The sequence below is a fragment of the Amblyomma americanum genome, chromosome 4 (assembly GCF_052857255.1).
Source record: "Amblyomma americanum isolate KBUSLIRL-KWMA chromosome 4, ASM5285725v1, whole genome shotgun sequence".
Taxonomy (NCBI): Eukaryota; Metazoa; Arthropoda; class Arachnida; order Ixodida; family Ixodidae; genus Amblyomma; species Amblyomma americanum.
This window is the reverse complement of record NC_135500.1, coordinates 219381637-219442584: the sequence shown is the minus strand read 5'-3', so window position 1 is coordinate 219442584 and position 60948 is coordinate 219381637. Positions and strand designations below refer to the sequence as shown.

General features: G+C 45.5%; 2 protein-coding genes across 2 annotated transcripts in view; both read right to left on the bottom strand.

Annotated features, from left to right (window-relative positions):
- Window positions 1-993: 993 nt before the first annotated feature.
- Mtmr6 (Myotubularin related protein 6) lies at window positions 994-49972 on the bottom strand. Its single transcript, XM_077663506.1, has 14 exons — window positions 49766-49972; window positions 49277-49393; window positions 49022-49184; window positions 48754-48911; window positions 46754-46879; window positions 45976-46110; window positions 44666-44798; window positions 37624-37856; window positions 30682-30932; window positions 30119-30250; window positions 29189-29315; window positions 14671-14875; window positions 6284-6420; window positions 994-4079 (listed from the first exon to the last, which is right to left on the bottom strand). The coding sequence occupies exons 1-14, from the start codon at window positions 49787-49789 to the stop codon at window positions 3933-3935; spliced, it is 2088 nt and encodes a 695-aa protein (XP_077519632.1). The 5' UTR covers window positions 49790-49972; the 3' UTR covers window positions 994-3932.
- Window positions 49973-53957: 3985 nt separating this feature from the next.
- LOC144129387 (proton channel OtopLc-like) overlaps window positions 53958-60948 on the bottom strand; it is an 11966-nt gene continuing 4975 nt past the window's right edge. Inside the window, exons 3-7 of the mRNA XM_077663504.1 lie at window positions 60906-60948; window positions 60256-60505; window positions 58152-58318; window positions 57913-58051; window positions 53958-55798 (exon numbers count right to left, since the gene is read on the bottom strand). The exon at window positions 60906-60948 is cut by the window's right edge and continues 66 nt beyond it. Of these exons, the coding sequence (XP_077519630.1) occupies window positions 54870-55798; window positions 57913-58051; window positions 58152-58318; window positions 60256-60505; window positions 60906-60948 (1528 nt within the window). The 3' untranslated portion in view covers window positions 53958-54869. The remainder of the gene's footprint in view (window positions 55799-57912; window positions 58052-58151; window positions 58319-60255; window positions 60506-60905) is intronic.

Below are 60948 nucleotides of genomic sequence, written 5' to 3'. Positions count from 1 at the left end.
ACCCACAAAAGCAGTCCATGATGAAAAAAATAGTGCAAAAGGAAAACGAGGAATGGAAAGGAAACGATGCAGGCAAGCGCTTGTCTGCATCGCTACCTTTCCGTCCCAAGTGTTCCTTTTGCGCTTTTTTCATCACGAACGTTACCCAACTCGCCCAACTTTTGGCTTTGCCACAAAAGCAGCCCTGGGTTCTGCGGAACCCAGTCTGAGAACCCCTGTTCTAGTTTATTGCACAGCGAGTAGGTAGACCTGCATAAAATACAAAGCACTATGGTGTGCATTAGTTTGTTTGCGAGTTATCGCTGTTGGCGTGAGAGGCAAATTTAGCACTTTTCAAAGGATAAAGTTACGATTAAAAAATTAAAAATAATGTATCGAATTTTTGTGCCCTCTGATGATATTAACATGGCATGCCTAACAGTTCAAAACAGTAAAAGAAATATTCCATCAAATAACCATTCTTCTTTCAAGAGTGGTGACATACCTTAAAACGTGTCGTCTGAAATGTACAGTGATTCGAGAAGTGCGCGTGGAGATAGGTACTTCTCCATCGCAATGACTGAGGCATTGTCCCAATTGATGCCATGTTCGACAGAGTGACAGTGTTCAAGGGCATTATCTTTCGTGTGGCTCTTGGTAACGCTAATGTATGCAGCTTCGCAATCATTGCACGAAATTTTGTTGAAAACTCTGGGATGTCTGCTGCATTCTGCCGGGTTTTTCACTCTAACAAATTTTTGCTTTAGTTTGCCTGACGGCACGTAGGCGATATGGCCATTGTAGTCCTTGAAAACCCCGGCTACGGCCTTGCTGGCTCCTGGAGGATGCTTGCCTGCTTTCTTCTAATGGCAACTGTTTCTTCGGAATTATGCCGTGAGTAGCGGCGTTCTGTGGTTTCTAGCATCTGTTGCAGGTGCCTGTTTTTGGAAAGATCCTCACAATCCTCTGTTCGGCACAGAGTTTCTTGACCTTGAGCACAGGTATAATGCACGGTTGAAAAGTATGGATTTTATTTTCAACAGGGTGCACTGAAGAAAACTCAAGCACCGACTAGTGTGAGTTGGCTTGTGGGGCACCGATGTTGCAATCCTGTAGCTTGTTCTTTGAACAAGAACGTCCAGGAAGGGAATGGCACCATTTTGTTCTTGCATGGTCGGCTGGAGACAGTTTAGGTGGTCAAGGAATCGGTTTGCATTCTGGTGGTGACTAACGCAAAAACAGTTTAGGGGTGAATCAAATGAGCCTGGTGTTTCTGCTTCAATGGATTCTAAACTAATGTTTGCACACACGACCGAGATGGATTTACGCATGGTTGTATCAGAGAGTTGCTTCTAAAGACGAAATAGTACTATGTTGTGCTAGCAGAATGGCAGCAGACGATAAAGGTCATCAACCTTGGAAGGCATATGCTAAGGAAGTGAGGCGTTTTCCATATCTTTGCAGGACGAACTTGTGAAGTGCATCTGGACTTATGTAAACAGACTTTCCATCAAAAGAGACTAGGACATCCTTTTCATCTACAGCGACGTCCTTCAGCTTCTGAAGGAAGTGCAAGAAGTCCTTTATGTACGTGCTTGTTCTTCCAGCCAGAGGGCAGAGCACTTGACGCAGACAGCTGGACAGCGCGTGCAGTGGAGAGCGTCAATGTTTACATCAGTCCTGGCAGACTTCACAGTTTCGTCCTGCAAAGATCTCCTGGGAAACAATGCCTCGCTCCTTTCTTGTACGTACGTCTTTTGAGGTTTGTTATCTGCTGGCATTCTGCTTGTGCAACACATATTTCACCTTCACAAAGCAACACTATAAGCAACTACTGGGTACAGCCTTGGTTGTGTGTGCAAATATTGCTTAGGAACCCATCAAAGCAGAAGCACTAGGCTCATTTTACCCTCCCCAATAAAGCTGACTTTATGCAATCCCTACTGCATGCGCTGTCCGGCTATTTGAATTAAGTACTTTATGCTCTGGCTGGAAGAACGATCAAGTATGTGAAGGACCCCTTGCATTTCATTCAGATGCTAAAGAATGTCACTGTAGGTGACTACGATGTCCTAGCCTCTTTTGACGTTAACTCAATGTTTACCTAAGTGCTGGCAGACTTTTCTTTTGGTAGTTCTTTCGCACCATCAGCAGCATGCTTTTATGATAGAAGCAACAGTGATGCAGTGTAGAGTATACTTTATATTCCCTTTTTTTTTTAAATACAACCAAGCATGTACAGAACAATTCACGTGCCATTCCGCTTAACACCTCTAGATTACAGCATTACAACAAAAGCCATCACAAAATATAGCAGTATTTTGATAAAGTGGTGTTCAGAAGTGTTCAGAACAACAAACACCAATGAATCATTGAACAGTGAAGTTCTAGCAACAATTTCTAAAGGAAGAAAAAGAAAAGAATAAAACGGGTCAAGAATGTTTGTACAGCTAAACAAAGCAATATGTACACATATACTACTTCATGGGCCCTGGTTGTGTCATCTATAAGAGACAGAACTATAAACAGATCCAAAGGGGAAGGAACATGATGAAAACAGTTTCATGCTCAGGAATATGAACAAAATAAAAACACCTCCACATTCATATTGAAAGGAAACGTTGTGTGCAAAAAGCGCTGACAGGGAAACACAACTTTCACAATGCCCCATGATTGTGTTGGTGCAAAGAGGCACAGAAAGACAGGTTCACTGTGAAATGTAACATGTAGTAGAAGACACACAACATTCGTAGTTAGAGTATATAACAGTTAATTCGTGCACAACCATTCACTGCACAAAATTTGATGTATAGTGTGCAAAAAACAGCTCTCACAGGAAACGTGAGGGGTTATAAAAGGACTATACGATAGTAAAGGACCATTATTTTTTACCTTTTTTTTTTCCCGGTGAAGCAAAGCACAAGACATCTCTACTCTCTGCAAAGAGCCAACTGGAATGTTGGGCTGTGTTGACACTGACAGGAATAAGGGGAGGAGGAAGTCATGCTTGGAATCAGTAAACTAACATTGTAGCAAAGAAATTACAAATAAACACTAGCAAATAAACTCAACAGACAAAAGTATTCCATAACAGCCTTGTGCCAAACAAACTTGATGAGCCCATGCAATGTCTGACACATGACTTAAATAAAAGGTTAGTTGCAAAAAGCAGTAATCGCCACAAATACCGTTTCCTGACCATGACTAGGCAAAAAAAAAATGGCGCACACTTGCATTGTACAGGTACAAAACTAAGCCAGAGGCTCCTTGAAATCTAAAGGGCATTTACGCCAGTAAAATTATCCCAGCACAGTTTTATATATTGGCGTCACCTTTTGTTCCTCTCTGTAGATAATCTATTCTATATAGTATGATACAGAATGCTGCCCAAATGCAATAGCTTTTCCAGATAAGAACAGTGCAAAAGCAACCAAATCTAGCAAAGGCTGATACCACTGCCATCATTAACAGGTGTTAGTAAAACAAGAACTGTGTATCTTGTGAGGTCTCTTAAACACCAAACCGGCACATATCTGCTAGCAGCCAGTCGAAGGCAGGGGAACTAGGGGGGCCCTCTCTTCTCTCACTTTCTTTTTTTTTTCTTGCATAGCTATCTATGGCCTAAAATCCAATGGTAGTAGTCGTGAGATAGTAAAATGTATTTCATTCTTGCTCATCAACTCCACCCTACATAAATTCCTACTCTAAGCTGATAATATGAGCAGGTGGCTGCTACGAGCTGCACTCAATTTGAGGCGGCCATACCTATGACCACAGGCTGCACTATTTCTGTGGCTCAAGTACAGCATGGCCTGCTTTTCAGACCCCACATCCCCAGAGTACAAAAAGAATGTAGAGTGGCAAACGTCTTCGCGAGCCCGCGACACGTTCAGTCAGTGCTACGACTTGGTGGGAGAAAGAGGATGCATGCCTGTTTCTTGCTGCTCAAGGTCTTAGGAATCTATTGAATTGGTGTGGGTCAGTTCTTTGTAGCAGTGCCGACAGACTGGCACTGGCCGCTTGGTCATGTGCCCGGGTAGACACAACCTCTTGTCTATGCAACGAATGCAGAACACGTCTCCACAGCTCCAGCAGTGAAACTGTGAGGACACAAAACAGTGCGGGATTATTTGGCCAGGCTCATTCAAAAGAGTGCCACATAAACTTGCATGCCACTTCCCTTTCAAACTTGAAACGTGAAATACGGTACGCAAACAAAAACAAATACAGCACCGATTCCTGCAGTTGTTTCCAGTTGCCCAGCAGTTTTCTTGTCCTTGATTAATGTGAATGGCTACAACTGTCCATCCTGGTAGCCTTTTCTATTATATGCATTAGAATCTCTAATCATTGATACGAATTTGTGAAATGCCTTGGGCAGAGTGCATTGTGTGTGATAAAAATTCGGCTGCTACGAACAGCACCCCACCCCACTGCAGATAATACGCACGTGCGAGCCGTGACAGCATTCTCGAACACCAATTACTTGCTGCCCGTACATTGCCGAAGTTTGTGCTTGTACGTGCATGTGCTTTCCTGCTGTCCTCATTACTTGATGCTGCGCCATTCTTCCTTTCAGCATGTGTGACCAACTTGCCCAATCCTATATGTTGCGATCATCTGTTGTGCGGTATGCTCTGCGAGGAGTGAGCGGTGGCGTGCGACCAGCACAGTGCTGACGTTGCGAGCAGCCCGCACATCGCCGCGATTGCCAGTTGCGTGGTATGCTCCGCGAGCACTGAGCAGTAGCGCACGACCAGCACAGCGCCAACATTGCGAGCAGTGAGCAGCCCACACATCGCCGCAATCGCCAGTTGCGTGGTACACTCCACGAGCAGTGAACAGTGACGTGCGACCAGCACAGCGTCGACGTGAGCAGCCTGCACATCGCCACGATCGCCAGTTGCATAGTATGCTCTGCAAGCAGTGAGTGGTGGCGTGCGACCGGCACAGTGCCGATGTTGTGAGCAGTGAGCGGCCCGCACATCGCCGCGACCGCCAGTTGCGTGGTACGCTCCGCGAGGAGTGAGCGGAGGTGCGCAGCCAGCACAGCGCCGACGTTGCAAGTGGTGAGCAGACCGCACATCGCCGACACCACGGTTGCCAGTTGCGCGGTGCGCTCCATGAGCAGTTAGCGGTGGCCATTGACAAACCCCGACAACCAAAACAGATTTGTGTAAATTCTGCATTCTAATTTTGTTCGCTTTGAATGATATTAAAATTTTTCATGACGTTGTTAGATTCGCATTACTGGAAATGTGTACTCATGCGTGGATGCAGCTGTGAGTACTGTTGAGCACAAAAGCCTTCAGGATGTGTGAGGCACCAAAGCACAGAACTGTGTTATAAGTGGAAGTGCTCTCAATGTGTAGCAGTAAAATCAGGTTATCCTTGACGCAGATTGCACCTAGATTACCTTTCGCATGTCCCGGAGACTTTTTCCCCAACATTAAATTTGCTTTCTAAAGCCCTGTGCCTACTGCAGTGACAGAGGGCAGTCAGTGAAATCACATAAATGCAGTGTCACGGGCCCTTAATGGAACCTACGTACATACATGAAGACCAAATGCACCCTGCTTTTGTGCTAAGAGTCCTGGTTTGCCCTGCAGTCTTTTCTGTTTTCCCTTTTTGCTGTGAATAAATTTCCTTGCAAAACTGCACACACTTTGCCATATAGTCCATAAGGACACTCCTGGGCAACCTATCTCGACACATTTATCTTGGCCTTGAAAGAGGGGTATGTTCAGAAAAAGCAAGTCTGCCTTTCAATGCAAGTCATTCTGACGAAAATTTTTGCAGAAAACTGGCTGCCAGGGCAAGCAGCAGCCACAGCATAAAAACCATTAACTGATTTAAACTGTGCTATAGAAAGCCTTGCAGACGCTACGTTTCATGCCCCACGGTTTGCTCCTATCAAGGTTTGGAACCACTGTGAGCAGCTAGTGCCTCCCACAGTTCAGGTTAAACATGTCTCTCTCTGTTGAAAATAAGTGAGGAAATAAAGAAATAAGCAAGACATACTATGATATAACAAATTCCAGTTTTGTTTTCCCGCACACCACCTTCATTGGGCAACACTGGACTCCTCCTCCTCACACGCTTTCCCTCTGAAATCTCCCTCGCATGGTTTCATCTCACGCAGATACTTTCGTTTTCCTATCCGTACTGCATGACTGTGGCACCACCACGTTTTTACAGTCGCAGAATGCATCTCAAGTTTTCATTTGCTTGTGTTTTGCAATCTGTTATATGTCTGAAGAGCGGCTGCTGCCCAAACAACATGCCACGGACTCTGCACACATACCTTTCTCCTGAAGTGATCAAATGGTGTGGAGCAGGGGCATTCCTTTATATTCCTGAAGGACTTCCAATCCACGGCCACTGAATCAAACTCTTCCATTAACCTTTGTACCACGGTGGAACCAAAGCTGTCTCCAATTTCTGCAACAAGAAATTGACAAACGATTACGATAGTCGGTAATGCGAAATTTGAGCAGCGCTCTTCACACACCACCTGCCATTGCTGGCAGGTGGCTGCTGGCCACCCTCCGGGATCTTCCTGTGGCAGCCACCTTACACGGTTGTCCATTGCTCTGCTTTCACCGTGGCAGGTGGCGTTTTGCTAGGACATGCCACAGTTATCAGGTGGCATGTTACGCCGACTACGCTTACAACGCCGACGCGGAACCCACGAATGGGTGCCTAAGAGCTGCACTCTAAAACATTAGCAGAACATTGCCGAACCGTGTTAACAGAAGCAGAGGCAGTTGCTGATCTATCTTGTTACAAGTGTTGTACCAAAGTAACGCAAAAGCTAACATAACTTCTTTATTGCCTGCATACATCGTTCAAATTCTAAGCGTTTGTGGAGTAACTCTTCTAATAACTAATCGACCGCAGCGGTAGCCTAGTCGTTTGGCGTCCGCCTCGCATGCGGAAAGTGAGAGGTTCGATCCCGTGTCGCCGGGTACCCACCGGTGATACAATGGGTACAAGCTTTCCCCTGCCTGGTGCTCGGTTTCTTTAGAGTGAAATGCTTGGGAAATGGGTCCTTGACCCCACCTTGAGTAAAAACAAAAATCTTGTGCCATGGTGCTCTTTGGCCACAGATGCCCTTGTGCCATAAAAATTCATCATCTAATAACCAATCATTTTTTACAGGTAACTAATGAAATTTTTACATTAGTTAATGAATGTATCTTTTTCACTGCACGTAGCTAATCTGTTCAAAGAGCTAATCTGAATGCTTGCTAACATGACACCATTGACAGCAGCAATGTGGTTAGATGGATTAAGAAGTTCCAGCAAGTATCCTGCATTGAAGGCAAACAATGCAGTAGGAAAACTGCGACCACTGACATGAATCATATGCGAGTAGATGAACTGGTACTGGCCCAGAGATGTCGGCTGAGATGGAGATGACATTGAGTAGTAGCCCTCGACCTAATGTCAGCGTGTTAGGCAGCAGAGCATAAACACTCGGCAGTTTTTGAGCACCCTAACTGAAAATTATTGTCCTGATTCATCAACTAGAGGCGGTGCAGGCGTTCTGCACAAAGTGATTAGCATCGAGAAACAGTTGCTCTACAAGCATGTAGAATTTTAATGATGTATGTCAGTTAACAAGGCTAGCCTCGGTTAATTTTGATTGCAAGTCCAGGTTAGTCTGGTTGTCTGGCTAGTTGTCACGTGGTTCGTCACACAGTTGGTCACGTGACCATTCACGTGGTCGGTCACTTGGTGCGACCACGGTGGGAATGCGAGCACGGCGAAACTGCGAGTTCGTGGCCAATGTAGCTTTCGCTACAAAAAGTTAAACCAATTCTTGCATTCCTTTCGGTACAACCCTCATATTAGCATCAGGCATAAGTAGATGTGGCACAAACGGCAGCCACCACTGCCACTGTGCTATCACCATGACTGTGTGCTCTTCTTCGCTGACAATGTTTCTTGTGCTGCCATGCCACTACAGAGGACTCCATTTTTGCAAATAAATGCTTGGTTTGCATTGTGCAGTTAGCACTGCAAAATAAAGCTAGACTGCCAGTTTCAAATTTTGCAATGCATGACCAGACCAGTAGCCTGAAAATTTTGGTAGTTTGCAACTTCACATTTCAAACATATTTTGTCAGTTAGGGCATATCTAGCACCACTGCTTTGCCTCCATTACAGCTCTTGCAGCTGCACTGCTTTATTTATGGCTCAGGCCATGAATTAAATGCCACTAGACAGACCCTTTCTTAGCACTACAGATTGTTAAAGAGGCAAATACATTTTGAGTGGCATCCCACTGCATTAACTTCACAGTGTCAGATGCTGCTAATCAATCCGTGCAAAACACTTGCACCGCCTCTAGTTGATGAATCAGGGCAACAATTTTCAGTTAGGGTCCTCAAAAACTGCCGAGTGATTATGCTCTGCTGCCTAACAAGCTGACATTAGGTCGAGGGCTTTCTTCCCAAGCAATTCACCCCAGAGAAGCCGAGCATCAGGCCGGAGGAATGCTTGCTCCATTAAAAAACCGGTGGGTAGGTACCCGGCGGCACTAGCGATTGAACCTGGCACCTCCGATATGCGAGGCGGATGTTCTAGCCACAAGGTCATAGCTACACTCATCTGTACCTATGCTGCCATCAAGTGCCACCTGTAACGCTAAACATGAAAATTTCAATTTTCAGAAGACAAAAAACGTCTGTAGAGAAAGGACCATAGGTCATTTAGGGACAAAGCTGTGGAATGACCTTCGAGACACTATAAACCAGAGTGATGTGAGTACCTTTTCTTTTCTAGGTTGAGACTGTTGTATTCTGAATGATTTCTTTTTGTTGTTGTTCTAGTTTGTTGTTTTTAACTGCACATGTTTCCTGTCTACATAGAAGTGTCAGTGAAAAAAGATATTTGAATTTTCTATTGCAGTGCATAAGCCTTTTGCATCGATATGTATGTAAATGATTTTTGTTATGCCTGCAATTTACTACTGAAAAAAATTATTTGCATGGATTCCAAATAGCTTTTAGTTATGGATCCAGATGTTAGAGAAATCATGCCTTTGTAGTGACTGTGAAAATAAAAACCAATTAAAAAAAAAAGAAAAAACCCTGGCGAAAGCACAGCTATGCAGGAGGCCCGTTGTTGTTGACCATCTGAGCTCCACCAAAGCCTCCAAAGAAACCTTGCAATGTTCAGGCGGTGTTTGGTCTAAGTCCAACATATTCGGCAATGCATATGGTGGGTCCTTTCCTGCGCCCCCTCTCGATCTTCCCTCTCCCACTCGAGTACAGCATGTGACTGAGAGGCGCTACTTCCGCCTGGCCCCCCTGCTGCTGTTTCTCGTGCTGCAGTGTGTCAGCCACTGCATCCCATATACGGCACACTAACAAGGGGCTTTAAGCCACATAAAGGCCCTTTGAACCTGAAAGTAGCGACAATCACCTCTATACCCCTGCTTTCTTCTTCAATTTTTCTCACCTGCTGAGTGCTTTGAATGCCAGGAGCTCTCTGGTTTGAGCTCAGTTATCAATTCTATATAGAAAACAGCTGCATGCTATCGATTTGATGCCTCTGGAAATACAATGAGTCATCTTTGTAGCTTTTTGGTGAACGAGAACGCTGGCAATGTGCACAAGTAATGTAGCTACCGCTGATCGTGTATGTCATAGTAGGCGTTGGCTTTCATGTTTAAAAAAATTGGCAGTGGCTTAACTTGGCTAACCCTGGAATTCAGCGAAAAGCAAGCACGCTTGCTAAGCATCTGAGGCTCGTCCACAGCAGCTCCGCTACACGCTTGCTAAAGCCGTTATATCGGGTGTTTCAGCGAACACTTTCAAAAACTTTTGACAATAGGCTTTTTGGGGTAAAAACATGGCTTTTGCAGAAAAGTACTACCAGTGTTGGCGGACACCAGAAAACCAGTGAATCGTCTTCAGTAGTACGCTGGTTTACTAATTTTTAATAAATAAATTTTTAACTAATACATTTAGGTGCCTAGTTGCAATTAAGAGATTTATAGCCAGTCATTAGTAATAGCCATATCAGTTTTTAGAATTTTGAAAATGCGATTACCCGCGCCGCTGTGGCTTAACAAAATTTGGCTACATTGTGCAAAAATAAGTGCGCTTTCGAAAGCTTGCAGGCAAAGCAACCACTCCAGTGCATGTAAGTAGTCGAAAAAGCCAAATTTTGTCGAGCTACAGCACCAAGGGTAATCACAGTTTCGAAATTCTGAAATCTGATATGACTATTACTAACAATGGCTACAAATCTCTAATTACAACTAGGCGCCTAACTCTACTAGTTAAAAAGTTAATTATTAAAAATTAGTTGACCATCTTACTACTTAAGACGATTCAACGGTTTTCTGATGTCCGCCAACACTGGTAATACTATTTTGCAAAAGTCATGTTTTTCCCCAAAAAGCCTATTGTCGAATATTTTTGAACGTGTTCGCTGAAATACTCGGTATGTATACCCACACGACCACGTGGTTATGACGTGATATCGCATGGTCTTATGATGCCCCCATCGGATGTCATCACATGGCTTCACATCACCCCATCAGATGTTCTTAAGGTCAAAGGTCAACCCAAAGGTCACACAATGTCAGAGGTCAACTAAACGTCAAGGGTTCGACACCATAATTGTACAACATACGGTCATACACAGCTAACCTTGGTCGGGCTGAAGGTCGCTCAAGGTTGTTGTGCTGCCTACCCGAAGAATGCTTTACCTAGCGTAGTGAAGCTTTTCGCTTCAAAATAATCCCCCTCGAGGGACACAGAGTTAAATGACATAATATCAATTCATGTCCAATTTCTATGTTGCTAAATTATTCCTGCACTGAACTCAGTACTATTCGTTTGGCCTGTAGTTATCAGCGATAACTTAACTTCCATGGAAACGGTTTCTAATGGTACTTTTCAGAAATATAGGCAACCATTGCAATAATATGGTTCAAGATTTAAGTTTACGAATCAAGTTACTGTGATTCATTAATGGCAAGGGACAGGTACAATAGATGGATGGTGCATTTGCTTGAAAGCATATTTTGCAATTTTTTATGGGCTGCAGTTCAAAAAGGTCAATAATTTACCATAAAATGCATTGTGGTGCTAGTTGGTTCATTCTCAGAAATCTTTTTTGCGCACACGAAAGACGACATAATAAGGATGAGGAAGACAGGACGGCACACAACTTGTAGCTATTTTATTCAGGAAGGCACATCAAAATGTGCTACTGCTTTGATGTGCCTTGAGTCAGCCCTAAGAAAGTCCTGTTGTTACCTGGCGCAAGAAAGCTTTCACGATCGGATCACGAAGCTAAAACAGGCAGGCTTTCCCTTGATATTGGTGAGTTCGGTTTCCGAAGCTTCGCTGAAGAAAATTAAACGAGAAAAGAAAAGGAACGATTCAGTAGTCGTGGTTCCTCAAAAGAAAGTGAAACGTGTAGTCATCTACTACAGCATAAAGTGGCACATAACCTCAAGCATGTGGCAAACAAGTTCAAGGTACCCGTGTTTTTTTTTTGGCCCCAAGGAAACTCTCCTCACCGTGTCGTCTGGTTTTACATGATAGTAGCAACAACTCAGACTGCAAAATTAAATATGTGAACCAATTTGTGAAGTGCGAAAAAGGGGTAGTGTAAAAAATTATGTTGAACTGCGGGAAGGTGTACATTGGGCTATCGGGCCGATTTGTCAATGAGCACCTAAGGGAACACAATTTGTCCCTGCGGAATGGTACCGGTTCACTCCTGCCAGTTTGCAATAATGAATGTGAAAAAGAAAATGACGTTGAACAGAAAGCAAAAAAGCAAATGTGCGATTTTAGGCTCCAAGGCACTAGCATCTTGTGCAAAAGCACTGACATGCTTTTGCGGGTACTGGTTAAAGCCTACCATATTACGAAGTGTGGTAGTTCATGTGTTAGTACGCCGTCTGCAACAATGTACAACAAAGATTTTGCCTTTCTAGATATGTTACATAAGAGATGAGTCACTTGCACCCTTCCTTTGCGCCTTTTCTGTTTTTTTTTTGTCCTGCACATGCCAATCTATCTGATTATCCTTTCCCTTTTCTGGGTATAAAAGTCACCTGCCTTTTCTGAATAAAACAGTTGCAAGTTGAGCCCTATGCTGTTTTGTGTCATTTTTGTGTGGGCAAAAAAGAAAGGGGGGTCAATAATTCAAAAAGGTACATATTTAATGGTTTGTTTTTCTCTTATCCTAATATTTAAGGAAATTCACTGCTGCTTCTATGACATTAGCGCTTTAATGCTTTTGACACGACTCAAGAAACGGGAGAGAAATTTTGTTGAGCACAGGAATGGTTTAGTCCTGTTAAGGGCTTGCTGTGCTGTTCCTGGCTGAATGGTGATAATGTGAACGGACGATTAAATGATGGGAAGATGTTTAGGTGTTTACAAAAAGCTGTCCCAGCTGGTCTGTTGAAGACATTTAAGGAAGTCAGTTGCACATGTTGCTTGAGTGATTCACACCTTAAAGCATGGTTAGAAATACATTCCTTTCTGGGACACACTGCAGACAGTACTTGCTTAAAAGTCAAATTGTGTGCTGAACGGACTATAACTACAGGTGGGGACTGCACAGTACTTTTGCTTATAAGATTGCCCATTACACCTCACGTCACTTATTAATAACAGTGTTACGATGCATTTAATGTCATACTCCCTCTGTGCTTTCGTTGACATCGTGCAACCCACTTATTTTCCGAACATTTACTGGCACTTAGTGACACCTTGGTACCGAATAATATCGTTTGTGCAACTTTTCCCTTAAAAAATTAGGCACATGTCTGATCACATGCATGTAAAACGTACACTTGGTGCGGTCTTTAGTCCGGAAATAATGGTATTTCAAAAGAACAATTTTCTGGCTCAGTTAAGCACACGGAAACACTTTGCACTATTTGCTAAACTACTGAGTTCATGAATGTGCCATATATATACCAGACACATTTCAAGCTAATTACTTATTACACCTCTGGTGAACCAAAGCTCGCCTGAAAAAACTAACAATATGACGATGACTTGCTCCGCACGCATCAATTTGGTGCTGTTCCAACCCTCCCCCGCATTGGACAACAGAACTGTAAAGATCTGCTGTCTTTATGCAGAGCGTACAAGCTTAAGAATTTCCTCGCATAAGTATCAAACAACCAATAATTATTAAGTAATGCGCCAGAAGAGTTTGACTACTGCTGGCAGTATTCTGTCAGCCATTATACACGCATGGCTAGGTACAGTTTGTTAAACCACAGCCTGGTGGCAGAGCAGGTTCAGTTCACTTAAGCGCTGTATATGTACAAGCAGTGGAAGTAATAAATCAAAGTTTGTTAATTTGACCCTCGTTAATTCAGAAATCTGGATAATTCAAACTGCCGGCTCGGTTCTGGTCAACGGCCATGTAAATCTATGGCGTCAGAAGCTAGCCTATTCAAATGCTACAGGTCTTGCACCTGTTAATTCAAACGAGCTCCCGAAAGGACGCTGCGTCTAGGCAAGACTGGCGTACCAAGAGATCAGAATAGCCCTACTCGAAACCAGAGTTCCACGCTGCATAGTCACTCGTGCATGTCTGACGTGCACGTGACAGCAGGCGTGATGACAAATGGTCAAGTCTCCAAGAACAAGCCTCCGGCAACTTAGTTTCGGTTCCGGTTTTCTGAGCTTCACCCGCAGCGAAGGCGGCTCAAGTAGCCTGCATCAGCCAGCCAATGTTACCCAGCTGAGTGCCGTTTCGAAAGCTGACTGGTGTGTCACATTACCCTTTTTTTTTTCTTACTGCCTCAGCGCTGCTGAGCTGTTTTTTTCACTTTCATCCCCATGGTTCTGCTTTTCCAGAGTGCCAAAACTGCGCACTTGTTATGTATCGTTCGCCATTTGCGCGTGCAATGGAGCCTCCTCTCATGCAACGGTGCCACTTGTGATTGGTTGTGACGCGGTAGCGGTGGAGCTCCACTGCGTCACACCTTGAAGGATGCAGGTGGCCCTTACAATTTTTCAGCAGTTCAGCTTCGATGCTCCCGACATTATGCAAGCAATAAAGCATTAATTAAAACGTGAAAAATAGTCTCTCTCGTGCTGTTCTCATCTCAAAATCAGGCAACCATTGCCTGACAGTTATTTCGAGATCGTTCAATAATTTGAACATTTTTTCCGGTCCCTTGAAGTTTGAATTAATGATCTTTTACGGTATTCTGTGCCGACAGCACCTGCTGCAATCAGGTAAGAGATGTGGCATTTCATGAAAAAGATTGATCCACGCAGGGCAAGTGACAAACCGAAGTGCGGAGAAGCAGCTCTGTCCACAGAAGCGGCAGATGGCCTTCAAATGACACCAGGCGAAGAGAAAAACGAGAAATGTGGGTGCCTTAAGCCTGTTTCCAGGGCAGCAGACAATCATCACTCCGAAAAGTGCCTGCTGATTAGAGAGGAGGGCGATAAGGAAGTGCAAGGGTCGGAGTTGTGGTAGCAGAGTTGAAAATGGCGGTACTTTAAACCCGCATGCCCAGCAGTGCTATCCCATGTGCAGCGTGCAAGTCAGCCGCCTATGTTGCCAGCTGTTCCTCACACTGCACACGGGATGGCACTGCCATTCGAAGTGGTATGGGTGACGTGAGGCATCTTCCGGGTTGGGCCCTGTATAACAGCTGACAAAAAGTGACAAGCCACCCACTGTGTTGGTGCAGCCTCTGCTGAAGTTCCTTGCACTCGTTGTAGTCGGCATCCCCGAAGCCCGAGTCGCGCACGCTGACGGCTCCCTCGGAGGAGGCCGGCTGGGAGTCCAGCTCGTCCCCGGTCAGCGACTCCCCCAACACAGAATCCAGGTCCTTGCTCGGTGTGTCCGCGTGATGCAGAAGCTCTCGCAGCTGCGCTATTCGCTGTGCACACAAATGCACATGCTTAAACCATGCACCTAACACCAACAACACACGTCCCTCACCCACATCAACAATACATATGGAGCATGAATGTATATGAACGAGAATCTGCATCACATAAGAAAAAGATGCTAACAGAAGCATTTAACTCACACCACCTGGTGGCAGATCTACACAAGTGTGTGGGCAGTGGTAGTACTTGCAGGCTGCAGCTAACAGATCTTCGTTAAAACATTAAGCTGGGCTAGTTGGTATTTGCTTGCAGGAATCATTTTTTTAAAACACCAGCACACAGACACTTCATTTACGACAAACACACAAGGGACACTCCAGCGGGTCTCTCTTGTGTGTTTTTCGTATAGGTAGTGTCTGTGTTTTTAAACTGCTAAGAAAAGATTCCAGCAAGCTAACAGATAAATACTGAACCACAGTTGAGAACCACAGAGAATGGTTAATCATGACGATAATAGTACACACTGTACATGCTCCCAGTGATGGACACTTTTCCATAGTAGTAGCTAGTTTTCAGCTGGCACCACATGTTTATCTGAGAATGGGTGCAAAAATATGGTGCTAAAAGTATGCCAAACTTAAGAAGACACTGGCTCTTACCGTCATGTCCTTAATAAGGCATTCTGAATACTTAGCACTTACACGACCTCTACAAGGTGCACCTATTTCACAGTTGCTGCACCTTGTCACTGATCATACACTATGCAGGACAGTGTACGCTGAAGATACCAAAAAAAAAGCAGTGACAACAGCATCACTAAAAATCCTGCCACATTCTTGCTAGGGGCTCGTTTCTCATTCTCGAAGCTCAATGTACTCTGCTCTGGATGTGCTTCACTGGTTGGTTGGTATATGGGGTTTTACATCCCAACCTGATTCCGGCTAAGAGGGACACCGTAGTGGAGGGCTCCGGATAATTTCGACCACCTGGGGTTCTTTAACATGCACTGACATCACACAGTACATGGGACTCTAGCTTTCCGCTTGTACTGAAATGTGACCATTGTGGCTAGGATTGAACTCACGTCTTTCAGGTCAACTGCCGACCACCATAACCATTCAGCCACCGTGGCGGCTGTGCTTTTGCATGATCTAACATAGGAGTATCTCTGCAATATCCCTGTGCCTGATTTTATGTCTTTCTACCAATCGCTACAGCCATGGCCACTGTTGAAAGCGTGGAGCAAACAAGAATTCTTGAAAAATTTTGAAGCTGCACTGAAATTAGTATTCATCAGCAAGACATGAAACTCAGCAAAGCTGTTGAAGAGTTGTCATAGTGGCAAATGTAGTATAGTGCTTGTTTTAAATATATGTGCATTAGAAAATGAGCTATAGCTTGCTTTCCGGGTGAATTCTGATCCTATAAAAGCCCATGTGTTCTAAAACCAACCTGTGCTGGTGTTTTAAAGTTATAGTAGTGCAAAGAGTTTGCTGGGTAGTGCCATGCTAGTTCTGCCTATGCTGTGGCACATATCCCACCAGATTTCTGCATCGGCTTGCACTTTGTTCTGTCCCTTCTGAAAGACTCAACATGAATCACGGACCTTGCAGTGAGCCAGCTGTAGCCCAAATTTTAGAAAAAAATAATGCGCTCTGCATGCCTTCCGAACAAGATATTAAAAGCATGCGATGGTCAATCATGCCGTGTAGCCTTCTGTCTTGAAACATTGCTAGGCTGTAATGAACAAGATAACGATCCCAATGCTCGGCTGTACAGCTTTTCTTCAAAGAAGCATGAAGTGAGGCTATGATGAGAAGGATAAGGACAATCTGGTGTGCTGGTTGAAAGGAACACATATTGCACCATGCTGGCTCCTCCGCCACCCCTAAGCTTAATTACATGGTGTACAACCAGCTCCCTATGCAAAGCCATGAGAGAAACTAAGCATTAAGCTACTCTATTCAGCAGTCTTACAAATACTTAATATGTCTGGTAGTATCCATTCGCAGGCAACAATTCACCGTCAAGCTGAAACAGGAACAGATAGAATTTGGAGCCTATTCATGATTTTTAACCAACCACGATGTGAGCATTTCAACCAGTATGAAATGAAGAAGTAGCTAGCTGCGTGCTTGAGCTGTCAGTGCACACTTTGTATGCTGAATGCTGAAATAATGCTGAATGGGCGAATTTGATGCGAAGTCCCCACTACTTTAAGGTGCGGGCTCAATAGTTACACGTACACAATTAAGTTAATCGCGAGACAATAGAGAATCAGACCGCGGTTCACGTGTTTTTGCTGAAATCTACATTATAGCAACGAACGCCAGCAATCCTGTAGCAGCGCAATTGAAATGTTGCTACTGACTCCGATACACCTTTGTGCACTATTTTTCAGTTTCCAAATGGACTTTATATTTTCCAAAGTTACAAACATGACTAATCAGTTCAGCGGCATGCAAAAAGCAAAAACCAGTGCAGGACTGACGAAAAAATTTTGGGTATGCAGTCAACAAAGCCCAAACATGGCTGGTGGAAATTGTCGAGCGGAAGAACACAACTGTTTGCGTCTGAAACTGGTTATTTTTGCTACATTTCAGTTTTCCGATTTCATGTGTTCATGCGCCTGAACTAAGTCCCATGTAAAGCTTTTCTAGAGCTCAACTTTGTATGACATTTGCCTGAGACTTGGCCTCCGATTTCTGGATATTGTGCAACTTTATCTATTTATTTTTTTAAGCATGTTGTAAGCTAATTAGGCACTTAAAGGAGTGCGCCAACTATACAAAGAATAGTACATCTGGTATGACATGATAGGCAAGTACAATATTCTATTAATGGTACTGTCTTGTCGGTTGTAAACTCCTATAAGTATCAAGGCCTATATATTACTAGCAATCTTTCCTGGAACATGCATGTTGAATATGTCACTAACAATGCTAACTGAACTTTTTGCTGTCTAAGACGCAACTTTACATCAGCACCCACCTAACTAAAACTTACTCTGTACAAAACACTCGTCCATCCAAAATTAGAGTATGCCAGCGCCATATGGGGTTCTGTTCATCCTAATCTCATCGCTTCCCCTCAAAGCATCCAGAATCGTGCTGCCCGTTTTATCCTCTCTAATTATTAACGTCATTCCAGCATCACGTCCATGAAAAATATGCTTATTCTGCCTGACCTCACACTACATCGCAAATACTTTCGCCTATGTCTTTTTCATACTACTACTTCAATCCATACTACTACTTCAATCCATACTAATACTTCAAATATACTACTTCAATCCATTCCTGAAAGAAAAACTTATCACCACATCCAGCTACAGCTCATCTCGCATCGACCATCAACACAAAGTTGAAGAGCCAACGTGCCAAACTAATTTGTGCCATTCTTCCTTTTTGCCAAGAACAGCTACCGAATGGAACTGCCTTCCTGCCTCCACAGTCTCCATTTGTGATGTCATTTACTTTAAGATTGCGGTTGAAAGTGTCTTATAGTATTTCTTTTTTTTTTGCTTTGCAACTAATGTAACGAACTTACCACTCGTTTCTGTAGTGCCTATGAGCCATGAAAGTATGCATTATAAATAAATAAATAACTAAATACAATGAACACACAACAAAACAATTTGTTCAAAAAGAAAAAGAAAGCATTACTTGTCAACGGACATGCACACCGCTATACATATTTATGTTGTCACGTCAAATACACTGAGAAAGAACCATGAAGTGACGCAATAAAATCTGCTGTCAAAGGGCAAAAAAAAAAAAAAATGAATGCTCTCGGCAAATAACTCATCATGGTAGGCACTTTCTTTTTATTGCACTTGTTCTTCAAAAAATGACTAGTTTTTCAGGAAGATATCAAGTGGTTGGTATGTCTTCCATGAATTCGTGAGGTAAACTATTTCATACTTCAATGGCTAAAGGGAAAATGAGAATTTATATGCGGCGCATTGTTTTAGAATTGGTCTGATGCACTTTCTATGATTCAATCATTTTGAACGATGACAAGGTGCCTTGATATACTCATTTTTATCAATTTTGATTCTACTACCATTGTAAAGAAGAAAAAGAAATTTCATTGAAGCGACGCATTACTGACAAGCAATGGTAGGGATACGTGCTTGAGCTCGCACGGAAGTTGCACTGGCAAGGAGCGAGTAGCAGGAAAAAATGAAATAAATAATCTTACTTTGGACCATTTCTAGGTAGTTTTTTGGTGAGGTACGACTGATGTGGGTTTCAAACGATGCTGCTGTACTCAAGAATGGGCCTTATGAGGGTAATATAGGCTGTTAGATTTACCTGAGAAGGAACTGCTGACAATTTTCTATGGAGGAATCAAAGTTGTCTGAATGCTTTTGCACATGTGTTAGATACTATATGAACGTCCCAGCTTAATTTTCTGGGCAAATGTGATGCCTAAATATTTGACCTTATCTACCCTCGATATGTTAGATCCTGATAAACTATAACAATAATCAAGGGGCACTTTTTTATAAGTAAATGTGATGCGAGAAGTCTTGATATTGTCATGTAGTGATGACGGCAGTTGTAAGCAGCACTGAAGATGGACAAAAGGTCTTCTAAAAGAAAACAGCTTATTGGGCTGACTTGCACCCAAAATGGACTGAATCACTCGGTGGCGGTGAAGCTACAAGCGTGCTCGGCAGTCGTCGAACAGAATGCCCGCCGCTGTCGGCCGTGCTCAATTTAAAGCTGATAGCGAACTTTCGAGATAAAGAGTGCAAAGTTACTAGAACATTTCGGAACAACATAGAATCAGTGCTGCCAGGCTGCGAACAATCGAGATAAATCTAGTTGCGTCTTGCGTCGCAAACAAAGCGATAAAGTTGTGTGGCAGCAGATTTGAAGAATGAACAAACACTGTAAATGTTCGCGGCATTACTCCCCTCCCAAAGAAATATCGACCCAATGCATTAAAACAAATAATGCGACTAGTAAGAGATAAAACGGATCTTGCGAAAATAAAGTATGGAAATGCAGCGTCCTTTAGCGCGCATAATACGGCTTCAGACGGACTACATGGACAACTTCTGGTCGTATGAGCCGTTGCTGGGATGCAGTCATTGCGTCAGGGATGACTTCATAATCCAGTTTACCTAGCCGAAGAACCTTGTACGGGCCGAAATAGCGGCGCAAAAGCTTTCACTCAATCCACGGCGGCGAAAGGGCGTCCAAACCCAGACTTGGTCTCCTGGCTTGTATTCCGCGTTGCGTCTTCGTAGGTTGTAGCGTCTGGCGTCGGACCGCTGCTGATCTTTGATCCGTAATCGGGCAAGCCTTCGAGCTTTTTCTGCGCGTTGAAGGTAGGCGGCAACGTCGACGTTCTCTTCTTCTGTAACGTTGGGCAGCATGGCGTCTAGCGTGGTCGTGGCCTCCTTGCCATGGACAAGCCTAAAAGGCGTCTTCTGAGTGGTCTCCTGCACTGCGGTGTTGTAGGCAAAGACAACGTAAGGCAGGATGACATCCCAGGTTTTGTGTTCGGCATCGACATACATGGCGAGCATATCGGCGATGGTTTTGTTCAGGCGCTCGGTCAATCCGTTGGTCTGCGGATGGTATGTAGTTGTCCTACGGTGGCTGGTTTGGCTGTAACGCAGGATGGCTTGCGTTAGTTCTGCCGTGAATGCTGTTCCTCTGTCCGTGATGAGCACATCGGGGGCGCCGTGTCGAAGTAGCATGCACTCCACGAAAAATTTGGCGACTTCAGCTGCTGTTCCGTTCGGTAGGGCTTTTGCCTCGGTGTAGCGGGTCAGGTAGTCGGTCGCTATGATGATTCACTTATTTCCAGGCATTGACGTTGGAAAAGGGCCAAGCAAGTCCATGCTGATCTGCTGAAAGGGCCTTGAGGGAGGTTCAATGGGGTTCAGAAATCCTGCTGGTCGTGTTGGAGGGGTCTTTCGTCGCTGACAATGTCGGCAGGTTTTCACATAATGTGCGACATCGGCACACAGTCGGGGCCAGTAATACTCGTCTTGAATGCGCCGGAGGGTGCGAGTAAACCCGAGATATCCAGCTGTCGGCTCGTCGTGTGATGTGTGTAGAACTTCTTCGCAAAGACAAGCAGGCACAACAAGGAGCTAGGCTGTTTTGCTCGCTGCAAAGTTCTTCTTCACAAGGACCTCATTCTGCACACAGAAGGAAGACAGCTCTCGCTTGAATGAAGCGGGGGGTGAAGAAACCTTGCATTCCAGGTACTCGATGAGGCGTTTTAGGTCGGGGTCCGAGCGTTGCTGCTGAGCAAAAGAGCTGGGGCTGATGGGTCCCAGAAAGGCGTCCTCATCGTCGTCCGGCGGCGGTGTATCTACAGGGGCTCGTGAAAGACAATCGGCGTCAGAGTGTGTGCGTCCGGACTTGTAAACGACCGTGACGTCAAACTCCTGGAGACGCAGACTCCATCGAGTGAGTCGGCCAGGGGGGTCCTTCAAATTGGCAAGCCAGCAGAGCGCGTGGTGGTCGCTGACCACCTTGAACGGTCGTCCGTACAGGTAGGGGCGGAATTGGATGTAGCCCAGATGATGGCAAGGCACTCCTTCTCAGTTGTCGAATAGTTAGCCTCAGCCTTGGAAAGGGAACGGCTAGCGTATGCGATGACTTTCTCCAGCCCGTCACTTTTTTGAATGAGCACGACACCTAGGCCCATGCTGCTTGCGTCGGTATGAACTTCAGTACCGGCGTTTTCATCAAAATGCGTGAGGATCGGTGGGGACTGTACACGAGGCTGAAGTTCCTTGAAGGCTTCTGCTTGCGGCGCTTCCCATTTAAACGGCACGTCTGCTTTCGTCAGTTTGGTCAGGGGCTCGGCGATGCGCGAAAAGTTTTTCACAAATCGTCGGTAATATGCGTACAGTCCGAGCAATTTGCGCACTGCTTTCTTATCGGCCGGCGGCGGAAACTGTTCAATAGCAGCTGTTTTCTGTGGGTCCGGGCGTACTCCCTCCTTGCTAACGATGTGGCCTAGAAACAGCAGCTCTTCATAGGCAAAGTGGCACTTCTCTGCCTTCAAGGTTAGGCCAGACGACTTGATGGCATCTAGTACTGTTGGAAATCTTTTGAGGCGCTCTTCAAAGTTCGAGGCGAGATAACGACGTCGTCTAAATATACCAAACAAATTTGCCACTTCAGGCCTGCCAGCACTGTATCCATTACTCGCTGAAACGTCGCTGGTCCGGAACAGAGACCAAACGACGTCACCTTGAACTCAAACAGCGCACCCGGAGTGATGAATGCTTTCTCGCGATCTGTTTCGTCAACCTCAATTTGCCAGTAGCCGCTCTTGAGGTCCATCAACGAGAAACATTTGGCGTTGCAGAGGCGGTCCAGTGTGTCGTCATTGCGGGGGAGGGGGTAGAGGTCCTTCTTTGTTATGTTGTTCAAGCGGCGGTAATCAACGCACAATCGAAGTGCGCCGTCTTTCTTTCTCACTAGAACAACTAGTGCCGCCCATGGGCTGTTTGAAGGCTGGATGACGTCGTCGCGAAGCATTTCTTCGACTTGGTCCCGGATGGCTTGTCGTTCTCGCGGTGACACACAGTAGGGGCTTTGACGGAGAGGTCGGACGTGTTGGTCCGTTATAATGCGATGCTTGGCAATTGGCATTTGTCGGACCTTCGGCGATGTCGAAAAACACTCACTGTAGCTTCGAAGTAGATTGTGGATCTGGTCTTGTCTGTTCCGGGGCAGGGCTGGGTTGATGTCGAAAGTGGGCGAGTTCTCTTGGTCAGGCAAATCTTCTGCGGAGGGGTCGGAGAGGGCGAAGGAGTCTCGTGCGTCGGATATTTCGTCTAAGAAAGCAATCGTCGTTCCTCTGTTAATGTGCCGGTATTCTTCGCTGAAGTTAGTCAGCAGTACTTCGGACTGGCCATTGCGGAAATGTGCGATGCCTCTTGCGATGCTGATTCCTCGGTCTAGAAGCAACTGCATGTTCCCCTTGATGATGGCTTCAGCATTAATGGCTTTCGTGGTGCCTACGGTCACGATAACGCTTGAACGGGGTGGGACGCTCACTTCTTCCTCCAGGACACTCAGGGCAACGTGATTTTCCCGAGTTTTCATCGAAGCGATGGCTTTGTCCGTCGAAAGCGTGATCTGCTTGGATCGGAGGTCAATGATCGCCTGATGCTCATTAAGGAAATCCATACCCAAGATCACTTCGCGGGAGCATTGCGGTAGCACAACAAAGGCCGCAGGATAGGTATGTCCTTTGACAGTCACTCGCGCTGTGCATCGTCCTGATGGCGTAAGGAGGTGGCCCCCTGCCGTGCTAATTTCTGGGCTGTCCCAAGCCGTTGTGACTTTTCTCAGATGCGCAGTGAATGTTCCATTCATCACCGAGTAATCGGCTCCTGTGTCGACTAGAGCGGTAACTTTCCGGTCGTCGATAGTCACTTTTAAGTCGGAGGTCCTGGCTCTTGCATTGCATGTCGCTCTCGGCGTCGGGTCACGGCTTCGTCGCGTATGCGAGTCGCGGGTGGGGCGTGTGGTCGAAGCTTTTCTGGGTGGCGTCGTCGTTTTGAAGGCAGTTTGCGTCGTGGTCGGGGTTGTCATTGTGTGCGGCATCGGTGCAGCGAGTGTCGGTTCTTCATGCGGCGTCGCGGGTTCAGCGTCTTCATGGGGCGCGGTCGGTGGAGGATCTTTGGCGTTTCGCTCGTGAGTAACCTCACCTCCAGAAGTTGCTGTATTTAGTTTCCCCTACGGGGGCTGGGAGACATCCCTCGTACCGCGGCTGCATAGTTGCGGCGTGGCAACGCAAATCGCGAGGCTGACGGCGATGGTGAGCGCGAAAAGCGGTTCGGCGTGTGCTCCTCTCGACGCAGGTACTCGTCGATTTCCTGCGGACGTTGCCCAAAGAGTGGTCGTGGGGCGTTAACGGCGAATCCTTGAAGACCGATACGTCGGTACGGGCAGTGACGAAGAGTATGGCCGGCCTCACCGCAATGGAAGCACAACGGCCGGTTGTCGGAAGTCCTCCAAGCATCGCATTTCCTGGGGCTTGAGCGTCGATCGTAGGCTGGGCAGGCAGAAGCAGGGAGGTGGCATTCGGGAACAAGTTGTTCATGTCGGACAGGATGCAGGGGTTGTCGTTGGGGCTGAGGAGTCCTTACTGCAGCGGCGTAGGTCATGGCCTGGGGTTCTGTGGCCGTTGGGGTGCCAAGTGCCTGTTGCACTTCTTCCCGTACCACATCCATCAGAGTTACTGCTTGTGGCTGTGGGGAGGATGGCAGTAATTGGCGCAGCTTCTCTCGGACGATTTCGCGGATAACTTCCCGCAAGCTGTCGCTGGTAGTGGCCGTCGTGTCCGAACGGATTGCACAGGCAGAGGAAGGGCGATTGTACTGCCAAGCTTGAACGTCGAGGGTCTTCTCAATCGTGCAGGCTTCTTGCATGAATTCCTCGACTGTTTTTGGCGGCTGGCGGACGAGGCTGCAAAAGAGTTGTTCTTTTACGCCGCGCATTAAAAACTGAACTTTTTTTTCCTCGGTCATCTCGGGGTCGGCGCGGCAAAATAGGCACTTCATCTCCTCGACGTAACCGCGGACGGGTTCATTCGGAAGCTGGATCCTGGACTCGAGGAGTCGTTCAGCTCTTTCTTTCCTCACAACACTGGTGAATACCTTCAATAGTTCTCTCTTGAATAGCTCCCATGTCGTAAGGGACAACTCGTAGTTTTCGTACCATGTGCATGCAGAGCCCTCCAATGAGAAAAACACGTGTCTAATTTTTGCCGCATCATCCCACTTGTTGAATGACGCCACGCGCTCAAATTGGTCCAACCATTCTTCAGGGTCCTCGCCTAGGGATCCATTGAAAGTTGGCGGCACCCGCGGCTGCTGCAGTATGATCGGTGCCGACATCTTCGGCGAGGTTGCGGTGCTTGTAGCAGCATCTTTTCGCTGTCCTCTCCCTGGAGACGGCGGCTGGCTCGCTGAGCTGCTGGCTCGTCCTCGGGGGGCGAAGCGCTGAGGGCTGGCTTCACGACTTGAAGGGGGCGTCCGGAACATGGAAGGCTACCCAGCACCCCCACCAGATGTCACGTAGTGGTGACGGCAGTCGAAGCAGCGATGAAGACGGACAAAAGGTCTTCTAAAAGAAAACTGTTTATTGGGCTGACTTGCACCCAAAATGAACTGAATCACTCGGCGGCGGCGAAGCGACAAGCGTGCTTGGCGGTCGTCAAACAGTATGCCCGCCGCTGTCGACCGTGCTCAATTTAAAGCTGATAGCAAACTTTCGAGGTAAAGCGTGCAAAGTTACTAGAACATTTCGGAACAACATAGAATCAGAGCTGCCAGGTTGCGATCAATCAAGATAAATCTAGTTGCGTCTTGCGTCGCAAACAAAGCGATAAATTTGTGTGGCGGCAGATTTGAAGAATGAACAAACACTGCAAATGTTCGCCGCAATATTAATTACCATTCCCCATTATTTGCAGCATCTGGCAATTATTTAAGGAAGCGTTTAATTTTAGTTGATCGTCCCGTGAACATACAATAGTGCAAAGCATGCAGTCGTCTGAGAAGAGCATTACAGTTACTCCTGGTTCAGCGCAGGCATGAATATCACTGATGTATATTAGGAAAAGTATCAGTCCGAGGGCAGATCCCTGTGGGACCCCAGTGAAAATCTTTAGCCATTGTGATTTTGCATGGTTCACTTCAACGTAGTACATGTGCCGGCTTGTGAGGTAAAAGACCTATCCCTGCTACTACTTCAGCGTTGATGCTGATAGTACGGAGCTAGTCGATTAATTTGGAATATGCGACATGATCAAATGCTTTTCTAAAATCCATCTGTACAGCAGCTGCTTGAAGCTGGGAGTCGATGACCTGTGCAAAATCGTTCATTATTTCCAGTAGCTGGGTAGTTGACAGACCTTTTCTGTAGCCATGTTGTCTGCTATAAATCAACCCATTTTCTTCTAAATACACCGTGATGGATTTGTTGTTGATATGTTCAATCAGCCTGCAGTAGCAGATAGTTAATGAAATGGGTCTATACATGTCTACGGACAGTCTGCTGCCACTTTTGCGAACAGGAATAACCTTTGCACATAGCCAATCAAATGGGGAGGCAACTCTTTAATGGGAAAGTGTAAAAAATTATGTACAAAAACGGGGCCAACTGCTCTGTGTATTGTTTGAGGAATATACTTGAGATGTTGCCTGGATCAGGGGACTTTTTGAGATCGATTTGTAAAGGTAAGTTAACAATACCAGGCTCTGTAATCACAATATCCAGCATCAGCGAACCTGGCTCATTTGTGATAGCGCTTGTGGCAGGCTTGGCAGTAAAAACAGACTGAAAAGTGATTGAACGAATTTGTGATAGCGAGCGCATCTGTAACTAGTATACCATCAATTTCTATTTACCTGGCCTTGGGTAATTTCTTGCATTTTCATAGTGTGCCAACCATGAAGACATTTTCAGCACCATAAATTTGTAGTAATCCATACTGTAATAAAAATGCATGTTGTGGGTCCATACCAGTTGCACACATTCGGAAGCAGACGCGAGGGATTTGTACTACCAAGCAGACGCATAGAGGGCGCTTTTTAGCACCATTTTCACGGCTCTTCCTAGGCAGTGCAAGAGGCCTATTGAGGCTACACCAGGCACCAATAATGAAAGCGCCACTACTCGCCTCTCAATCTGCAAAACTTATAGCTTATTTAACATACATGAGACCTACCATTTAAGTATGCCACTGTGTCTGGGACCCCTTCCGAGCTGGGCTAATTCGAAGACTCAAGGCAGTGCAACACAGAGCAGCCAGATTTATCTTATCAAAATATTCACGCAAAGATTCGGCCACACAAATGCTCAGTTCACTGGAGTTGTCTTCTTTAGCACACCGTTCGAAATCGGCTAGGCTGAAATTTGTTTTATTATCAAGGAACACCTTCAATATCAATACAACACATAACCTAACTTTAGCAGATTCAAGGAATTTACGAAGAAGGCATGATTATAAATAGCACGATTCACAATTACTCATTAATTCTTATGCCTAATTATTTTTCCCAGGACCTACAGCCCAGTGGAATGACCTACCAGCTGCTGTTCCACAGTCACACATGTTGTCAATCGAAAATGGTATTAACCAGATCATTTAAAATGCATTTTCTATACGTTGCAATTCTGCACCCGTGTTTGTATTGTTGTTTGTTGTTTTGTTCTTTTTCTAACAACCTTACTTTTTGTTGTGAAAAAGCTTGTTTTCTACCTCCACCCTGTAACAGCCTTCACCGACCAACAGTATTGCAAAATAAATAAAAATAATACTGAGCATTTAAAGTCTTAATAGTGTGCACCCTAAGCTGAGGCATCCAGTTTTCAAATGGTCCAGTGTGCACGGCAATTCTACTTTTTATGGATCCGACATCCTGCAAACTTCTGGTGCAGACAGTACATAAGAACATGATTTACAATGGTTATGTTTACCAGCAATGCAGTCCATGACATTTTACAGTGTTATCTTTCTTAACTCATCTAACTAAAAAAATTAAGGAAGCATTTAATTATGCAATAACAATGCATTAGCATTAGGTCTTCTACTTGCCTGAAGAGCTCAGCGCATTATTCACCAAAAGCTGATTGGCCCTCCACATTCCACAGCAGTCACCCCCTCGGTTCTTCCCGTGGCACGGATTTTCCTCTCTCCACTTTGCCACCTGCTAACTGTACCCTGGCAGGTCATTTTTGCAACAATTTCTATTCTTGCCAAGTCATTTCCATTTTTGCTGAGTGTCACATATATTAAGGAGCCTAAATGAAATTTTAAAGGAAAAAGGTGTGAAGAAGACAATGCGAATTCACCGAAGAATAAAGAAGAGGAAGAAGAAGCATTCGGTGAGGTAGAGGGAGATGATTGTGGACTAACACTGAGGCTATAAAAGGGAGAGTGAGAGCGAGGCCCGGGGGGGGAACAGCAGAGAAGCGGAGGCTCCGGCGGGTCAGGGACACATTGGCTGGAAGAGAGCGACGCCGGCTACTGCTCCGGTGAGCTTGCGTTCTACGACTCCGCATCGTGGACTTCCTGCCGTGCCTGAGCCCGTTCCGGGGAGTCAACGGAGGACGCGACCACCTGCTACTGCCAGGGGTATCTCCAGCGCTGTTGCCATCCATCCGGGTGGTGCCCCCAACGCCAACAACACCGGCATCACCTCCACGGGCGCTTGGACCGGGAGCTTATACGACGCAGCCAGCGACGCCAATAGCGACGCCAGCCCAAGCACGCCAGCCCAAGCACGCCGAACGCCGCCTCGACACCGGCTACGGGATCCATACAACGCCGCAGCCACACCGAACCAACCGTGAGCACGAACGCCGACCGCTAATAGTAGAACGCTAGTAGTAGACGCTGGTAGGAGTGTGCCCGGGTCCTGTGTATTTATAGTCTTTGTGTTTTGTGTTTGTTAGTTTTGTGTTCTAGTGTGTGTGTCACGTAGGGTATATTAAATGTGCGTTTGTGTGGGTACACCTATCGCCTAGTCCATTCTTTCGGTCCGAGTGTTCTCCGGGGAGATCCATGACACTGAGTCATTCTTAAGTCATTTCTGTTTTTGGGTTCTTCCCATGGCAGCCACCTTTTGGCATCTCACTCCTCCCTTCTACAAATGGAGAGGAGGTTTCACAATCTCCACTTCGTCATCTGCCATCTGCGGCAGGTGGTGTGCACAACACTACACGGGACACTTTCTCTTCACGGTGGAGCTTCTAATGGCAACACATTAAAATGTGGTATTGGCAGATCTGTCCGCACAACCCATCGGTTAAAATGCATCTGCCACTTGCAAGTTCAGCCCCTACTACCCGGCAGCTGCCATATATGAGGCAGGTGCTCTAATCCTTAGGCCCCCATTGTGGTGGCCCACACTGTCACCTGTTCTTAGTTCTTTGCTCAGTTTTGTGCCGCTGGCATTGGCACCTGCAAGCTCACTGCCGGGCACTCACCGGTAGATATGCACATCCGAAATACAAGCTCGACACCTTCCACCCTGCAGCTTCCGAATACAAGCGGATGCATTAAGCACCAGGCCACCACTTTAATGGCTTAGTGGTTTCAGAATCCACCCCAATATATCAACTCTAATATGTTTCCATTCATTTGCGCAATCAACAAGGCAGCTAACACTTAAATTTTAACTGTCCCGTGATTTTTTTTCTTGTGTTCTGCAATTTGGCACTGTGAGCAGTATACTAGTAAAGCATCAAGTGTGCCGACATCAGTACGTTCTAAATGCCGCACTTTGTCCTGAGAAGAGGACATCCATGCGCGCGCGCGCGCACACGCGCACGCACACGCACACACACACAAAAAAGCACCTTGACTAGGTGTTGGATGTGGTCTTCCAGGCTGAGGATGTGATCCTTTGTAGCAGCCAGGATGTCGCTCAGGGGCTCACGTGGATGGACTCCATTTTCAAATCGGTTGTACATACCCCTCCAGAACCTGCAAGCATGAGGTGCATCATTGATGCAAACAGGTATTTACACGATTGTAAGTCGGCCTATTTTTCAAAATTTGAAAATCCAAAGTGGGGGGTTGACTTAAAATCGAAGCCAAAGCATCGCACTATAAATAAAGGCAAGGCACACGAGAGATCGGGCATGCTATAGCGTGGCTGCAATTTTGCTGTGCGGCTCCGTCGCATCGCTCTCGGTGCTGGCCTTGAGCAGCTGCTATGTCAACGCGCAGAACCGGCATCCCCACCCCGCGCGCACGGCCGATGGTGGCTGTTGATAAGCAGCAAAGCAAACCGGCACCAGCCCACTCCCCACACGTGGCCGCAGATTGCTGCTGCTGATAAGCGGTGGCAGCTTGATAATGCAATCTCATTCTACTCTTAATAGGCGTCGCCCAAGTTTTTTTTTTGTTTACTTTCACCCGTGCACTCGGAGCTCAAGGGAACGCTGATAGTTGATGGAAGGGCCGCTGTTCCGATCTCGGCGGCACCGCCACTCGGAACCGCCGCGGCAGGGAGTGTCGGTAGCCGACGAGAGAGTCGACTCCGCTGTATTATGAACACACTCCTTGAAATGCATGCTGGAAAAGGCCTTTCATGGCCTAATGTCTCTAAAGCAGAATTTGGCACATCTCCATCAACTCAACTGACTACTCAAATGAAATCATTTGGTGCTGCTGCCTGTCTATTTTTATTCATTTATTTCAAAAAGAAAGAAAGTTGACAGATTATCTGCCCAAGACCTCCGACATGTCCACGTGGTATAGGTATAACTTTTATGAACACAAACCTGATCGCCTGTGGAGCCAGTGACGGATGCAAGGTGTCTGCTCCCCTTCTGTCTGTCCTGTACAAGGGGTTGATGTACTCTGAGACATGGTTGCTCAGGTAGCCCCACAGTGAGTATGTCCTGGAGCTCAGCCTGCAAAGTGAAGAACTGCTGCATAAGATGTAACGTCGATAACTACTAGTTCACTCAGTTATCATGCATGGAAAAAAAATGTGCGAAGGTCAAGAAACACTTTAATTACCAACAAGATTTAGAAATTAAACATGCTCCACAGCAACTTAAAAAAGTGTGCTTTTCAGTAGCAGTGTGAGCTCCAGATTATCAGTAAATTTTTTTCACGAATCCTTATGGGCATCTTAATACTTTTTATTATGCCACGGATACCAAGCTGCACACATATTGTAATTTGGACTACATGAGTGCTTTCTGCACAATAAGCTTTCACTAGGCATTGTGGATTATGCTAATCACACTGCCTTACCATATGCCCACAACAAAAAGCTAAAAGCATTTAATGTTCAGAATGAAAGAGCTGTTGTATCCTTGATGCTGCAGGCGCTGACCTCAAGTCAAGCCGGTCTTTCTCGCAGTTCCCGACAAAGGTCCCAAACTGGCATGAGTAGACGTGGTCATGGATGGTGAGCAGGAAGCGTTCGTTGAACTGGAACGAGGAGGGGAACTGGTGCATCAGCTGCCAGACAGCGTCCACGAACTGGGTGAACACGGGCGCCACTTCACGCTGGTCACCCTGGACCAGGCCGCACCGGTCCATGAACTTGTGCCCAAAGGCCAGCCAGTCCTTTTCAATCAAAGCCTGCAGAAATTGCAAATTTTGCATGCTGTACGTATGATGCATGCGGCACTTTCAGGCATGAAATGCTTACAGGGCATCGAGATGCTGTCAATAAATAAAAAGGAGGGAAGTTAACTTTTTTTCTACCGCGCCATAGGCCATCGGTTATATATGACCGACGTTTTGAACCTGCCGCCAAAAATCCAAGACTGCGCTCCTGGACAAGCTGCATCATCTAGTTTGTTTCTATGACACCATCTCTTTGGTTTCAGTTTTGTTTTTCACTTTCTAACTCGAGGAGGCGACATTAAAAATGACACTTGAGCGGACGTAGTCCGCCGGTCACCGATCATGGCGTCCGTTTCACCACGCGCTCCTCAAAGGTGGAAGGCTACACTGAGCACTTTTGTTTGTTTTTATGATTTTTTTAGAGCAGCAGTAATGAGTTAGACAACCATGTGGAATGGTTGGATTTCAGTTTCGATAGCAAGACTTCGTCTCAAGTCGCCTGGAACATCAGCGCGCACTCACACGTGTATCATTTCACCATTCACGTTGTGTTTCATGTAGTGTGCTTGATTTGTAAATGTTGAGAGTAGTTCTATTTGGTGCTTTAGGGTCCTCGCAACATACTGTCAAGACATTTTATCAAATGCACCAGCAGATTTTTATTATGATGTCAAGGAAGGCCATGCCCCCTTTTCACCCTCAGAACCGATTCGCTACCCACCAAAAAAAAAATATAGAAAAGGTAAAACTGCAAGCTCTGCTATAAAAAAAAAGACAAGAATAGAAATCGGGACAAGTGTAATCAGCAGCACATCCCACATATACCTCCACTTCATGTCCTCATGCGACCGCTTTCTCTAGTGGCACAACAGTCATACTCCCTCACTTGAAAGGCTACAGAAAGTGCAGTTTATTATGCATGCAGCTGAAAACAACATGAATGGTAGCACAGAACATGTATAACATTTCTTATATTTTTTTTTTTTTTTGTAATCAACGCGTTTTCGTTGGCTACCATGGCAACTCTCAGGCAAGGATAAAACCAAGCAAATGGAGCTGCCTCTCAAGCACTAATGCAGTACACGCAGAGAGTGCCCATTCCTGCATCGTATTGCTACACAGTATGTGACACCTGAGACAAAGAAAGGATCAATGTCAGAGACATCCCCCCCCCATAGGATGCCCAAAACAATGGCATCCGCGAAGATAGTATCACCATAGTCCTTTGGGACATACAAGGTATACTGCTGGTTGATTTCTTTACCAATGGAGAGACCATGAATGCTGCCAGTTACTGAGCCACGTTGGAATGTTTGCAGAAGGCGATTCGGGGAAAAGACTGGGAACGGCTTTGAAAGGTGTAGTGTTGTTGCACGACAACGCCCGACCACATATGACCTCGGTTACACGTGATTTGGTATGGCATTTCCAATGGACTGTATTGAAGTCCTTCCATACAGCCTGGATCTTGCACCAAGCGATTTTCGATGCTGAAGTTCAAGAGGTAGTTTTTAAGTAGCTTCTAGACCTGGGCCCCGATTTCTTTTATGCCGACACAAAGCATCGTGCGCCGAAGATATCTGAAGACACCTGTGCGCCGAGAATTGGACCAGGCGTGGTGACGTCGGCGGGCTGCGACTATAAAAGCTCATGGACGGCGTGGACCGCTCTTCACATGGCGGCAGTGGCGTGAGCAGCACAACCGACACAGAGGCTAGCCTGACTGTTTGCTTTGCTGCAGCTAGGCCGGCACCTTGCGCGCACAGACAGCCGCCCATATCTTTCCGGAAGAAGCCGACACGGAGCATCGTGCGCCGAAGATATCTGAAGACACCTGTGCGCCGACGATTGGACCAGGCGTGGTGACGTCGGCGGGCTGCGGCTACAAAAGCTCAGGAATGGCATGGACCGCTCTTCACATGGCGGCAATGGCGTGAGCAGCCCGACCGACACGGAGGCTAGCCCGACTGTTTGCTTTGCTGCAGGTTGGTCATTTTGCTTTATATATTTCTACAGGTTGCAAGCTGCCACGCCGCTGCTGCCATTTGTAAACTGCTGCTCTTGTGACTTTGTCGCAGCTTGCCTCCCACTATCATGTCCAAAATCAGCAAGGAACTAGCGCTAGCACTAGAAGAAATGAAGAAAGAAATCAGGGCTGAATTTAAGGCTTTCAGGGAATCACTTGAACGCGACGTCCCCAACGAGCTCAGAGAAATAAAAGCCAGTATGTCATTCATCAGTGAGAAATATGATGAGATGAAGGATGACCTCAAGAGCACAGTCGAGGAAAATAAGGAATTGCGTAAAGAAAATGCAACTTTAAGAGATCACTGTGATTCTCTTGCTGCCCAGGTCAAATTGTGTGAGGCACGGCTGGTAAATTGTGAACAGTATTCGCTGAATGCAAATGTAGAAATTAAAGGGATACCCGTGAGCACAAATGAAAACTTGCTTGATATCCTGGATAAACTTGGCGAAAAAGTGGGCGAAAGTGTTGTGCCTTCCGACATTGACGAATGTCATAGGGTGGCCGTTCATGGAAGCGAAACAGTGAAGTACATAGTCGCCCAATTTGTGCATCGAAAGAAGCGAGACGTTTTTCTTGAAAAGGCGCGAAAAGTGCGGCTGTCATGTACAGACCTTGGGTTTAAGGAAACGAGTTCAGTGTATGTGAACGAGCACCTGTGCCCAGATCGCAAGCGCTTGCTGGGGCTGGCTGTCAATAAGATGCGCGAATCAAACTGGAAGTTTGAGTGCGTGGAGGCCATATCTATGCACGGAAATCTGAAAACAGCACGCTGCTAAAGATAACGAATAGCAGTGATGTGGCCAAGATGACCTAAGAAGTTGTCCTTGATCATGGATTGCTATCACCTGCTTACTCCAGCACAGTTAAACAAGCTAGTCAGCACAAATGACGTAAAACTTTTTCACTTGAACTGCCATTCAATCAACAACAAAGTTGATGAAATAGAAGCCCTTTTTTCTGTTTTCAAATTTTCTTTTGATGTAATTATGTTTAGCGAGACCTGGTATCAAGATGACGCAAACTATTTAGTTCTAAGTAGCTATACACATCTTGTTCTCAATAGACCTGGGCGCTGAGGTGGCGGAGTGTCGTTACAGATATTGAGCACACTAGCTGTAGTAGAAAACAAACTACTCGCAGTTTCTACCCCAGATATTGAAATACTGACAGTAGAAGGTGGAAATAACCTTTTCACCGTTCTATACCGTTTTCCTGATGGAAATTTGAGAGGCTGCCTAGACGTTCTCGAAAGCCTGTTTGATTTTGTAACAGCAAACCAGCAAGTATTATATTTATCAGGTAATTTGAATGTTGATACGCGATGTGATTCAGCACCACAACTAGAATTCATAAGCTTACTAGATTCCTATGGCTTTTTCAATCTTATCGAAGTACCTACACGCATCACGTGCTCCACATCTTCCTCCATTGATATTGTAATCACGAACACAGAAAAATACGGAAAGAAAGCTGGCACTGTACTGTCCGACTTAAGTGACCATCTCCCTGTTTTTGCTTTCATCCAAGCTGAAAGCCCTTATCGGGTTCCCGCAGCACCCTCTCCACATTTTCGACGCATTAATATCACCACACTTGACCGTTTTCGTTCGATGCTATATGAAACAAGTTGAGATAATGTGCTATCATTAAAAGACGTGAATGAGGCGTATAATGCATTTTCGTTCAATATAAAAACTGTCTATGATAAATGTTTTCTGCAAGTCCGTCCGCGCAAACGCAATCCTAAGAAGCCGTGGGTTACGCAAGAACTGCTACGCAAAATAAAGACCAAAGAGAAAATGTTTGCGCAATTCAAGAAATCACGGCAGCCTTCCAAGCTTGAGAAATATAAAAAAATACTGCAACCAGCTAAATCGAGAACTAAGAACTGCCAAGTTAAGGTATTTTAGTAATGCATTTTCCAAGGGATCTAAAAGAAATGCTCACAACCAGTGGGACCAACTGAACAAATTACTAAATCGCACCTCAAAAACAACTGTTACGACAATAATGAAAGATGGTATACCAATAAGTGATGAGGAACTGTGTAATTTCTTTGTTAACGTAACCAAAACATTATGCTGTCTCTCTGACACAACTGTGGGTTACGCGTATAACACGCCATGTATTCCGGAGCACCTGTTCATGTATCCTACACATGAAGACGAAATCATGACAGTATTTAGAAATATAAGAAAAAGCAGATCTGAAGATAAAGATGGCTTTCAAGTCAAACCCTTTAAGTTTGTAGTTGACATACTAGCCCCAATGCTAATGCATATCTATAACCTAGCTTTAGCATCTGGTGTCTTTCCAAACGAAATGCAGGTAGCAAAAGTGGGTGTCATTCACAAAGGCGGTACTACGTCGGATATGGCTAATTACAGGCCTATTTCTATTCTTCCGATATTATCTAAAGGTCTGGAAAAGATTATTTACGTGAGGATTCATAATTTTATAGTTAAACGTTCAGTCTTATCAGACAGTCAATTCGGTTTCAGAAAACAAAGGTCCACAGAAATGGTACTAATTAAGCAAAAAGAGATAATAGTAAATGCGTTTGAGGAAAAGCTCCTTGTACTCGGAATATTTGTTGATTTTTCAAAAGCATTTGACCTACTTAATCATGAATTACTGGTACATAAACTCAATTACTATGGCATTAGAGGAATGAGCTTATCTTTAATTCAGTCATATTTGAAATATCGTAAACAAATGGTCTCCCTTAATCACGCAATATCAAACTCGCAACCTATCCTCTCTGGTGTACCACAAGGCAGCATTCTGGGGCCGCTATTATTTAACATCTACATTAATGATATATTTTCTGCTCCTCTTTCTGTACACATAATAGCGTATGCAGACGACCTCACAATGCTTGCCTCAGGTAATACAGAAACTGAACTACTAGCACTCGGCAATCAGTTCTTAGAATTCCTGCATCAATGGTCTTTTAAGAATTTCCTAAAAGTAAACATTACCAAGACGAAAGCAATATTATTCCGAGCTAAAAACAGAATGGTGCGTGCAAATCTCGACCTTTGGTTAGCAAACAAAAAAATTGAGGTCGTGCCAACTGTGAAATGTCTTGGTGTTGTTTTGACCAAGTCTCTTAATTGGGATAAACATATTGAGAAAATGTGCACGACAATAAACGGGATTAACAGCATCCTATGTCGCCAGAGGCACACACTTCGCACTAAAGTGAAAATATTAATTTAAAATGCATTTATATTGCCACATATAACTTATTGTCTCATGGACTGGGGGAAAACCACCAAGCAAAATCAAATTAAAATTCTAATTGCTCAAAAACGAGCAATTAGATTAATAGCTAATGTACCTGGTGTACTCATACGGGTACCTACTTTGCAAGGTTTAATATCATGACAATCTCAGAGTTATTCCCATTCAAGTTAATCTCTATGTACAAAAACGCTGTTTCCACTAATAATGAGTTCCTTTTATCAAATCTCAACCTGACTCGTTCGATTCCGTCCTACAATACACGGAACAAAATGTCATGGTGCGTACCTTTCTGCCGCAGCACATACAGTAAGCAGTCACTGGCATTTAGTTTATCCCATTACCTCAATATTCAGCAAAAGAACAACATAATACTTGAAGAGACTTCAAGGCGTAAATTAGTCACACTTATTCCCATGTTTGAATGTATATAGCTCGTGATCAGAATATATATATAGTTTCGTGTACCTTCATTTTACTTGCACTGTATCTCGGGTGATCGTAAATGTTTCCTGTACATAGAAATGTGGAGTAGTTTTTTGTGAAATAACATCCAATGATATTAGATGCGTAACTTCATGCAAATGTCAGATGTAGATACTTTGTGGCTGTATTTCTTTTGTGTTTGTGAGTGCGCTCTTCCACTGTTGTTGTGATCAGCTGCTGGGCTATACACCCCCGGCAGAGGGCGCAAGGTGGCTCTCAAGCTGCAACAACGCAGCTTTTTGCCTTGCGTCCTCTCTCCTTTGTTGCTGATGTAACGTTGTGAGAGTTATTAAAATATAAATATATATATATATATATATATATATATATATATATATATATATATATATATATATATATATATATATATATATATATATATATATATATATATATATATATATATATAAAACTTTTCTCACAGAAGACTTGTTACCTTGCCTTTTGAACCACCTTGTATTTATAGCAGCAAGCGTACCAAAAAACAATGCACAATGCAAAGCACAGTGACGAGAACAAGTGCACCGAAACTGAACACAGCTAAAGAAAAAAGTGGCAAATGCTCCTCAAAGGAGGCCCGCCACCCAATGGCGTTGATCTATTGTCATTGCGTCACTGTCAATCACCTCACACCTGCTGGCCACCTGTGATGTCATGCTAGCAGGTGCAAAGCACTTGATCATGATGTTGTGGCAATAGGATGACTTTATTGGTTGGACGGCCTCCAACGAGGAGCATTTGCCACTGTTCAAGTTACAGTCAACTACAGCAAAGCACCAGAAAAACAAACCACCCTGGACACTGGGAGATAAAAAGTGCAAGAAGTACACGTATTCCAATGCTACAGCTCTTATTCAGCAAGAAGTATCAACATTTGCCACCTGCAATGACTATGTGCATGTGGTACGGCCTATTGGTCTTCGTTTTGCACTCAAAACCCACCTGAAAACCCATAATAGTGCGATAGTAGGGGTCCAGCAGGAGGCCTGCTAAGGAGCATGTCTGTGCTGTGCGGTCCCAGCCATCTGAGCAGTGGACCAGCACACTGACACCGTCTTCAACAGCCCGGGCAACAAAGTGTGCAGTCTCCAGGATCGCCCTGACATGCCGCAGCCAACCACTGGCCTCCAGACCTCCCAGAAAGGCCCCCATGGTGGGTTCACTTGCTTCGCACGCTGAGACAGGGAAGGGTACAGGTAAACCATGCTGCTGCCGCCATCAAGTATGTGCTGGCAATGCTAAAATGCATCTTTCCCTGCCTTTTGATGACCATATATCAGAAAAAGGTGTGAGCATCTGACACGAAACGAAATTATTTCGTAGTCCACGGAATGTGACACTATCAGCACATTCATCTATTCCACCAGGCAGCATGCGATGAACTAAAATTCATGTTCTATAAACTTTTGTCTTCCACAAACTTTTGAAAATGAGTGTAGAGCAACAGTGAGCTTTAAGTGAAAAAAAAAAAAAAAAACGTGAGAGTAAAACAGAAATAACAGTTCTGCCCTTCATCACATCACAGTGTTGGGAACAGTGCTGGGAACACAAAACCAGGTAATCATTCATAAAACTGAAGCGGGGACACTGGTCTTTGGGACCAAAAAAAATGACCCAAAAAGTGATTTTCTAAAAATGGCATTTCTAGAATCTAAAGAACTCTACCAAGTTTTTCCATCACGAAATTGGTATTTTGACCATAATATTAAATTCAGATCATTATATAGGCAGAATATGTGCAGGAGCAAAACATTAACCTCATTAAGATTTTGGACACCTGGTTGTCTTAGCATGTCAATATCTCAACATCTAGGACAGATACAGATGTCACATTGTTTGCTAAAAGAAACTGAAGGCATAGTGTGTGTGTGTGTGTGTGCAATAATCAAAGAACGATTGTTCAACCATGCTTCAAAAATTTATAATTTTGCAAAAGTTTATCAATGTATGACATTCATGCCTTGAATGTTGCTATTTCAAGCGCTGTAACATTACTAATGAGGGTAAAATAGAAAAACGGCCTTGAAAATTGTACTCTTTACTCATCATACTATATGTAGCCACGGATGAAACATCTTTTCATTGAGCCTTTCTTTGGTACCAAGGTAGTAATGAATGACTAATTAAACCTAACTATCTTGGGAACTAATTTATGGGGAAGGTAATATATTTGAAATAAGTATAATAAAACTGAGCAAGGTAATAATAATAATAATAATAATTGGTTTTGGGGGAAAGGAAATGGCGCAGTATCTGTCTCATATATCTTTGGACACCTGAACTGCCCGTAAGGGAAGGAATAAAGGAGGGAGTGAAAGAAGAAAGGAAGAAGAGGTGCGGTAGTGGAGGGCTCCGGCATAATTTCGACCACCTGGGGATCTTTAATGTGCACTAACATCACACAGCACACGGGCGCCTTAGCATTTTTCCTCCATAAAAACGCAGCCGCCGCGGTCGGGTTCGAACCCGGGAACTCCGGGTCAGTAGTCGAGCGCCCTAACCACAGAGCCACCGCGGCGGGTTGAGCAAGGTAATACAGTTTCATTAAAATTACAAATGAAGGTAAATAAGTCTAAGACCAGTACGCCCCTTAAATAAATACACATTCAGTTTAATATCTGAGCACTCGGAATTGCCTCGAACGTGTTGCGTAAGCCTAGTGCTTGAAAGCGACGTAAAAAATGAAACTGACCGGACGTAGTTCGCCGGTCGCCGATCAAAACGTTGATTTCACCGCACGCTCCACAAAGGTGAAAGGCTACACTGAGCACTTTTGTCGGTTCTTATGCTGATTTTTTTTTTAAGCAGCAGTGATGAGCTAGGCAACCATGTGGAACAGTCGGATTTCCGTTTCGATTGCGAGATTTCGTCTCAGAGGCCTGCCTGGGACAGCACCATGTGCTCGCATGTGTTTCGTTTTACTATTCAGGTTGTATTTTATGCAGTCCTCTCAATTTGTAAATGATGACAGTGGTTTTATTTGGAGCGTTAGGGTTTTTGGAACATACTGCCAAGATAATTTACCAAATCTGCCAACAGGTTTCTGATTATGACGATGTGATGTCAAGGAAGGCCACGCCCCGTTTCCCACGCCATAGGCCATTGGTCATTATATGACCAATGTTTTCAACCTGCCACCAAAAATTGAAGTTAGTGCTCCCAGACAAGCTGTGCCATCTGGTTTCCTCCTATAGCACCATCTCTTTGGTTCCAGTTTTGTTTTGTTTTTTTTGCTTTTTTTTAACGCGAGGGGGCAACATGAAAAATGAAACTGACCGGACGTAGTTTGCCAGTCGCTGATGATGGCATCTGCTACATCGCGCCCTCTTGGAAGGCAGAAAGCTACACTGAGCCCTTTTACTATTTAGAGCAGCCATGGTGAGTTCGACAACTATGTTGAACTGTTGGATTTCAGTTTCAATTTCTAAACTTCGTCTCTAAGGCCCGAGAGATCACCGCATGCTTGCGCGTTTTGTTTTGCCGTTCATGTTGTATTTTATGCAGCACGCTTGATTTGTAAATGGTGAGAGTGGTTTTATTTGGTGCTCTAGGGTCTTTGCAACATACTGCCAAGGCATTTTACCACATCGGCAGAATATTTTTGATTATGATGTCAGGAAGGCCATGCCCTCTTTTCACCCCTAAACCATTCACTACGAACCGAAAAAGAAATGAGAAAAGTAGGAACTGCAAGCTCTGCTATTAAAGAAAAGAAGAAGACCCGAACTCAGAACAAGTGTAATGTGCAGCCCATCCCACGCCTGCCTCCACTTCATGTCCTCAAGTGACTGCTCTCTCGAGCGGACCAGCAGTCGTGCTGCCTAACTTGAAAGGCCATGGAAAATGCAGCGTATGTTATGTGCACAGCTAAAGGTCACAACAATGGTAGCTAAGAACATGTGCAATGCTTTGTGTATTGTAATATTTTTGTAACCAATTTCTGGCTCAGTGGAGCGGCTCATTTTTGTTTTGCTTGTATTCTTTTTAGGTGGTACCAGTAAATTTAACCAACAAATTTTCAAAAAGTTTTGCATACACAATTGTGGCGTTGTTTATAGGTCAGAAGTATAATCAATAAGCTACAGTTTTATATATTACAATGCGCAGTGCATTTAGAACTTCTATTTCATAATAATATTTTATGATTTTTATAATTTTATTAACAATGTATATAATAATTTTTTATAATACTTTGTATTTTAAAGCATTCAAAATCCATCATTTTTTCGCTGTAAGGAAAGAGTTAATTAACAGACACACTTTCCAGAGCAAATCTTCTTTCAGAAAATTGTTAGCACTTAAAATAGCATGTTTTAGGAGCTCCGTTTTGGCACAAAAAAAAAAAAAAAACATTACGCTGATGCCGTCTGCTATTACGGGTTCACGCCCCATGTTCATGCATAGGCTGCGATTCGTGCCATGAAGAACTACCCTCACCCTCACCCTCACTCTACTAAGAGAAACCTGTTTGTATGACCTTGCTGGCTCTCACCATGTCTTGGCACTGTGCTTACAAATTCTGTGAAGAAAAACATGAATCAGGGAGTGGAAGCCTACCATACCACAGGTTAGTCACAGCTGTGTCATGCCAACGCATGCAACCTCTCTGCTTAGCAGCAAGGTTGTGTTGCAGGCCAGTTGGTGATCCATACTGAAAGAGTGCTTTGACGTGTCAAACGGGGATGAGACAATGGGAGAAACAATGTTCTTTGATGGTGTTTTCTTCCGCTGTCTGGTACCTGTTTGCGCGCCAAAGCACTTTTTCAACGTTTTCTGACCCAAATTGAAATTAGTAACTTGTGCTTATCATCCAGAGCAGCTCATAAATCCACTCAGCACTGAAATTACACGATTGCTGAATATGCAGGGACAAAAAGCGGACGTGCAAACATTTGCGCTGTTTTAAAAAATGCAGCCGTAATTATTTACGACATAAACAATGTAAAGTTTGATCACCACTAGTCTCTCAAGGGAAACAGTACCTCTTGCTTGGCTAGCTGGTGGAACATTGTCTAACAAAGGTAAAAACAGCTCTAAATTTGACGCAAACCACACGGAAAGACGGAGAGGACGGGCACTGACTCTGTGTTTATTGAAAGCCACATGTTGCATATGTTGCATACCACTTCTATCTCCCTGCGAGCAAGTGAACACAGATTACTAAAAAATACGCGATAATGAATAGTTTTTCTGTGTGTGTGTGTGTTTCTGTGTGTGTGTGCGCATGTGTTCACCTTCTTCAGGCTATATATTGTTGCGGGAAAGAATATATTTACAGCTATGTACGCTAGCGAAGGAACAGCTATGAGCGGCACTCAGAACACAGTCAGAACTTCGTTGTCGTCTTCGTCCACCCATTCACTCGCTCAGTCTCATCGTCGTCTTCCCGCTTCAATATATATGCAACATGTGGCTTTCAAAAACATTGTTGGAGTCAGCACCCGTCCTGTCTGTCTTTCTGTGTGGTTTGTGTCAAATTTAGCGCTGTTTTTACCTTTGTTAGACTCTCACGGGTGCATGTACGAAGTTCTCGATCCTACAGCCAGAAACAACACAGGTGGGTAAGCTCATGCGCTGCTTCACGTGAAGTGATCAATGCAGTGAAAGCAGATTACATCTGTGGATTTTACCAAACAGAAGCACAGCCACTGCACCTGCTACGCATTCTTTACTGCGACCAATTCGTTGCAGTGCACTTACTGCAGCCTTCAGATGCTTTACATCTCAAATCAACTGCGTTCATGACTGGATAACTACGCCATCACAAAGCACAGGCCACCAGACATCAATCCGAAGCCTCGATTTCCTGGCACGCCTCAGGCGTCCTTTGTGGACGAAGTTAAGAAACTGTATGGCCGTGACAGACTAATCGTGCAACCAATTCAAAATGCCATCAAGCTGCAAGCGGGCGACGTTGCCAGCCAACCAAAAGTCGCCATTTTGGTCAAGTGCTTTGGGAGACCAATAGCAGCACGTGTTTCACACACTTTTGTTCCTTTGATTATTACTTCGAGGACTTGCTCATGGTTGCCAACCAAAATATGGAAATAGCCTGAATCACAACCTTTCAAACGAAACCAAAATGGTGCCGGCAGAGCGCATATTTCTCAACTGCGAGTGATAAAAGTTTGGAGCGATTTGACCTCAGTTTAAAGGGCCACACGCATGAACTTACATCTTTGGAATGCTATTTAGCATTAATTAGGCGGAGTTTTTCAACAAAAATTCATTGACAGCTGCAGAAAGGCCTCAGGATCGTGAAAACGAAAAAAGCCCAGTTTGCCCAATTTTTTGACCGAATTTTGGCCACAATGATCCCCTTCATGCTTGGAAATGCTGCATTTCAAGCAGAGCACCATTGATGTGCATCTCGCCGAACAATCTGGAAGTTAGGGTACCCAGCATGCTTTGGAGCTCGTTCAGATTGGATACTACTTGCTGTAATGCATGTGAACTTTCATGTGCTCTTATATATTAGCTCTATGAGGCACGTCGCAGTGCCATGAAAAACTACGAATAACCAAGCATGTTCTGAAAAGCAGGCGTCTGAATTTTTATAACCAAACTGCTCTTCAAAAATTCACTTCAACCAAAAAAGAAAACTGAGGCCAGCATGCAATAGATTGTCAATGTAAAAAATCACTCACTAACAAATAAAAATGTGCAGGAGAGTTTTGTGTGTCCAGAAAAGCTCCAAATATAGATGAACATGACTTTAGAAGGAATGTTTGGCAAATGAATGAGAAGACCTTAATGACAGTCAAGATCCTATGAATGCTGAACCACTATGCTGACAAGAACCTATTCCACGCGAGTTAACAGTCCTTATTTCTGTGCTGGTCACTGTTTCTTCACGACCACTAATAAGAGCATTTTTTCCCAGTGATAATTGAAAACAAGGTATGCTTGCAATAAATTTTATTTTGTATTTCTTTAGTGCCACTACCTGATGCAACTTGCTAGTCAAACTGATGGTGTTGCAGTAAGCAAGCAGCAACACAACAAAGTTAATACCCCTGTCACACGGGCACTCTCAATGCCCACTGAGTCAATGGCCATCCAAGTGCACTACTGGCGCATGGCTAATTTCAATCATCGTTAAGCAGTGAGCACGCAATCCAACAGATGGCGCTAGTGGCAGCAACACTGAGTAAAAATCCCAAGTGAAGCAGACTAATATATATAGTGATTATTTATTTAAAATAACAAAAGGAAGGTAAAGGATGTTTGCTCACCCCGGCATCTGCCATCACTAATCGGCGGCACCTGAGCTGGGGTGGCGGAAATATAGGATAGCAGGCAGTTTGAAGAAGTGAAACGAAAGAGGTGACTGCAGACTAAAACAAACAAAATATTGGACTAAGTGCTAGTTTTAATTGAAAGTTTGTCTGGAAAAAGCTTGAAACACTCTAGTTGGCAACGATACAACCTTCGCTTGGGAAGCATTTATTTCTCGACGGCGAAGCTGCTACATATCAGTGACCGCTTTTGTCGCATTCACAGCTACTATCATTACAACATTTGTTATGGGGCACTTCTTGGTCTTGGTTTTCAAACCAAGACCAAGAAGTGAGGTCTTGGTTTTCAAACCAAGACCTCACAATTAGAGCAGCATCAGTTTGCTTACACCTGACCAACAGGCATTCTATGGAGCTGTCACTTTGACTACTGAATAAAAATTTATTCATGGGCTGGGTAATGTAGTCTAAAATTTTATCATTAAATCAAAAATTAATTTTTGTTCATTTCAAGCTTTTATGTCTTGTTTTTTTTTTTCAATGCATTGTGAGCACAAGGTTGTCCTCAGTGGCCAATGAGATTCCACCGGCCATCCGTGAACCTCCACTGAGTTCCCATCGAGTTCGATGGTCACTGAAAAGCACTGTGTGGTAATGGCTGATCCCCACTGAGTTTGAAACTCGCATATCATAAGTAACGCATAATTCCTATTCAAAATCAACAGCAAGAAAATGCAGCCACTCACTGTCGATGAGCTTCTGCAGGCTATTGCGCATCACGTGTATGTTTTCAATGCCAAAAAACTGAAACTTGATGTTCTCATAGAAGTTTTCATTCTCGTAGCCCTTGCCAGCGGCTTTATTAGCCATTGCATTGATCTGCACAAAGAAAACACAAGTGGAGAACTGTGAGAACACATGAAATATCGAGGTATGCAAGGAAATGCACAGCTAACTGGCATTCTGCAGTGCAGCTCCTCTCAAGCTATTGAACTACACAGGACAGTAAGCAGAAATTGGACCTTCAGGTGCTAAAATGTGCATTTTAGGCATAAAATTTTTTCCCTGCAATGCAGCCTATTTCACGTGTTAGAAACATACCTAAGCTAATCACGGCTCAAAAAGCTAGAGTGTTAATCACCTGTCACAGGTCGGGGGAAAAAAAACATTAAAGAGCCCTTCACGAACAATCCCACCCAAATACCTTGGCATATGAGAGACTGCAGTGCTGCGAGATGACATGTTATACAACAGTGGCAGCTGCCGAAAGCATCGGTACCATGTCAAGCGCAGCTACATCGACAGGATGAGGTAGGGAGAGCCTGCAGTTACTGTCGCTGGACAGCTGAAACGACCTTTCCAGCCACGCTCTATAGTTGGATCATGCACATTTGGGCCAGCATTCTCGAGAAGCTCGTTGGTCGTGCTTGCAAGAAATTCAGGATATGAAACGCAGTCCATGGTACTGAAGACTAATTTCTGTGGCAAGGTATCTCTCACAAGAAACTCTCGAACAGTGAACCCGACGACAATGACCACAAAAATTGAAATGCTGTGAAAATAAATGCTTTTGGTGAGCTTTCCCCACTCTCACTATGTGCCAATGAAAACTTTTTTCGTTTTTGCTACCCCAAAGCTACACCTCGTGTTATATGCAGGTCCGTACTATATGTGGGTATTTACAGTATTGTTTAAGCGAAAAGCAAACAATTTTTGTAGCCTCAGGGAAACCATACAGCTTTGAAAAGATGCTGAGGAACCCTGCATTTCTTGGCTTCTATCCCTTGCTGCCTGATACCACGTGCAAGATAAAGAAATTCAAATAACAATGACTGGCAGCATATCAAAACAGTCTGCTATAACAATTATAGTGTGATAAGCTGGAAAATAAAAAGGGCGGGGTTAAGGTATGAATAGATTGAGGTGCTTGAGGAACCCAAAAATGCTCCAAGGAACTGAAGGGTCTCATGAAGCCCAGTTTCAGAACCCCTGCTCTAATGAATCTGCAAATGCAACAGTCATTCACAAGGTTTGAAGAGGTTGGCGTGACTCTTACCCGAGGCCTTGTGTCCACCACATACATAAATTTTGAGGTAGGATTCGACTTGAGGATACAGTTCAAGAGTTGTTCATCCTCAACACATCGTGCCGAGAATCCTGACAGAGGCTGACTGCATCGACATATTGCTGCCTGAAAAACATGTGAGTGCACTTAAAACACAAGCACTGCAATCACTCAGTGTTCCAAAACGAACAGTGTGGTTTCTGATATGAACATACACACTGTTGTCCCAAATAATGCATACTGTTTCACATGACATTTATTTCTATACCCAACAAATCTTTAATGAAAGCACAGCCCTCTGCTGATGAAGTATCCAATGGCGAAGACAAGAATAAAGCAAACTACATGACAGACCAAGACAAGCATTTATTTCAAGACACACCTCGAACTACACCAATACTAAGCCCAACTGGGCAAACAAATAAGCAATTAAAGAAATTACAGATGTTATCTTTCACAGGTGTCTTCTTTATTTGCTAGCTACAATCTTTTTAAACATCAAACTATACCCTCTGGAACCAACCCCATAAACCATACATATTGCTGCCTTTGCACCTCAATCAGACTGCGCCACACGCCACTGAAACCTGAGTGACAACAGTTATGACAATAACTTTAGCGCCCAAATTCACAAACACACACCAATAAGGGCAAGTACGGCAACCCTAAGCCTAAGCACGGTTCAAATGATGTTTAAGCAAACTTCAAAATGAACACTTCGAAAAGACACCTGCATGGCCCGTGCTGGGCTCCCTGCGCTGGAACTTACCATGTTTTTATTCAGATAAGAAAGGACAGGCAGCCTTCCTTTGCTGCGAAACTGACTGCTGCCAACGAGTATTGCCGTACTGGCCATAGAAGGGACATAGAGGTGCCTAGGGTATGTGTCACAAATCTGGAAAACACCACCAGGAGTTTATTTACATTTTCTTCAACTCTTCAGAGAGAGGTAGAAAGCTAAACCCTGTTGACAAAATAATCAATAAAAAATAGAAATACACAAAACAAGTTAAATGTCCCGTGAAAATTCCCATAAAGACCCCTGCATTTTATTAAATTTAAGTAATTAAAATTAATAGGTTTATGGATTATGGGGGTTTAACGTCCCAAAGCGACTCAGGCTATGAGGGACGCCGTAGTGAAGGACTCCGGAAATTTCGACCACCTGGGGTTCTTTCACGTGCACTGACATCGCACAGCACACGGGCCTCTAGAATTCCGCCTCCATCGAAATTCGACCGCCGCGGCCGGGATCGAACCCGCGTCTTTAGGGCCGGCAGCCGAGCGCCATAACCACTCAGCCACCGCGGCGGCTAATTAAAATTAATAGATATTAATACCATTAATAGATAGAAACAATCATTCTCCTCCTTAGTGAAATATAAATGCCATTGACATCTTGCGCTCGCCAATAAAATCCTGTTCAGCACTTGATACAGCAGTTTAGAACTTCTGCACCTTACATGCAGGAGGGTATTTTTTCCATCTTATTACTAATCAGCAATGATCACAAACTTTTCTGCAGCAAAGATTACATAAAAATTGATAGCTAAGCCAAAGAAGTTACAACATCTTCGCTTACCCTTACATAGAATGGGTCTCTCAACATATTTGCTTGTCATTTACAGCTATAAAAACTGAACTTTAATGCCTTTCTATATTTATTTTAACAATGCCTGACAGTGAATAAAATCTGTGCTTCTGGTATACTTGTAGCATTAAAAAAAATAATAAAAATATGCTATGCCCTTCACCATAAGCATGCACACGTCTTTCTATAAGGGGGGAGGCAAAGTGTATTGTAGTGCTTGTTTATGTCTTCCGGGTGCCTAGGAACAATATGGCGCAAAGCCTGCATCCCATTTCCCCGTGGTCTTTTAGGGGGGCCACTGTGCTCCGTGCCACCCCTCTGCGCATGCCTATGCTCTCCATGCATAATGCCTTCCCCATACAATTTTGTATGGCTATTTAAAGCCCCTACAGCGTAGGGGGATGCGACATGCTATAGATGTGATGGCACCAAAATTTCAGCTTTCCTTTTGTGCACTAAAACGCTAAAATGTCATAGCTAATTGCAATGCAACACATTGCACAATGCCCAAGATATGCAATAATTTTGCCTACTGAGTACTTTCCCATTCAATTTTGACAAATAAAGGACTGCAATGTGACGTCTGAATTAAGCAATGACACATCTTACAAAGATGTAGATTGCATTCTTTCAAGAAACAAAGACAACCCATTGTTCACATCCTACCACTCTATAAGCCATGACGAGCAAGCTTTTGTGTAACAAGCTCATCACAATAACCAACCGTCCACTTTAATGTTTTTGCATTCATTGTATGTCACACTGCGTGTTCCATACCACTACAAGTATGGCAGATTTTCCACAGTTGTTCATAACAGGTGAACCCATATAAAGTAATGCTAACACAATGAAATCTGAACCTAAATGTCTATACCCCCTCAACCCCATATACAGTAATGGTAACAAAATGAAATCTGAACGTAAATGTCTATACCCCTTCAAACCTAACAACATTACCCACACACCCATTTTTTGTTCGCGTCACTGTGATATGTGCTCTGCACTGCGAACCCTATCCAGTACACCCCACATTTCTGAGTTTGCATAAGGATACTTTCCCAGTCTTATTACCCATGAAGCAACTAAGTGAAATTATCCACAATATGCAAAAACTACATCTAATTTAATAACCATAAACACCTAACATTGCCACAGAGCTACATACTGAAGAAGCATACCTCATAATCTTGATTTATGTTTGTTTCAGACCAATAAGTGTTTGGGACACCCATTCGCACATATTCAGCTTGAAAGTCAAACTTGTTCCAACCCGATGGCTTTGTGAGGTCTTCATTTGATGCAGTATAATGGAAGCAGTACAGGTCATTTATGTGTACTGAAAAAGTCCAATAAAAATTTCAAGAGATGCACAACCAGTGTCTCTCAACACCATGCACAACTGGCTAAGCAAAGTGTTGTTAAAGTGCCATGAATGTCTGTACTCACAGGGCTGGGAAAGTTGCTGCAGAGAGATAAAGATGTCATGGCAGTCCCTCTCCTTAGGAATCAAAAAGGTTACACAGAGGAAGTTTTTGCACCGGATTTGGAGCGGCGTGCCGTTTGCCGAAATAGGAAGCTTCGCTATCGATGCAATGTGCATGTGAAGAATCTGCGACAAACATAGGTAATTACAGTGTCTGCCACAAACTTTGTTTCGCAGGTAAGTGCATGCAGCAACGCAAGCGGACCGCAAAATATTACCCATGTTTCTTTCTTGCGATCTGGGTCGAAAAAAATGAGGTGAGTCGTAGTCAAGTAAAGGGACCCGGTTGAAGATTTACGGTTGTTGAATCGATCCAGCATGCGAACATTTTCGACCTGTCAGGAAAGAAGACGTAAAGCAGCCGAACAACGGCGATTAACACGAGAAATGCAACATTACACCGTTGCAGCAACTATGTGTTCCGTGGATAAGCTCCCCTGCTTTTCCCATAGAAACCAGGCGTGTACCAGCAGTTAACGCCGGCGGCCTGTCAACAGCATGGCACCAGAATATTGAAACTGACTACAGGTCCAGATGTGCAGGTGTGAATAATTAAAATATGCTCGTTCAAGTGCCCATGAGACGAGGTGATAGCAGCCCGCAGAGGCGGCATCGCAGTTGCTATGAAGTTTTACTGGCTCGGTACCAGATTGCACGGAATGGGAAAGGTTAGTCATGTCAACATACGGGTGGCGGAGCATACTTACTTTGGGGGTTCGAATTGCTTCCATTACGGTCCAATAAAGGCGAAAATAAACTATAAACACATCAGGAAGGGCCTCCCCCAAGTACAGAGGAGGGATAAGAGTTTTGTTTACGTCCCCCCTAAAGCCACACGCAGGCTTGCCGCTTTGCTACATCTCTCACATTTGTAATTTTGTCGCTGCGTTCCGCTCGGCACAAAACGAGCGCCTGCAGCGCCAACGTGGCCAACGTATGTAGTTGCAAGCGAAATGGCGCGCATTTCAATCACTGCAATGCTCTCATCAAACGCAAAATGACACTGGGAGGCATTTCAGCCGCAGAGCTAATAATTGTGCTCCCTGAGAGATTTAAGACTCCCAAAGCTGGCCTGTGATGGCGGTTCTGCCAGGTTTATGCTGGTTTCCTCTTGCCGCATTAGCCAAGGTGAAGTCTCGGGCCATACGCATACGTCCCAGCAAGCAACGTACCTCCCCATGTGCGCCCAGAAAGGATGGAATGTCCCATTCCCAGTGCAACATTTACAGACCGTAAAGGCAGGACATAGAAACACAAGCAAAAGGGCAGTGCTCCCACTAAGGGTCGAGAAATGTTTTTTCGAGGGTGTTAAGCAGAAACAAAAACGCATTTTGGTTCGAGAAAGGTAACTGGGTACAACTTTTTTGGGGCCAATGGTTTTTAACAAAAAATAAGACTCCTCGCTCTCTTTTCTCTTTCCCTCACGCCACAAGCTGCGGGGAGTGTTAAGCAGAAACAAAAAAGAATCATAGCGTTTTGGTCCCAGAAAGGTAACTGGGTACAACATTTTTGGGGCCAATGCTTTTCAACAAAAAATAATAATTGGTTTTGGGGCAAAGGAAATGGCGCAGTATGTCTCATATATTGTTGGACACCTGAACAGCGCCGTAAGGGAAGGGATAAAGGAGGGAGTGAAAGAAGAAAGGGAGAGGGGCCGTAGTGGAGGGCTCCGGAATCATTTCGACCGCCTGGGGATCTTTAACGCGCACTGACATCGCACAGCACACGGGCGCCTTAGCGTTTTGCCTCCATAAAAACGCAGCCACCGCAGTCCACCAAAAATACAAATTGACTCCTCGCTCTTTTTTCTCTCTCCCTGCGGGGAGAGAGAAGGTTTTGCTCTTGCACTCACCGTTTTGAGAGATCAAACAGTTTCGCTCGAACAGCCGAAGGAAGCAGTTAACCCCGCATCTCTCTCGTGGGCCGTCGGCTCCATGCTGCAGGCAGGCAGGCGCTTTTCATCGCGCCGCCTGAAGCGGCGGTCACCAACGTGCCCGTCTTCTATAGTGTTTCCAATTTCAGCACGGTGCGGCGGTCCCTGCAGGCATCTCCAACTACCAGCAGTCCTCGTTGCGCCGCTGTCTAGCAGAGGCGCAGTAATGTCCTCCCGTCGCTCGCCCGGCTTCCTCGCTGGACGGAAACCATCTTGCGCTCACGTATTCGCGCAGCCCCTAGCCGCTCGCGCGCAAGCCCCAGCGCGCGGCAGCTCTTGCTCTCATCACTGGGCTGTCGTGAACTTCGTAGCTACGGATTCGCGGCAGCTTTCCCGCGCACCTCGGCGTGCCCACATAATTCCTTTTGGAACTGATGCAGCGGCGCGCGGCGCATCGCAAGACCTTTGCGCAGCTTCACGGCCCTACACCATAATGGCGCTCTTCCAGGCGTCGTTCGCGGCAGCGGAGTTCAAGGCAATGGGCGACTCCTAGCACGCACTCTGCATTCCTCAGCGCCTCCGACGACTGCGGCGTGTTGCTGGTGGCAGCGTGGCCGTCCGCTGCGGTCATGGGCGGGAGAGATCTTCGGAGGCCCACCACACTCTTGCTGCGAGTGCCCATGGATTAACCTGCTCTACCGTCCTGTCGCAGCGGTATAGTTTGTGTTGTGTTCGCGTCGCTGACTCCCAACCCACCCCCACCGGACTACTTGTGCCTTGATCACCTTGATCTCGCCTCCCACGCCGTATTGTGCCGCACGCGCGGTCTGCCGTTCCATGAGTGCGGCGCGCCAAAGCTCCTACCTCAAGACGTCCCCCTTTCCCATCTGGCTCCAAGCAGTCTTATCTCCACACTTATTCACATGAAAATAAAACGGGGGTGTAACAAGGATGTAACGCGTATGTTTGAGCGTTTGCTGTGCCCTGAGAAGGCGCAGGACAGAAGGCTGCATTGAATTCATACATATAGTTGCAGCTGTTGCAGCCTTTTATATTTCCTCCCCGGGTTTCCGTTGGGAACGTCGTCAAGGTATGTTGGTTTATGCTCATTTTTTATTTTCGCCTCGTGGAATTAATTTTTTTCGTGTTTTTATAACATGTCGCTGAAGCTTACTCCGAGGCTCGCGCGAGAGGCAAAGCGAGAGGGAGGTTTCAACCTGCGGGAAATCCGTGACCTGAAACCGCGTATCTGTATCGTACGCCCATCTCGTCTTTTCTTTTGGCACCCAGGTTGCTCTTTACATGCGTTTGGCTTGGCGTGTGCATATATGCTTTTGTACCCTTTAGAATGTTTGCTTAAGGTGCATCAACTTTCAGCCTGTATCATGTTTTTATTGCTTCATTTTTTTCAGATTTCTCAGAGCTAGAGAAAAATTTGGCCCTTATTATATGCTGGTGCCGTAGTGCTACGTACATTGTGTTAAATGGTGCATACATATGCGTCTCCTGTTTGTATTCATTTAAATGCAAAGAGCACATCTAATAAACTGAAATTACATATGTATTGCGCTGCTATTTTCTGTTATACGGGCGGGATGGGGCGACTTTTTGAATTAATATTTACTTTGTGGTGTAAAATTCTGGCACATTTCATGTTCTTGTGGCGGGAGCAGCGCAGCACGAAACAGAGGTGGAACACGACGCTGACTAACAACAAGATTTTTAATGCACGTTCGTCGAATGTATACATCTCGCTCGTGCAAGAAGGAAAGGTCAGAAGCATGAAAAACGCATAAGATGTACACGTGGTAAAAAAAATTAAGATATCGCACGCAGATAATCAATTTCGCTGTCACGAAGCGCTATCGAAGGTATGCTGATGCATACGTCGCTCTTTTGTCGGATGTTGAAGGCTTCTTCAGCCTGCCTGGTCCGTTGATCAAAATATGACGTCATGATCATTGTGTTGCTAAGCTGCGGAGCACATCCATGTTCTCTGCAATGTTTTGCTGGTTCACTGCTGACGGCGCCCTTTAGGGATCTTTTGAGCTCTTGAAGCCGCTCATTCAAACAGCTCTCTGTTTGACCGATGTAGGTGCGTCCGCATCACAGAGGTATTTCATAAACCACGCTTTTCACACAATTCACATGCTTTGTCCGGTGTTTTTTCTTGCATTGATTTTTTCTTTGCTCGCTGTTGACTTTGGCGCACACGCTTCTTAACTTGTTGGGTACTGACATGAGCACTTTTACGCCAGCTCTTGCGCCTACCTTTTTGAGATTGTGGGGAATGCCATGAATGTAAGGAATGACCGCGTATGGCTTCCTTTCTTGTGATGTGGCTGTGACATATTTTCTGCCTCTAAGTGCTTGCAGAACCCCTTCTGCGACACTCGTTAGCAATCTCGTCGGGCAACCTGCTGCTTTCAGCCGACTGTTCTGGGTGTCAAAAATGCCTTGAACTTCATGATGACAGGATTTCGTCAGTGCGGCTCTCATTGCTGTTTTTGCTAAGGACTAGAAGGACTAGAAAAAGACTCGAAATAACCAGTGAACTCCCAGAAAACAACGTTCTGCGATTTCTTGACTTGACGCTAACCGTTACACTAAGCAAGAAGGGACTGCTCCCCTACACATCTGCGCACTCCAAGGTCATCAGGCGGGAATAGCAAAAGCAGCAATGAGAGCACGCACGTACGACAGCGTGCGGTTCTTCTGGCCTGGCCTTTACCGCTCTGTCCGCGGCTGCTTCCGATCAACGATAGCGCCGGAGGACGCCCCCACTTCTGCCCATCGACGTTCCGACTGCTCGACCTGTCCCGCGTCAACTTCCGGGAACAAGTGGATTGCCGTTCCGACCAACTACACTACCCGGCAGCCCATCCGCCAGATGCAGCCGGTACAGCCACATCGAAGCTGGCTATAATAGATTCACAGCGCCAGCTTGACGTTGGCGCTGTGGAGAGAGCCGAGTTTTGAGTGTGGAGGACAGCGCTTCGAGACCGCTTCCTTTCGTGCCGTTTGATTTTTTTAATTTTTAGTCTTACTTTATTAAGTCACTTGTTAGTAAATACATGTTACACTGAACAAGTATCAGTCAGCATTGTACGTGTTGGCTGCGTTGAGCGCTTAACAACTCTTTGCAAGAACTACTTTGTCGGGATCGGGAACGGGATCCATTGTAACGTTGGTGCAGACGTAAACGAAGGGATGAGGGCTGATAGAGGCATTCAACGTCCGGCCAGCAGTGGTTTTCATTTCAGCTGCTGCTAAGCGGGAGCACAGCACCCGCCGCCAGCAGTCACGGAGTCCTCGTTTCTGTTTCAGCCGCTTTACATCAATCACTCTTGTCCTATTTCGTCATCAGAGGGTCCCGAGTGTGAATTGTAGCGGCGGGGAAAAGTTTTGCAAGTTCGAATCCAAATCTCTTAGCAATAAATGCAGCTTGCGCTGCCGGGCAAGCGGCAACAAAGCCACAAAATGCCGGCCTATCGGATTTTACTAACAAAAAAAAATGGATAGCGTTGTCCTCGATGTCCCTTCAAGCAAACAAAAAATCTATGTACAGAAATTACAAAGCAAGGACAAAGAAAAAGCTGAAACGCATGCACATGCCCTGATCGCCTTTAGGGCGCCTGATAGCGCCACATGCCCACCAGCTGCAGGTACACCTGCCACGTCGGCACCATCTGCGCATGCGCAGTTGCGGTAAGCAGGAACGGTGGCGGAATGCGCTATGAACATGGAATAACTCAGGCATTAAACACACACAAAAAGATGACAGTTATAAGAGCAACGCAACAATGATAGCTAAACATAATATGAAAAAGTGAAAACCATTTCTAAGATGTCCTGTCAAGATCGCGCGGTGTAGTGAGCCCTGCAGGCACATGTCCTTGGCGTAAAACAGAATCCGCGGACGTCGGCGAAGCCAGCACTCAATCTCCACTCTCGTACGCCGACTTCCAAATGTCAGCGAGACACACGGAAGCGTGGAAACGATAGAAGAGCATCAGCGGGAACGTCGCGTGCTTGACCATGACCCAGGCGTCGTCTCCGAAGCAGAGCCGCACGTGCTGGTTGAGGTGATACTTTTCCATGTTGAACGTGTTGGTGACCCAGATGGTGACGTTGCAGATGATGAGAAACGTGACCATCTCTCTGCCCGGCTTTGTGAACCGATGCCGCCTCGAGTTGCTGCACCTCCGGAGTCCGTCGCTAAGGAACAAAGTCTGAAGCACTACCTGCGCCACCGTCAGCAGGTGGCTCACGACACTCGTGAAGTTCCAGTACCAGACGTCTGCCGTGACGGACATGATGTAGTACACGAAGTAGAAAGGCAGCGGCACGTACAGGAGCACGTCGTCCAGGAGCGTGATGGGGTGAACGTTGAAGTCTAGCTTGGAGATCTCGACGTAGCCCCAGACGACCGCCAGGAGGGCGACCACCACGAGCGCGGTGTCCTGGACGAGGAAGATGACGCTCTCGACGCCGTCGTATCCGGCTCCGCTGAAGGCGACCTGTCCGATGACGAGCGACACGATGGCTGTGAGCAGCAGGAAGATGCCAGCGAAGAGGCCCTTGTTGGCGGCGTGGCAGTCGGCGCTGACCACCAGGTTACTGTGGTAGCTGGCGTCCTGCTGGGCGCTGAGCGACTCGGGTACCGACTCCCGCCGCGCCAGGTGGTGGCTTGGCTCCGTGCCCACGTGCTGCCACACGATGAACCAGACGCCGGCCAAGATGATGTTGTACTCTATGGTGAACGGGTGCAGGTAGGGCGTGATGGCGATCGTGTCGAACATCGGGCCTCCTCTGCTGGCGCTTGACCCGTTGCCATGGGATGCGTGCGCTGAATCGTTGTTCACCGCTGTAAACAAACAAACTACGCTGAGCTACGGTCCCTTTTCTTTGCTTATTGGTGCTTACGGTCTTGGTGCATAATAAAACAACAATAAATTTACGGCCGCGGATCTTCACTACATGGGCTGCTCCAGTGTCGCGGTGTTCAAAAACTTCAGCACTATCGAAACAAACATACATCGCTTTGAAGTCAAAAACTCGGCATTAATGAAGAGAGCAGGAGAGAATAGTCAGCTGTTAACCTGTCTCTTAACCTTTTTATATAGCTATACTGCTCATGATATCGACATATTCGCATGTAACTTTCCCCCTTTGTGAACTATTAGGGGTCCATGGATGAAGATTGATGGATAGGCCGTTTTAATTTGTTCCTGAAGAATTCGATGGAACCTGATTCAATGCAATCGTACGAGTCTGCCATCATACACCTCCCAGCTTTCTAAGCGGTTGCCCTCAGGCATATCGATCAACCCGAGTGTATGGACAGTCGCTTTCAAAAATACACGGCCCACGGCTTCAGTGCACAGAGCGGCTGCGGAGCCGCCCCGCGTCGCTGCCATCTCGGTCGGGCTGATTACATCGGACGCTCGGTGCGAGAGTGCCCCGTGCGACGTCAGCTTTCGCTCTCACTCTCGGCGCCTCCATGGATGTTCGCGGGTAGGGTGCCCCAATGGCCAGCGTTTCTCAGAGCGGACATCATGGTGCCCTGCTGCTCGCGGGTCTGCGCGCGCCGTGTGCGCATCGAGGCGCGAAAAACATGGCAAGGGGCTTCCGCTTTGCCGTTCCGATACGGCGCTTTGCAATGGCGAGGCCTTGTTTCTGTGTACCATTGCGGTTCGCACGAATACTTGTGGCGAAAGCGCGGTATCAAATTTTTTCATCCCGTTTTAAGGCGAAAGCATCACTTCCCGATTGCGAGAAAAGCCGGCGGCATCTCTATGTGTACAGAGATGGTACAACAAAGAGGGTGACGTCATCGGCAGTACCTACATCAGGAAAGCATTTGGATTAGGGTGGATTATGGCCATTGCTGTGGAACAAGGATTGATTCTTGTGAACTAAAGTGAATTAGGAAGGATTAGATTACGGTGGATTATGGGTAATTTCTGACGAATTGAAGTGGATTATGAGTGGATTGAGCAAGATTAAGTTGGAGTGCGGGTGGATTCTAATGAACCGCGTGGATTAAGAGTAGATTACATTGAATTAAGTTGCAGTAGGGTGGATGAAGTTGTGTTACGGTGGGTTAAGACTGGGTTTTATGGGATTAAGTTGCAGCAGGGTGGAATAATTTGAATCACGGTGAATTAAGAGTGGATTAAATTGGATCAATTGGGTGATTTAAGTTGAATTTCGATAGATTGTTGTGCATCAAAAGCGGATTACACAGGATTAAGTTGCAGTAAGGTGGGTTAAGTTTGGATTGCGATAATCCATCAAAATCCACTTCAATCCAACTTAATCCACACACTTAATCCAATATAATTCACTCTAAACCCCGCTTAACCCTACGTAATTCACTCTTAAACCACTGCAAGCCACAAGATTCCACCCTTATTCCACAGCAATGCAAAATAATTCACCCTAATCCAACTTCCTGATAATGCAGGCACTGCTGATAACATCCCCTCTTTTTTGTATCATATCCGTGCACATACAGACGCCGCGGGCTTTTCTCGTAAAGGGGAAAGTAAGACTTTCGCATGTAAAACGGCATGAAAAAAATTTTAACCAATACAACTATACATGCGAAGCTCAATTAGAACAGAGAAACAAGTCTCCGCCACTGCAAAGCGCCGTATCTATCTCAAAGCTCCTCTCATATATATATATATATATATATATATATATATATATATATATATATATATATATATATATATATATATATATATATATATATATATATATATATATATAGGAGCCGCTCCGCAGCCGCTCCTTGCGCCGGAGCCGTGGGCCGCGTATTTTTGAAAACGACTGTACATGACCTTTATCACTCGTAACAGAGTTCCTATTTTTTTATGATCCATTTCTCACGTCGCGTCTCTGTCACTGCGTCAATAGTGTATTACGACCATGTTATTGCAGACGTAGCTTCCGACACCACCGTGAACGTACCCAAATATACGTCGTCGTCATCGTCGTGGACATTATGGCGGTACTCTTGCACGATGCTGCTGAACCAAAAGTAGAGGCAGGTGCCAATCATGTGCATAAAGCCAAACTTAGCCAGACCGGTGGAATGGTTTATCACAATCTGGAAAAAAAAAATAGGAGCGGGAAAACCGAAATCAATGCTCTCAGTCGACGCCCAGCTGAAACAAAGACACAGATACGATACGCGAAGCGGTACCCACATTCGAGTACTTGAAGGCCATGAAGAGTTGGTAGAAGGAGTACGTTGGCCTCTGCACGTGGAATACTATGTTGAGGACGTCCTTGGTGTTGCAGCCGCGCCAAAGCAGAGCTTGAATGCTTCGCTGTAGCAAAAGGCCTTCATTCACCAGGTGGCAGAAACAAAACACTAGCAAAGAAGAGAACAGGCCAGAGAGTAAGTTGTGTGACATGGCAACGGCTCTGCGAAGCGCGTCTATTATGTAAGTGCGTTCGGCTCCCTGAAGGGTATGCGCGGTCCTTTGTTATACACTTCGGGCGAGAATGTTCTTAAGCGCAAAAAAAATGCGGAGAAAAGAAACAAAAACACAAGACAAAACGGGCAGGTCAGTTCTATTTGAAACTTGGCAAGAGTTTTACGTCGCTGAGTGTTTTAGAATCTGCCACACAGCGGTATTGACGTGTGTCCTCGACCGTGGCTTGGAACAGTCTAGCGGCAGCCCGTGAGCAAGGTAATGGTGCCCAGGGGTCGTGTTCCATAAGCTGTCCGTTTTCCGTTGCCCATTTCGAGTCTATTCGGTCCTCTGTCAGTGGTCACTCAAGTGAGTCGGCCACTGGGCGGTGGACGACCGGACCCTATCATTGGCTGAAATTGGATGCAATATGCAGTGAGGTCCGGTCGCCAAACTCCCAGTGGCCGGCTCACTTTTATGTTTCACCTGTATTTTCACATCTGTGTCCCTCATGGTTTTAATGCTCCCCCCCCCCCCTTTGGTCTTGTTATTGTTACTGTCACCTGACCACCTTTTTGCGGCCCTTTACACCGTTTTTTATCACTTACTTCATTCGTTGCTGTTTTTGAAATGTTGTGACGCGACCACACTGATTGGCGGTTATCGCTGCAGCAGCCCTGTTAAGCACCCTCGCATGTCTCCTATTTAAGCATCTTTTCTTCAAAATAAATTTCAGTTGTGAGTCAGCGCTCGTGTGTGTCCGTTCTTCGTGTGTCCGTGTTTCATTGCGCTGTTTCTTCCCCTAAAATGCATTACCAACTAGCCCGGAACCTTGCTCTTCTGGGCTCACTTGCCACAGACGCTTGAAAGCCGCGGGTATATATATGAGTGACCCCTGACAGAGGACCGAACGGACCCCAAATGGACAACAGAAAATGGACAGCTTATAGACTGATACGGCCCAAAATTCCTTTGTGAAGTACGTGGAAGCTTCTTTATATGCGGGGAGCTGAAATGTTTTGCTTATATTGGTGGTCCCAGCTTGCTTTGTGCATCGTTTGGAAAGTATCTTCTGTAGGCTCCAACAATAACTCCGAAGTGGCGCTGGCATCGACAGCGGCGCTGACGACGAAGAGGAAGCTTGGCGCGCGACCTCGCTCGCGCAGAAAACAGTTTCGGCAACCGGCCTATATATCCAGTAGCCCCGACGGCCCATCAGCCGCAGCTGCCGCGGACCTTTTTTCAATAAATGTGCATCACCTTCCACACATCCATATGACGGAATCGTGCCGAAACACTATACATCTGTTTCGCTAATTCAGTGTCGCTTAGCTTTTCAACCGTACTATTAACTTTGCGCGCAGAAACACAACCGTCCTCGCATAGTTTGCGCAGAGCCATATATCTGAAGCCTAGAAGCCGTGTTATGCTCCCTCTCTTAAGAAAAAGAGCGAGGCAAAATATAATTTGCAGCTAACGGTATGCCATAACATATACTGCGCATGACATGACTTGTGGTGTGAAAAGAGAAAAAAAAAACTCGAGCAAGCACTGCTGCACTCAGAGCGTTTCTGCTGCTCTGAGTGTCTTTCCAATAAAACGCTGTGTCCCTTCGCGACCGTATGCACACACTATCTCCTGTATTTCTTCTTTAAAAATACATTAGAAATACAAAATATCTGTATTTCAATATCATGTGATGTTAGGAGGTGCCCCCGAAAAGCCTTCGGTTAGCTTGACAAAGGAGTGCACCCCCTTCCTACCACTTTCCTCCTTCCCTCACGGCGTGGTTCGTGGAAATGAGAGTGTTTCATTTCCTCAAAGCTGATTTTCAGTTTTCATTTCCTGCTCACTTTACTATCCCGCCAACGTGATTACTCCTTTATGCACCTACCGACCATGCCGCCCTTGAGATAGAAGCTGCCGCTGTGCCGTCCACTCAGGAACCACATCTGCGGCGCGGGAGAGATCTTGCGGGCGTACGTGCTGAACACGCTGGCGGCGCTGTGCACGTACAGGCCGCTTTGCGAGGGACGCACCTTGGAGCGCACCTGGCGGCTGGCCGAATGCTTGTACCACAAGATGTCCAGGTGGAACAGTGCCAGCCAGCCCATGCCCACCGACGCGATGGCGATGCTGAAGATCTGCGCCCGGACACGCCATAAAAATGGGCTCTTCGACGGTAAGGTGTGAACGAACCCCTCGTATAAAATACTGCTTCGGGGCATAGTCTTAGCAGTCCCTTTCAGGGCTCCGAAGGGTGGTATACGCATACTGGATGTTATGTTAACTGCGGAAAGATCAGCGCTGGATTTGTCATCAGAAACGAAAGACAAGACAATGCACTGCGTATACGCTGTCATTACAGGGTCAGTCGTCCAAGTGCTGCCGTGGAAGGTGGCGGCAGAGGGGAGGCGCGCGTGTCGAAGTCCAGTTTTGAACCACATACGGAGCTCATGCTTTTGTCGCCTAAGCTTTTCGCCATCAGTGCGCCGCACGTGTGCTGTTTGAACGGTAACAGAAACGAATAAGTCGTCGGCTTACCTCCGGAGCATGAAACTCGTCCAAGACTCGGTCGGCAACGCAG

Excerpts from the sequence above, each read along its gene's own strand:
- Mtmr6 (XM_077663506.1), bottom strand. The coding sequence starts at position 49,789 with ATGGAAGCAATTCGAACCCCCAAA. Across the intron at positions 48,912-49,021 it reads GCAGCAACTTTCCCAGCCCT|TACACATAAATGACCTGTAC; the intron begins GTGAGTACAGAC and ends GGACTTTTTCAG. Across the intron at positions 29,316-30,118 it reads CTGGCTCCACAGGCGATCAG|GTTCTGGAGGGGTATGTACA; the intron begins GTTTGTGTTCAT and ends TCATGCTTGCAG.